We start from the raw sequence: 61,423 nt of genomic DNA on the forward strand, positions 1-61,423 counted from the left end.
TGGACTACATGCTGAGCTTTTCAAAAATACTTACATAAGTCTCTAACCCAAGAGATGTTTTGCTGAGAGATGACCGAGGGTTGTGGGACTTAACTGTTTCATTCTGCAGATTCTTCCCCTCGGGTAACACAGAAAGCCTTTGTGTCTGCACTCAGCAGCAGATAACGGTCTAAATTGTTAATTGTATATGTTCTGCAGCCTGTTGTGACAGATTCGAACGTTGCGCAAAAATGATCTTCCCATCTCCACAGATATAGACGAGTGCTCCAAAGAAAACGGAGGCTGCCAGCACGAATGTGTGAACACCTTCGGGAGCTACAGCTGTCAGTGTCGCAGCGGCTTCATGCTGCACGATAATAAGCACGACTGCAAGGAAGGTACTCCTATGTTTGATAACAGAAAGTCATTTGATTCAGTTGAGTGTGTGATCACCAGGAGGAAATGATGTGACCAGCTTCCATTGTTTAGTTGTAATAAGTGATTTAGTTGTGGTTTTCAGCGGGCTGTGATCATGCTGTCAACACTGTGTCGGGCACAATGAGCAGCCCCAACTGGCCTGATAAGTATCCCAGCAAGAAGGCCTGCACCTGGTCTCTGTCCACAACCCCGGGCCACCGTATCAAACTCGTATGTCAATGGGTGTTTTTTGTTTTTTTACTGACCCAAATTCAAGACTTGAAAGACAACTTTTGGAGGTAATTCAAAGCGTTTCAAAATGTCTCGCAGGTTTTCAACGAGATCGACATGGAGGCTCATCTGGAGTGCACGTACGACCACCTGGAGATCTTCGACGGGCGAGACTCGCGTGCCCCGAGCCTCGGGCTCTTCTGTGGCACCAAGAAGCCTTCTCCAGTCGTCTCCACTGGCAACAAAATGTTCCTGCGTTTCTTCTCTGACAACTCAGTGCAGAAGAGAGGCTTTGAGGCTTCATACAGAGCAGGTAAGCAAAGCAACCATAACTTTCTACCCCAAAAAGCCTGGAAAACGAGTCAAATGGCACGTTAGAGACAAAATAGAATATAAAAAATGTGTCATTTAAACTTTGGGGTTGTTTTTTGCCGCGTTTAGAAAACTGCGGTCTTTCACTTTCACGAGATCCTTATTTTGACTCTCTAATTTTGTGGTTGTGAATTCCCAGAATGTGGAGGAAGTCTGAAAGCCGAGGTCAAGACAAAAGATCTCTACTCTCACGCCCAGTTTGGAGATAACAACTACCAGGGCGGCTCCGACTGTCTGTGGGTGGTCTCTGCTGAGAAGGGCTATGGAGTGGAGCTCATCTTCCAAGTGTTTGAGATCGAGGAGGAGGCCGACTGTGGGTATGACTACGTGGAGCTGTATGACGGCGCTGACATCAAGTCTCCGAGGCTGGGACGATATTGTGGATCTGGGGTAAGGCTAAAAATATCAGTCTTGTGGAGTAAACAATATTTAAATTGTTCTTCAAAAACCTTCTCTTTTTGTCCTTTTCCCCCCAAAGGCCCCAGAGGAAGTCTACTCAGCCGGAGACGCCATCGTTTTAAAGTTTCATTCAGATGACAGCATCAATAAAAAAGGCTTTCATGCACGCTACACAAGCACAAAGTTCCAGGACACGCTACACGCAAGCAAGTGACTCTACCCCAAACCTAAATGGAGACATTTGGTCGGACACACCCATCTCCAGGCGAGGAGTGAATGCATGGATTGCCACAAACAACAACTTTACATTCACATCTGTCAGACGGAGTGAAGCCATGCAGAATAATTGCATCTTTACTCTTCTTTGTTTTATAGCTAGGATGAGAGACGAGGACTAGTTTGCAGGGATTAATTTGAGTAAATTCAGTGACACTGTCTGTAATGAGCTGATTACGTCATAGCACAGTGTTGAGATATAAAATGTTTACATGAAATAGTTTTCTTGTTGTTTTTTAATCATGTCGGCCCTTTTTACTGTCTGGGGCAAAAGTTAACTTCTAATTAATTTAATAATAATAATAGAGGACAAAAGCAATAATCCAAACTATTTAGTTTTTTTGCTCAAATCAGACCAGGGCTGTTATTTCATATTTTTTCATTTACATTTTTTATTACATTAGCATTCCCTCACAGTATGTTTTGAGTATTTTTGAGTACTTTATATTCTCTTAAAACACACAGCAGTACAGTACATTTCCCTTCTACATGCTCATCAGTAATGTTTTCTATACTTGCCTTGAACAGCAACTTAACACCTGTGTACTCTGGAGGGTGTCTGTACACTATTACATCCCCGGTGGGTGTTACAGGTGGATCTTACAGGGTTTTGTTCTCACCTGAGGCGGGCGTTTTCTTTCCATGCAGAAGGTATTTCCCGGTTCTTCCTGCCTTAGGTGTGACCATGTGACCTCTGGATGGGGACAGTTACTATTAAACAATGATAAATAGTGCTTCAACATCTATAGCATGTAATCTAATGACAGGCATGTTCTATTTATTTTTGAGTTGGAATAAGAGCGTTAGAGAAATAAAAGTTTCCAGAAATGTTTTTATTAAAATGTTAACTTCAGCCCTTGGATCAGCCAGGGTAAAAACAGCTGGAACAGTCAAGACATCAAGCAGGACAAGTACAAAGTACAAAACCATTTGTTAAAGTGAAGTGAAAAAGGCTATTAAACCCAAGTTGCTTATGTGTCACTCTCACCTGAATGCACCAAGTACATCATTAGTATGACATGACACCATACAAACAACTCAAGCATAATGTATATTTATTCAACACATCGATGATAATCACAGTATAGAGCGATTAGGATATTTTATTGAATGTATTAGTGTATCATGCACAAGAAAGAATATTGAATCAATAAATTAAAAAAATAGTCAGGTAGCAGTTTCACTTTCTTCACTGAAGCACAGCTTCTCTGAAATGAAACCTGTGACCGTATAGATCCAGTCTACAAACTGAACGATTTGCGTTACTGTTACTTTCCGTGGGTTTCTATGGAGCTAAATCCATGCCAATAGTTTTGTTCATTTGAAAAAAAGATTTAAACCTGAAAATTCAGGTTTTGGTCTTGAACATTGAAAAATTCAACAATGTATTCGAAATAAAAATAAGTGTATGAAAAGTTTTGTTGGTTTAAATATAATTTAAGCTGTCACTCATGATACCACGCCCCTGTAGTTGAAACCACGCCCCCCACGCCACATCCCGGCCACAAGTCTGAACCTGAAAAAAAACGATCTGAAAGTGAAAAAAAGATTGAAAGTTGAAAACATAAAATATGCTACTGAAAAATTAAAAAATATATTTTATTCGAAAAAAAAACATAACTGAATCTAAATTATATTTAAACCAACAAAACTTTTCATACACTTATTTTTATTTCGAATATATTGTTGAATTTTTCAATGTTCAAGACCAAAACTTGAATTTTCAGGTTCAAATCTTTTTTTCAAACGGACAAAACTATTAGCATGGATTTAGCTCCATAGTTCCTGTCTCGTTCATGTGAAGCACAGTCCGACCACTGATCAACAGGTGGCGGTGACACACACATGTGGCTGCAATGCGCCAGCAAAGTCAGGCAAGAAGAAGACGACGGGACACCGTTCACCCGCAAACATGATGGCCAATGCCAGAATAAACAGTTTTTGCAAATGTTTTATGAGGAATGCATGTTCCACCTCAGGGATACAAGATATACATTTGGTGAGTAACGCTGAATTTAAACGTTGCTTTTGAAAGCTCCACGTGGCCTCTTTATGAGACATCTGTTTCTATTGGACTAATAATCACAAATCTCTAATTCGGTACAATGGAAAGTATATATATATATATGTGTGTGTGTTCCTCTGTTGTCCCTCTTCAGTTCTTATATTCACCCTTTTTAAAAAAAAATTTTTTTAAATCTTTGGTAGGAAAACTTTGAGAGGCTCATTTTCATGCACTTTATCCAGGAAACCCAGATTGAAGTAAGGGTACAGCGTCTCCTTGAAGGTCTCCCTGAAGGTGTAGAGGTGTGTCATGCACTCTGCGTTGTAAAAGGACACCAGGCCCCTCTTGTAGTCAAGGTACACTCCGATCCGGACCAGCGGCTCCTCCAGAGACAGAACAGTTGGGGGCGAAGTGCCAGCCATGTGCTGGATCCCGTAAGACAGGGAGAGAGTCCAGAAGCCGTTGGCTGGGAGGGCCTTGATGACTCCCTTTCTGGGCACCGACTCTCGGGCCACCCCTACGGTCCAGACTGTGCTGCTGTAGACTTCAATCTCCCAGTAGTGTCGCCCGTGGGTGAAGCCCTGGCTTCCGAGCAGCGACAGGGCGGCGTTGAACCTGGAGGGGTTGTCCTGCACGGTGTGGTTAAAGGTCTGGTAGCGAACACAGGTGAGGGAGGAGGTCAGGCTGAGCCATCCGTTGGCCGTGCTGGAGTTAAATGTGATGGCTGCTGGAACTACAAACAGGGAAAGTAATGACCAAACATTTCAATGATTCTTTGATATCACAGGATGGTCAGATTGTTTCTGTGTAATGCAGTGCTTGTAGTCCACACTTGCATAGTCAGATGGGGCTCAAAGTGTCACTTAAAGTACCTGGATAAAGGCTTCCTTTCATGGATTTCCACACTCTGTACTGCAAGGGCCCCGCAAAGCGGCCCTCGCACAGACTGGGCGGTGTAAACGTGGGTTTTTCAAACTTCAGCGAAGGCCTGCCAACAAAAGCAAAGTCAGAACAGTAAAGAGAGACAATGAAGACAAAGCCCATCCAGGATAGAAAACATTTCCCACACTCACCTCTGGAGCAGGACTTTGATGCTCTGAAACGAGACACGAGAATAAACACAGGACAAGAGAGACTGGTCATTAGGTTTATTGTATCTGAAATAGTAGAAGGCTTTTTCCACATTACATCAATGTCTGAGCTCCCGCTATAACCCTGTGGGATCTCCCTGTGGCCGGGGGAAAGTCCCTCAGTCGTTGCCTAAGGCCCCGTGCCTGAGCTAAACTCCTTAACCTCCAGATCAGCGAGTGAGATCACTGGCCTACATCCTGTCTCCACTCACTGCTCAAGTCTTTTGTTATGCAACAACAGTATTAACATTTGAAAAAAGTTACACTTCAAATAAATGCAAAATGACATGATGATATGTCTACGGCCTTTAAGAATAGTGAGCCCTGCTCAGTTAAGTCCTGAATGTTAATTTTGGAGTAATGTTTAACATTTTGGCACAGAAATACATGACTGAATGATGTATACAACTAACTTTCAGCCCAAATATGACATCTCTACTGTGTCATTATGATAAATAAATTGTTCTGGAAACAAATACATTTAAAATAAAGTGCTCCGCATTTCTCATCGTAATCATCCCCAGAGCTGACTCATCATGCTGTAAATAATTTCCAGATGGACTGTATTCATCGTGCACGATGTTCATATGAGCTGAACCTACCCGGAGCAGAGTGAAGGCGTCTTGCTCTTTCAGCTTGTCCTCTATCTCGTGGACGGCTCCCTGCAGACGAGAGATCTCCACACACAGCAGAGCCTTGTGCTCGTCCAGCCGAATCAGCTCTCTGCGCTCCTCCGTCTTCAGCTTCACCTGCAGCAGCTTCTCCTCCTGGTACAGGAACTGGTGCAGGTCGCTGAACTGGGCCTCAATGCGCTGCTTCAGGTCAGCGGTGTGCTCCTGAGGAGGTGGAAGATGAGGAGCATTGTCACTTGCGGTCTTTGCAGAAAGATGGATCCTCTACGTTAGTTTTCTCCGTTGTGCTGGAAGCAATGTTATCGCATCCATTTCGCAGATAGACCCATAGTCCTGTAGTGATGCCAGTGTATTAAATATATGTATGTTTTGAAAGCGTTTCCTCTCACCTTCAGCTTTTTAACCTCGTCCTCGACTTCCCTGTCACACTGCAGCGCCGTGTTGAGTTCAGCTTTAAGAGAATCCATGGAGCTGTTTAGAGACGCCTAACCGGACAGAGACACAACATCACTATACTGACCTGCTTTCTCTGCATATGAAAAATACACACCTGCCGTGAAGTCATTTACAATTTAGATACAATGTAGTAAACATTCCCACCATTACATTGACCATGTACTGTACTATGCACTAAGTAAGATATGCATACTTGACACTCGTTCAACTCACCCTATACTTCTGTTCAGCCTCCTGGACACACACCATGGTATGATTCCTGTGCTCCTGGGAGAGACCACACACCAGACACACCAGCTCCTGGTCCTCCTCACAGTAAAGCTTCAGCTCCTCTCTGTGTCTGCTGCAGCATGGGACCGGAGCAGGCACTCCAACATCTGCCAGACGAGGTCCAGTCCCGCTCTCCTCCAGACCCTGACAGTAGCTCTCCACTATGTTGGCAACGATGCGGTTGGGCCTGTAGCTTTGCCCGGGGTACACCTTTCTGCACTGAGGGCAGGAGCCTGTGCTTCCCTGGATGGGACCCCGGGGACCGGTCCAGTAACCCTCAATGCAGCCCTGGCAGAAGGTGTGGTCACAGGGCAAGGACACCGGCTGCTTGAAGAGATCCAGGCAGATGGAGCAGGTAAGATCTCTGCTGATTCTGTGTGCTGAGCTTTTGGTTACTTTTCCAGCTGTGGGAGGCTGTCGCAGTTTTTCCATCGCTGCAGCAAAGTCTCCTTCCTTTGGTTTCCAACTTTTCTTGTCTGGCTTTTTCCCCTGGTTTAGTTTTTCCAAATTCTGCAGATAAACCGTCTGGATTTTCTTCACTTCTTTCTGATTCTTGCTCATTCCTTTGCCTTGATTGTTTCCCTTTGTTCTGACTGTACAGCTGGACCTCCACGTCCTTCCTCTCCTGCAGAGTGTGGCTGCTCTCCTTGGCCTCCAGTCTTCCTGTTGATTGTATGGAAATTAAGTGGGTGGTGCAGAAGCAGCCACAGCCTCTCACATCCTCAGCAGATAGTGAGGTGATCTTAATGGGCCCCTACTTTCCCCTCCAGACTGACGTCACATCTTAGTCAGGAAACCGAGGCGGACCGTGAATATTCTACCCTTGGCTTGTTTGTTTAGTGAAATCTGGCCAATAAGTGCAAGAAAGTCCACTAAACTCTTAATCTGCTGTGGAGTAACTGCAGAAACATTTAAATCCATTTCAGTTTGTTTGGGTGTGTGAGACCAACCATGAGTGTGTGTGTGTGTGAGAGAGAGAGAGAGAGAGAGAGAGAGAGAGAGAGAGAGAGAGAGAGAGAGAGAGAGAGAGAGAGAGAGAGAGAGAGAGAGAGAGAGAGAGAGAGAGAGAGAGAGAGAGAGAGAGAGAGAGAGAGAGAGAGAGAGAGAGAGAGAGAGAGAGAGAGAGAGAGAGAGAGAGAGAGAGAGAGAGAGAGAGAGAGAGAGAGAGAGAGAGAGAGAGAGAGAGAGAGAGAGATTTCCTGTTTCTTTTTATAGCAACGCTCTCTGCCCAATAAGTCATTATTGTCACTGAAGGGTAAACAACAAGACCATGAAGAGATTTACACGGAGAAAAAAAAACTTCCTGCAGGAAAAGGCTACGGGGGTAGAGGCCTTTTTCCTAAATTGTAGTTTCTTTACAACACACTAATTGAATGTTTTCATGTGACTTGGTTGAAGGAAAGAAAGCCTCGACACAGCATGTGAACAGCTAAACGTCCTTCTGGGTGTTACATCAGGCGAATCACCCTGTATGGCAGTAAAGTCAATAGCCACCCTGTGATTGTACACTGGAACATAATCAAAGGTCAGGAGAATGAAACTAGGATTATGTCAATTTAGAAATGCATCTGCAAGAAAGTGATACATTAACAAATGTAGCACATTAAACACCTTATCTGGTGAGTGAAGTTTATTCAGATGTTTTGAGTCTCTTGTAAAGTCTCATGAAAAGCCTGAGATGGTGAGCAGGTCCACAGCTAGCTTGTCATGTTATGGCCAATAGTGACATCTGGTGTCCAAACTGAAAATTCAACAAATTAATTATTATTATTATACAATACCAACAAAATGTAATAAGACCAGTTAGTGAATGAAATCCATGCGTATAATCCAGTTTTTTTTGTGAGTGAAAAATCTTAAAATATTTGGTAATCAAACTATCTATTTTCAAATTGCAGTGAAGCAAATATAGAACAAACAATTATTGACTGAAGTGCAAATTCCTTAAATTAAAAAAGAATTTTACAGCATGTGTATAGCAGGTCACACGGAGGCCCAGGGGCTCAGACCTCGGTGAGAAAACCGAAGAGCGCACAAGTGTTGAATAATGGAAAGCAAATGACAAACAAAATATGACTTTCTCTGTGTGCGTTGTGCATCATCCTCCAAACAAAGTCCCTCCCTGTTTTCTTTCACACAGACAGTGTATACGGCAAAGATGGCGGTGAAGACCTGATACAGCTGTGTATGAGGGAGCATGTGGTTCATCTGCAGGTGTGACATCAGTGACTCCAGGAGAAGGTCACCTCTGTCTCCTCTCCTTGTGGTTTAGTGGACCACCAGGGCGAATACAGATGTGCTACATACAGTATGTGACCTCTGAACTCAGTCGCTGTCTGTGGTGCTGAACATTTACAGCTATGAAACTCCATGGAAATATTATCCCCTTACATGTTCCACAATCACAACATTTTACAGGTTCATATTTTGCTAAATGTACAACAATAAGATGACACAAGATGAATACATGTCAAGTACTATCCAATCACCCTTCAATAAATCAGATCAGATGTGATGGATGTTGTGTAATGACTGAAAAATATTATGTAAGAAGAAAAATGCAATATAATCTTAAACCTTTATCGACTGCTTTCCGTAAGTTAATTGATGGCAGACAGTGTAATTAATTTGTAGCCTTCAGTGGTCCCTAATAAAGAGGACCCTCTTCAGAGCTGCTCAGACCTGCACACACATAATTAACACGCCAGACAGATTAGGGTTGTTGAGTTAATTAAAACGTTGACATGCCTTGACATCACGATTCCTGTAAACCTCATGGGTCAGTACAATTGAGTAGGGTGCAGCAGAGGGGAAGTGAAGTGGTTATAGTATTGGCTCCAGTGTGGAAAAAAGAAAAGTTCCAGTTAGTGCTTGATTAAGAAACTGCAAGTGAATGAAGTATTAAAGCCCTAAAACTCAAAAATGCAAAAATACAACAGCAGTTTCTGCTTCTCGCTCAAATGAACGTCCGATTGTTGGAGGTAAATTAGATGGTGATGCCTGCTCAACATCAGAACGTTAGCATTTCATGTGTTAGCATGTGATAGCATTTTATTGTATAGATTTGTTTATTGAGACAGCTGTAGAGTGTTTATTTTGATACCTTTTATATGTGTGCTTTATGTTTGATAAAAAAAAGCATTATGTAACCGCAGAGTGTAAAACCCTTTAATGTCCTCTTGGCTCTCAGGCTGTTTATCCTCATCTACCCCATTACATTAACACCACTAAGTCATAAACAGGTTGTAATGTTACATTTCAAGGCTATGATCATGTTTCATACAAAATGAGGAGAAGAGGAACGTTGAGGCATAGCTGGAGACGAGTGTGAATATGTGCACAGATGTGTGCAGCCATGTATGTGAGCGTTAGTGACACGTTCTGAGAGAAAATGCAACATTTATGAGGACAGAGAGAAAATAGAAGACCCTCCCTTTCACAGATACACAAACACATCTGCACTGAACACACAACCTCAACTACACCTGGAGCTGAGGCCTGAGACTGGAGGCTCTCTGGAACTAAAAATAACCTTGATTTCTGCTGAACTCTCTCTCTGAACATTTCTCCAGTTGCGATGTAGGTGGTAAACATTGGCTAATAATCTAATTTGAATGTAAAATTGCTTCCACGTTTAGCCTTGCTATGGTTAAAGTGACTTTGATGATCCCCCGGATTTTTACTTTATGATTGTCAAAATAATGTAATTTTACCTGCTAGACATGTTAGCATTGTCATTGTCATTTTTTTTAATGAATGAATGCACTAGCATGCACAATGCAGTGCTGGTGTCTAATCCAGTGTTAATTGCTTATCTACAATAAAATGAGAAAGTGAAATACATATTTAGTTATATCAATCAGCTCAACCCATCTCTCTTTTCTCTTCTTCCCTCCTTGTTGATCGTCTGTTTTTTGTCAGATTCCCCCCCCGGCAATAAAGCGCGCCCTCATCCCCATGACTTTTGTCGAATTCGGGAAGAGGCCCTTAAGTAGATGCTGAAACATTGTCGGAATATATTTTTGGCTCAGGAGGCAGCTTCCTGTGCTCTTATTTATTTATTTTCCAAGTTAATGTGAAACCATAGACGGAAGCAGGTGCACAGCAGTGTGTTCTCACTGGGCTAAAATGTCACTTCAAAGTCAAATTAAAGTAATTTTGCAGAGTGATGCCATTTAGATGGACATTATAAACCTACATGCAACCTGTCTATTCAATGTTGATGGGAAGAACAATTGGCGAGAAACAACCAATGATCCACCTCGAAGGTATTAGAATAACTATTGTATATATTTATATTTAAGCACAGAAATAACTCAAATGGAGTCAACTACTAAGTAAGTAGTAAGATAATGTTCTTCTTCTATTTCTATGATTTTAACTGAGCAGGATCACACAGACAGCGAAGTGCACTGAGCCATAAATGTATTATTATAAAACCAGCAACTCTATTTGGACCGTATGTGAGTATGAAACACAACAATCCTTTTTAATTTCCTCAGAGAGTCGCACTGTTAGAGCCTGTCTGGGTTTGGACTCACACACCACACCTGCAGGTTTTAATATGTCTGGCATTTCTAATAATGCGTGTCACGATGTGAACACCTCATCGCCACCTCGCTCCTTCTGCCGCTCTATAAATAGTTTGCCTCGTCTTCACTTGTTGAGAGCAGCTCGGGCTTCGGTGCTCTTTCTGTGTCTGCTGAGGACCAGGACTCTCCTGACCACTGACTGAATCCAGTTTCAAAGCTTTGACTCTTCAGGTTTAAACACGTGTTAATCTCTGTGATGATTGTCGTGTTTATTCCCTGCTCAGTGTGTGAGCTCAGCCCTCTGAGCAGCTCTGCTCCTCCTTCAAAAGCTTCTCTCTCTGTTTCTCGGCATGCTGCTGCAGATCAGAGTCCTTTGAGGAGCGCGAGCGGAGAAGGTTTGCAGGGATTTATTCTGCACAACAGACAACAGGCAACAGACGCAATGCAGGTACAAGAAACATGTATTAACATATGCCTTAATGTTTTCGTTGCAGGGATAGACTAGCATGCATAATGATTCATCATCTACCTATACTACTTTTTAGCTGATCTTTGTACTTTCTAGTTTATCGGCAGCAGAAAGTTGAGTGAGCAACATGGAGGAGAAAAGCATTGGTACATTTCAGTGAGGCATTGTGGTTTCCAGTGTGTGAAAGAAGTAGTTTTATATGGCATACTTTTTACTGTAAGTAATGTGAACATACTCGGTAACAAGGAAAAGTCTTGCATACAAAATGTATTTAAAGTTAATGTACAGAGGTATTGTCAGCTAAATCTAAATATACTGCCGGGTTGACGTTACTATTAATGTATTAACATAAGCAGCCTTTAATGCAGGCTGGTTGATCACATTTATATTCATATTGCTGATTGATTGTCAGGTATTTAGACCGCACCGCTATCATGTCTGTATGGATCAAAATCTTAGAGGAATGTTTCCAGCACCTTGTTGAATCTGTGAAGCGATGCCGATGTCTCTTTTGCAACTGCACCGGAAGAAACAACAACAACAAAAACAACAATCTTGGCAGATGTCATGCTGTGTGATATGTGGAATTTGTTTTAGGATTGTTCGTGTAACATATGTGATGATCAGTGGAGGATGGTCGCCCCCAGCGTTCATGATGACTTACATGATCACAGGGAGCGTCTCACGGCTCGCCACGAATGGCTTGAATCCCTTGAATAATGCAGCGCTCCGCATGTGAACACCTCAAATCACCTTCTGCTTCACATCTGTTATTCAAATGGGTCGCAGATGATTACATGTGACTGATGTTTTATCATTTGCTTGGTATATTATCGGGTTAACCCTAACCCTAGGAATGAATCGTGTGTGTACAGTGTGTGACTGTTTGTTTACGTGTTCTTCTGCCATCAAGTATTAGTCTTAGTGTTTTATTTAAAGTTATCTTTCACAGTGGCAGCCAATTCTGATCTTTTATTGATGCGGTTTTAAGGAGGGGTGAATTATTGAGCGACATTCTCAATGTTCTCTATGCCTTGGCATCCTTTCATATTCAAATAGGCGACCGAGGGACCGAGGAGCTCCCCAGATAGCAGCCCTAACTATTTTCTCGACATTGCACCCTCGTAAAGCCCTTTTTATCTCAAGCAAGTACAAGACACAGAAGCAACAAAAGGTTGAAGAAGCCTCTGGAAGGCTGAGCATATAATAGTGCCGGGCAGGACAGCACATTGTACAATAACACTGACGGTGGCTATGAGTCAACACTGTATGGGAGTGAAAAACACCATCCAACAAAGATGGTGTAATCCAAATGAAAAGAAAGATATTCACACAAAACACAAAAGCCTCACATTTATCATCCTTGGATTATTAAATGTTTGATAGGTTGTGCTATTTATTTTCAGAAATTCAGAAACGTAAAGCTTTATTGTCACTTAAATATTAATCAGAATATAGAAACAGTGAGTGTGCATTCGGGTGAGATGAGAAGATGTTATGTGTTGGTGAAAATAGCTGGAAACGAGCGCTCGCATGTCCCTATTCTCATGAGTGCTCATGTTCCAAGAATATCAGATATTTCCCAATTCTTTCTTTTTTTCTGGAAAAATACTTTGATATTCCTTTATCTGTGTAATGCACAAAAGCAGGACACCGCTTTACAGAACTATATCAACTGATCCTTTCCTGAATGCCACATGCTACATATGCTTGACACATGTAGCATGTGGGTGCAAAGAGTCTGAGGGATTTAGGAGCCCCCCGCAGCCATGTACAGATAATCCATTATTTTTCCCTCAGCGTTTGAGTATTGATTACTGAGCTATCGAGCTCACAGTTGGCTGGATGTCTGCATGTTACTCCTGCTGCTGGTCCAGCTGTCACAAGAGCTTTTCACCATAGACAGCAGATCTATCTTATCAAGCCTACTCTTATGTCATACCACCATATTATTACAAATATGTAACTTGTCCTACCGGAAAGGCATTAATGGAAAGTTATATGAGAGGAAATGGTGCTTATTTTAGGTTCTGTGTTCGACACCTCCTATTTGCAGACATGTAATATGCCTCTGTTTAAGGACCTGACACCAAAGTGTGAAGAGGCTTCAGCTCTGTGTAACTTCCATTATGCACCGTTCTGCACCTAGTGAGTAGTTTTGAGAGACCAACTGGACTCCAAAAGAGCTGGTGGGACATGCCGAGAGATGGATGATGAACAAATGATGATGCCAAACCAGACATTGCATATATATAGTCACCACCAGGGCGCTCCAAAATGTATTTTGTGTGAACAAGATCGGCTGCTATGACAGCTGGGTTGTGCATCTCTTCCAAGGCAGAGTAGTTGGCTTTCTTCCTCCTGCTGTATTCATGTGGACCCTCTGCTGGGGACTTTTGAAAGTGCAGAAGCACCATGAGGTCTGTCTTCCATCTTTTCTCTCTCAGAGGACAGTTTATTTTCTGTCTCCCTCAGCCGGATAGAAAGGCAGTGGATGGCGGCCTGCTGCCTGATGCCAATGGGACCGATCCAAACCCGGGCGGACAGACAGATGGCTCCAAGTGGGAGAAACCACGGCTCACGCGTAAATCTCTGATGAAGTGTTGTCTCGTCAAGTGGATTATTGCCAGTACCACGCAACAAGGGCCAGGTACAGACACACAAACATACACACCACCAGGATAACAAACAACAACAACAACAATACAGTATATTGGAAATGTGCATAATTGTGTGTGACAGCAGGGGGACTGGGACTTGAATAAAGCAGTAGGGGGCTGGCCTTCAATCTACTGCACTACAGAATCTATTAATTTTAAAGCATCTACCCACTCTACATCTTTTTTTCCTCTATTCAGTGTTCACTCTCTGTCCACCAAACGCTTCTTAATTTCAGCAGCTAATCAATTAATGAATGGACCCCAGCCGCTATCCCTCTCATCACGATTCAAAGAATTAAGTTTGATCCGCTACATAATTTCCTCCAAATCTAAGGCTCGCTCTCCTCCTTTTCGTCTCTCTCTTTCTTTCTTTTTGTCTGACCGCTTCACCTCCTAGAAATGATATCCAGTATTCTTGTATAGTTAGCCGGCTAAAGCCAGCAGCAAAACACTGCAGACGACATGCTGGACTGCAGAGGCCTGAAGCTTCTTTATTCAAAGTGTGTTAATAATGTACGTGTCACATGTACAACTTGCACCAAATATGACAAAGCACTCCCTTCTCCCATGCAATACAATTGCAAAGCAGATTTTATACCTTTTTTGTTCATATTAAAACCAGTTCACAGATAGAAAGGCAGACCCTTGCGTTAGTCAGATAAAGAGCACACAGTGTCTTCCACTGACTGCCCTCACATGTCCCCTTTTTCATGGTTTATTTACATTATTGACACTGTCCTTCTATGCAGGCACGCTGTGGGCATGCAGGACCGATATTTATTTCTACAGTCTATCCAAGCAATATCTCATAATTCACTTATTTCAACTAATATATATAAAATGCCCCCCCCCCATACTTTAATCAGCCTGAGTAACAAACGCAGTGATGAACAAACAAAACGTCTCCTCTGCAGTTTCCAGAAATGACCAGCTGTTGCCAACAGACAGATGGCCATGTGCCTCGGACAGGACGTTGATCTGATGGCTGATCAACCATCACGCCACACAGGCCAATTATACAATTTGAATATAACAATGTATTCAAATGTACTAAATTTGACTTTAGCAAGGAAATGGTCTTGATCTTTTATTTATAAGGCCTTTAAGTATATTTGCAGTATGAATGTACTGAAACGTTGTTCAACTAGCTCAAATACATAATTATTCTCACTTACTATTTCATTTTCTACCAGGATCATTAGTTAAAATGGTAATATTTCTTAAGACTTTAAGAAGATCTACACCAAATTCATAACAACTTGAACGCCCTCTTGTGGTGTGTAGACATATAGCTCTGAGAGTCTCCTGCAGCTGCTCCCTGGAGAAGGTGGCCAGCCCTCACTCACACTCATGTAGAACGACCCAATACAAATATATTAAATATTGGAACTGCTGTTTAATGATGAAATCGATGTTGGCTTTATGATGCAATGCATTACATCATTTATACAATATAGTTTGTAAGGAAGGTGAGAATAACGTAATCATCAGATGATGTTGCACTTTAATGCTGTAAAATCTAAAAGCAAAGGTTTTGAGATTACTATGTATTTGTTTGCGGTTTGAGCTGCTATCTGATTTGTTGTTGGTAAAGGAAACAGTATTTCCCTTCTGCTGCAGCAGTGTGTGAATTGTCTAAATATATTTGAGGAACATTTTTTATTGTGGCTGCTGCTGCTCTTCTATTTGATAACTGTGTCAGAGTTACAGCTAGCTGTCCTTGATTATTATAGAGAGTGAAAACATCAATCAAATCATATCAGCTGTTAAAAGAGGAGGACATCTGAATAACCCACAGATCATGGACATACTGCTTTAAAAACAATACTTTGAATGGCTGTCATACCATAATGTATAGTTTTTCACATAACTAGTGTTATCAAAGCACATTTAGAAACTATGTTTGACAATGCAATTCAAAACTTTAGTGGAACTTGGACCAGCCTGATATGAAAGGGCAGATCCCCCTTTGCACAGTGCAAGGTGTGGATGAAGCCGAAGCAGAAAGGACATTTCTAGACAAAAATCAAATGCATAGAAATCCACAAAAGAGCTAAAAGCGTGCACTAAGAAAAAGGCTGAGAGAGAGCGAGGTTCTGGGTGTTCAATTGTGTGACCTCACTTGTGTGATGGCTTGTGATAGATGGGCTTAGACTCTGGGCTGTAATGCTGCTCTCACTGCAGTCATTAGAACTCAATGGTTAGACCGACGTCTGCATCTCTGCATGCTTATGCCACCTCACTCGTGTCTGTATTTAAAAGAAGAACAGGGATAGATCAGCACTTAGGGTGCATTAAACAGTATAATGCTGCATTATTTTTATTGCAGACAAGTTCCCACATGAGCTCATACATCTTGCATGTTCTGTAATGGCTGAGTGTGTTTCTGTCGGGTGAGGTCGGACCAGCCCACACGTCAGATACACGGAAAAGGTTAACTACGTGCAGCATTTTAATGACCTGGGCGATCCATCACCTCTGATCTCACGTTTAACACGCTGACTCATATAAGGTTAAGTTTAGCGTATTATTTTTGAAGGTCCAGTGCAGGGCAGGTGCACTTCCTCTGGGTGAGCGCTCTGTTATGGTTGCATCTTGAACTGGGACTGCACTCTGAAACCACAAAACAAACCTAATGCTGCGCCGTCAGTTTAGATTTCATATGCTGACACGTGTTGGCACACATGCCTTCATCACAGGCCACGAGAGCAATAATAAACTAGGATCTATTATAATATACTGTATTTAAACCGCTTTTTTTAAATAATACAGACTGCATTGCACTATGACATTAAAATCTCTCCCTGAAATTTCAAATGTATCTTTAGAGTTTTGTATCTTTGCAGTGGCATCATCCCAGTTCATTAGCTATCTCAGTAGTTATGTGATTGAAACATTACGACCGAGGGTTACATAAACCCTCCCCGGCTATCGAAATGCTTTTCTGGCCCGCTTTCTCTCCCTCTCCTAAGACCAGTATTTTACCTCTCAACAATTGATTTGTCCTCCACCCCCTCTTTGTACTTTAACCGAGTCCATTATGTTGTGCAGAGTCATCAGCTGTGAACTATCCTGCTATTCTTCTTCACTCTCATTGTCCTCATTCTCATCACAAAACACAACAACAAACGTGAAAAAGGACTTTTAGACCACCAACACACTGCATGTGTGTGTTATGCTGAGCTTTTACCAAAAGCTACAAATTGACCTCTGAGGTGTGCAGCTTGTCTCTGCAGCACAGATATCATTTGCTTAAACGGGTACGATTGTTAACTATAATGTCATAAGCGTGTCATAAAACCGTTTTTTTACACCTGCTGCGGTCACAGTGTTGTTCAGCGCTGAGTGAGTTATTGAGCGCGTGAACGGTTGAACGACATCGTAGACACAAACAGCGCCACACAGGGCAGGGCCGGCTCCTTCATCCTAAGTGCTGTTCATATCCCAGCCATCAGCGGATGTGGATCAATGCTTGGTTTTACAGCTTTGCATCCTTTGAAATGACTGAGCAAATAAAGACAGCTTAGACTGCCAATCGGAGACTATTGGTAAAGAAATTCCTTCGGTAACCAACCTGAGGCACGCTCGGCTCAGGGTGGAGTGAGAGGAGATGGAGAGAGTGGAGGGTGGAGCCCCCGAGTCGATGGAGTTGTGAACTGGGCAGGAGGTGAATCGCCAGCGGGTAGTAAGAGAGATGGATCGTTTGCAAGTGGAGAAAGCTTTGGATCCTTTTGGGGGATTGACACTCTATGAATTTGTTATTTCTTTACATATGGTGTACTTTGAACTTGTTTCCTTAGAAGAAGATGCTCTGCGGGCAATCTTCGACGTCTGAATGGTCGGTGGTTTAAGTAAGGGGTTTCTTTTAAGTGAAAATAAGTGCTGATGCCAGTTAAAGCACTTATTAAAGAGCACGTGGCTGGAGGAACATTACGATTTTTAAAAGAGGATTTCGCACGGGAGATATCTAATGCAAGGCAACAATGGGAGTGGATGGCATGGAAGTAATTGCCATTGCTGTTATTGTTGGAATGTTTTATGTGGTGCTCAAACAGTTTGGGGTTTGGGAGCCCTTGTCACTCGAAGGTAAGACATAATGAGTTGTTTGTATGTTAAAATGTTGTCTTTGGTGTTTTGTGTAGCATTAGAACAATAATGTTATTATGGTGACTGTCACAGTGCTACTTATATTATGAATATGAGTCCCACGAGCTTGCTGTAAAATATTAAAAGACAGTTGAAGACAGGATTTTTTACACTTATAAACGTATAAACATAGAAAGAGTTTTTGGTTTGCTGTAATTGTTCCTTTTATTCATACTGGACATAAACATTGGCAGCGACCGAAAAACTCTTTTGGTGCATGTTAATGTTTTAAGATAATCTATCCTTTAGTCCACCGTTTAATAACGGGATCACTATGTTGGTAAAATGTTGCTAGACTTCAAACCAAATATTCTAACAGTTCTCTTCTTCTTCCCCCCTCATTCCTTCATCCCCATCTCTTCCTGGTCTGGTCTTTTTTCGACTTCCCATTTGTGTTTTTGCTCTTATAAAGACGGTGAGTACCTCCAGTGGTCTTCCTCTTTAGCATTAAGTTTAATTTCATTCCAGTCGTCTCTGTGAACTTCTTCCCCTTCATTTTTTATTGTATGAGGATCCTAATAAGATGAATTATGGCTGCATTGAAGCAGGTGTGGCATTGTCCAAACTGCTGTGCCACTTTATCAATGTTAATTAGGGACACCTGTGTTAATAGGGCAAGTCAAAGTGTATCAAGATCATTCTTTACTTTCCATAATTTTATTTAAGTGTCAGAATTCTCAATGTGAAATAAATGCTTAATATATAAAATAGTAACCTTAAGATGTCCACAATGGTTAAAAAATAAGTATTTTATTTTTCGCTAACCATCCTAATTTCTTCCTCCCACTACTTTTCTACTACCAATTTCTCCTGATAATTGTTCCCACTTCTTAAGCAATTAATTAGGTTGAGACAAATTTAGCAAAAAATGTGCCTTTGCACTTGCTGGTGACGGCACAAGATGATGATGATGATGATTTTTGTCAAATATGTGAATTTATTCTTTGCTCGAGAGTAAACGGTTGATTGTTCATTAAGGAATAGAGAATGAGTGAAAAGGGAGTTATTTCAGACAAAGCCAAAGGTATTTTTTGCCCTTAACATACTGCTCTTACCACCTTTACTTTATATCTGCTTATTTCCTCGAACCACTCTGAGCTACAATCCCCTCTTACTCATAATTGTTATAACTTCTGTATTAAAATGTCTCAACATCTTTCACTCTCTCTCATCTTCCTTTATCATGTTTAATTAATGCTGTTTATTCTTCTTACCCTCTTTTATCTCTCACCCATTTCCTTGTCTCACCTTTCCTTCTTAAAACTCTCCGTTTTTTTGTCTTAAAATTTATATTTTGTTTGTGTGAAGATGGTGAGCATTTTGAGTTGTGTGCTGTATATTTATTTTGCCTCCCCATCTATTTATGATTTTCTAGTATTTTCAACCCCCCCCTCCCCCCCTTCCTTTTTTTTCTTCTTTCTTTCTCGTCTTACCTCTATTTCTGTCCTCTTTTCTTTCTCCCGTCTTTCCCGCCGCATCCTGTTTCCTCTGTTTCTCCCTGACAGACAGCTGTGACGGTGACTTTGAGCTCTCAATGGTGCGTTACCAGCCAGAGGGCCTCGATCAGCTCCAAGCCCAGACGCAGTTCACAAGGAAGGAGCTTCAGTCGCTGTACAGAGGCTTCAAAAATGTATGAAAACAATCAGCACAGTTCATCCAAAAAAAAAAGGAGTAAAGGCAACTTTCTGGCACAATTAACAATTCCTTTCCATCATTCCTAACCACACAGTATCATACATATGGGTGTGTATGTGTGGACAAGTAATATGCATGTAATATGCATGATTACATAATATGTTTACGGGTTTATTCGCATGTGATTGAAATTCGTGAAGATGTAAAATCTTCCAGTAATTCACAGGGGAAAAGCAAAGTCCAAATATTGTCATTGATGTTGTTAGTTTTTTCTCTATTTTCTAGGGCATTTTGTGAGGTAATATCTGGTCCTTTTAGTCTTAGTCGACTAAGATTTCTTAAGGGGATTAGTCGTTATTTCCAAGAAACTTAGGAGCATAACTCTAGTAAACACCAGATTTAAAGTGGTGATTCTTTGTGGAGAAACTCAGTTTTAAAGATCTGTCGAATCAATTGGTCGACACAATTATATAAGTGTTGCTATTTTCTTTGTTGTGATTTATGTTGTGAGCCCTTGGAGAGGTCTTCAAACAGAGGTTGTGAATAACTGGTCTCGGCCAACCATTTAAAAAAAAAATGGATATCTGTAGATTTATGTCCTGATTTAAGGTATATTTTCCAGTGTTTGACGCTGCAGAGCAATATTTCCAATGAGCGGTTGCCTGTAGAAGAGCCTGTAGAAGAAACTGATTTTAAACAAAGCCGACTTTAAACTTAAATATATTATGAAAGAAATAATAATAAATAAAACTTACAAATGTTTTACGAGGTGTCTGATACCTTAATGATACACATAATGAGTTGTATTTTCCAATTTCAATACTACTCTGGCGTAACTGCATTGTAATGATTTATAAAGAAAGTGCACTAAAGGTTTCAGTAAATCTTTCCCCTTTGCTATTTATGAATCTTTTGGATATCCTGCTCTTGTTTGCCCTCTAGTGGCCATAAACCTGCACTGCAGTCAGCAACTGTGTGCACAGCACGATACAATGATGGAATACCAGTAATGTTAACTTTTATACTCTGTTATTCTTGTTATATAACTGCTATTTTCATTATTATTCAAGCTAATCTAATATGCACCGACCTAAATGTTGTAAATGTGTTGTTCTCTTAATAGGAATGTCCCAGTGGGCTAGTGGATGAAGAAACGTTCAAGACCATTTACTCACAGTTCTTCCCTCAAGGAGGTAGTATGTAATATAAACATGGTGTCATAAAAGTATATAAAAGATGTCATTATTTCTTTGTAAATTTTGCTACTGTTTGGAATAGCAAGCTGAATGAGATATGCTAAATTAGTTATGGCTTTCAGTATGAAATGGATACAATTATTCAAGTGTATTTAATATTCATTATATGTTCTCAGATGCGACCACGTATGCACATTTCTTGTTCAACGCGTTTGACATGGACCGAAGTGGTTCCATCCGGTTTGAGGCGAGTTTCCTGCCGACTGCATGTTTGTGGCCTAAAAAATAATAGGAAAACTAATAATGAAACTTCTCGTTCCTCTTTTAGGACTTTGTGATAGGATTGTCCGTGTTGCTCAGAGGCTCGGTGACAGAGAAACTTCGATGGGCGTTCAACCTGTACGACATCAATAAAGACGGCTACATTACTAAAGAGGTACATTCAATAGGCCATTCTTGTCTTTTAAAGAAACCGTCCCAAAATCTGTGGCAGTTGTTCTGTATGTTTCTCTGGTTTCCTGCAGGAGATGATGGAAATAATGACGTCCATTTATGATATGATGGGCAGGTGTACCCTGCCCAGTGTACGAGACGACTCTCCCTATGAGCATGTGGAGAAATTCTTTCAGGTATATTATCTTTGCAACCACTTAACCACACAGCATAATCCCTGACATCTAAATGTACTGTTTTATTACACCACAACCTGAGTGAGAGTGCCTGAGCAATGTGTTTTAGACCTCTCTCTTTCTCTCTTTCTCTTCCTCTCTCTCTCTATCTCTCAAAGAAAAATGACACCAAGCACCTTTTCAGAATCAAAACCCATCTTAAGACGAGACCTCTCCTAAAGCCACAGTTCATCACTATGATTTCATGACGCACGTTTGTATCTCATATTAGTAAAATTACATATCGGATTTAAATATGAAACCTCTCCTTTTCATGTCTAACGTGTTTCAGAAAATGGATCGAAACCGAGATGGAGTGGTGACTATTGATGAATTCATAGAAACCTGCCAAAAGGTAATCCAATCATCAAACTGAACTGACGCATGACGCATCTTTGTGCACAAACAACACAATGTGTCCTTGCGTCTGCTTTTCTGCTCTCAACAGGATGAAAATATAATGGCTTCCATGCAGCTCTTTGAGAATGTCATCTAGTTCCTGTCGAGGGACGTGGATCAGGAATGCTGCATCGTGCATCCGGGCCCCAAATCACTTCATCCATCTTGAAAAAGAAAGACACAACTGTATCGTGCAACACATTTGACATTTTAATACAAACTGGTGAACACTATTGCTTTTCCTGTCGCACTGTTCTATGCAGAGGAATGTGAAGAATTCACCAAATCACTGTTTCTTTGCATGAACACTTTTAGTTTTTGCACATGATCAAACCAGCTGAGCATGAGTGTTTGCCCATCATCTAAAAGCATGTGATGCAAAACACATTGAACACAAACACGGGTTTTATCGCTGGCCACTTTGAAACTTGGGCAGAATAATCCTGTTTCTAAGCCCTTCAGACTTCTGTGTCGACATGACGCCGTGTCATTGTCATGTGGACTCAAAACCTGCTGAAATAAAAGTATATACCTTCCCACATGCTGATAACTCTACTGACTATCTTCTCTTTTTTCCACAACACACAATGAACTGAGATGTCCACTTTAAAAAACCTTAATATTTACTCAACACAAATTTGAATATCTTGCAAATGATTACATCAAACGTGACATTTTAAGTTGTGCAACTGTACAGCTGCAAACCAGCAATGAAACCCATTTCCATGAGACTTGCTACATTCATACATGGAATATTCAGTGTGCTACGACATCGTGCGAACAAACAACAAACCGTCACTTGTCCATTGAGCAGATCCTCTCTACCCGAGACACAAGGCAAAAATAGCCCTTTGATTTTGCATAAAAGCATTTCCCTAAATTTGTAGTATGTTGACCGGTCTTGTCTCTCTGAACAGTCATGCCTCTTGTTCTCTGTCCTCTGGGCTCTCGAACTCTTTTGTAGCATAACAGTCTTGCTATTTCCTGGAAAAAAGTTTCTTAAAGCCGGCGGTCACTGGCTGCTGTGCTTGTTCCATCAGCAGAAGATTGCTTATCGGATTGGTATTTGTTTGTCTGAATCAAATATCTTTAACATCTTGATGCAGTTAACAAGTACAGAACCACATTTTGGATCATATTTTTCTCATCAAAGGCACAATGACACTGAAGGATCAATACGTTGACTCAACCATCTCTCAAATTGTAAATAAAAAGGATAATACGTTTTGTATCCGTTTTTTTTAATTATTGTTTTTTATTAATCGAGATGTTAAGAAACACAAAACTTTTTCAACTTTAAAAGCGTACAATGTCCGTATACTTTCAGCTAAAGACACCATTTCACCTTTCAAATGTTGACAAAATCGTTAGCTATAACTTTATAATTTAGCTTTTTTTTTTGATAGCTTTTATACTTGTCCCCGTTTTAATTTATGTGTTTTACAGGTCGTTTCAAAGTATTCAATGTGCGCGTGTGTGGAGAAGGCTAGAGCTGTGATGTCAAAAATAATCTCCCGTTAAATGTGCATTAATGATTCACTTTCTCATAATAACACCAGCTCTAGTTTCTTATGGGCCGTCCTTCCAGCCAAAAGGCCACTTACGGCTATTCAGACACAAGCTAAAGTTAATCCCTGCTCAGCATTAGCTTAATGTAGGCATACACATGTACGCTTTTAAGGAATTTAAACATACAGACCTGTGATAGAAAATCACTATAGCCAATGCAACATTAATATATTAGTTTTTGCTCCAGCCTTTGCATTATGTGAATAACTAGAGAAAACTAGGTGTTGCAACTGTATGTGAAATGCTGCCATCAGCCAAAATCATTCAACCTGTACTGTATTATTGATCTTGAACCAATAGCAAAGCAGGGTTTGTTTTGGGGAGGAGCTGTTGAGTGGATGCTGGTGTGGAAATGATGCTGATACCAAAATGCTGCTCTTCTGTAACATAAGTTTTGTGGTTTGACAAAGGACTGCCGCTCCAGCAACGCGACCTCTTGGTGTGACCGACCAGAAAGGTAAAAAACATTTCACTAATATCCTTAATTGTTATGTTGTCAATTGCAAAGTAGATTGTTGTATCGGCACATTTCACCTTTTGTTATTTAACATTTCTAAATCATCTTCACAGGCATTGCAACAACGCATTGCAACAACACATTGCATTTTTTATATGTTTTTATAACAACAGGAAAAATGTGCATTGCGTATCTGAGCTGTGGAAAACAAATGCATCATGAAAGAAAGAAATATGCATCACACACATAATGCCCAGCTAATCCCAGTGTTGACGGAGCATGTGGATCGTTCTGGATGTCTGTTGTGTTCGTGCTGGTAGGCATGTGACTTTGGATGTGCAGTGAGCGAAATCAAAAGCTTTCATACCAGTTTTGAACTACAGCCAACAGACTTTACGACCCTCTCTGTCTTTGTCTCTCAAATAAAAGAACAAACATGCGTTGCAAAAATATAACGCTTTTTTTTGCAGAGTAAAAATCTCCAGTAATGACTGGCCAGCGGAGGCTGCTCTCACTGTGGGTGTGGCTGCTGCTCATGGCAGCTCTGTGCTCAGGTGTAGAAGGTAAGCGTGGAGGCCTCTTCAAGGGTCGAGGAAAAGGTGACGACGACAAAGCGCCTCCCGCTAAGAACCGAGGCCTCTCCAAGCAGGGCCTGAAGTTGGCCGGGGCAGCTGCAGCTGGGATACTGGGTGGCACAGGGACCGGCTACGGGCTGAAGCTCTTTGGTAAGCCAAAGCACGGATCTGGGAGTCATCACAGCCATAAGAAAGCCTCCTCTGAGCAAGACCACCGGCTTTACCACAATGAAAGCCAAAGATCTCCCAACCAGTCTCTCTGGAGAGCCTTTGCGAAGGCGGCTGCCCCCGCTCCCACGACCAACATCTTCCTCACACTTGGACACGCGGTGTCTTTCCTTATCGCAGCCTGGATAGGAGACATTTAACTAATCTGATCACTGGGAAAACGATCAATCATCAAATGAAATGAAGTAAAAGCTGCTTTGAACAAACTATGCTTCCTGTCCTTTATTGTTTAACGTAGGGTGATGATAATTATGGTAAGATTTCTTTGAGTGCAGGGTACAATATATTTTGGGGGACTTTAGCAACCTCTATAATCAAAAGACTCATCAAGCTATTTGAATAAAATGAATAAAGAACTTGAGCTGGATATCAACATACATTGTTAATATCAATATACACTGTTGATATCAATAAACACATGTCTAGACTAGAGGACTACGACTATTTTCTGAATCAATCAATCTGCCTTTTAACTTAGTCTCCAAAACAGAAATAAATATGTAAATAAAAGTTAGTTTTTTTTAAATTAAATAACATGGATGGAATGCATCACTGTTAAAAAATGTAAAAAGCTTTGCTTAAATATATTCTAAAGTCATCTAAAGAAAGGTTTTCTAATTCAGAAATGTTGTGTCAGAAACCGCATACATGATTGTTGTTAAAACAAATGGTGTCTGAGAGTAAACTGCAAGCAACGATACTGGTTTGGAAACATACATCATTGTCTTTATTCTATATTTTGATGTCAAGAATATGTGTGTTTGTGAAATGACATCATTTAGGCTGAGACACTCTTATTGTGTTATGTATTTTATTGAACACATCCTGACAAACCATGTTAGTAACCCAGAGCGTTTACAACTACACGATTCACACAGGTGCCTATACTCCCGAAATGAGCTCAATGACCCAGTTACAGAATATCTACACCCAAAGGGAGATAAGTGCACTTCACAGATATTCTACAGCCTAGATAGTATGAAAATGTCAAATTGTCATTACAAATTGACAGGGAGCCTTTAGCGAGGATCAACAACAGGAAAGACATTTCAAAAGAATTTGAAAACAAATGACCACGAAGATTCATAGAATAAAAGTGAAATGTGGAGAAAGACAAATAAATCTCTATAAAACAGTGCAAATTATCACTTCCAGATATACTGTCAACAATTGGACAGTTTTCCCTTGACTTTCTTTGTTATATAACAGGCTAAATAACTATCAATTTATCAACAACAGATTGAGTACACCAGTGTCAAGCGGACTGAATAAGTCAGATAAAAGAAAACAACCTGGAACAGTAAAATAATCACAAACAGGAAGGAAAAATGACAGATAACATAAACATGTACAGATGACATCACAATAAACAAACCCATTCGGATGAAAAGGAGGGCAACCTTTTCATTCCTGGAGAGATGCAGACCACTACAGAGCAGACATAAGTACTTACAGACTCGCCAACACCTGACCTGTGACCATGTGACTGTGTCAAGAGAAGAATCAGGTGATGAGAGAACGATGCGGAAATGACCCACAAAAGCTTGGAAATTCTGGAAAGAACAAATAATAAAAATCTCCAAACCACTCCAGCAGTATTCATGCACAAACCAGGCAGATTTAAACCGGCGCTTCCAGTTCAAGTGTTAGTCTCGACAGTAGATACGACATGAACATACTGTGAGCGATGAGTAAAGGTACAATTAAAAGCTTACAATTAGTTTTGCGATGCCACAATTTAGGGTCAAAGTCTTGGACCTCATCTGTTCCAAACCTCCATCAAGGACCTCAATCCAACCGCAGCTTTCACCAAACTACATGTCGGACTACACAGATTTAAAGCGGCAGGCGCTATTTTCAACAAATGCACTTCTTGTTCTCAACTGCTGCGGGCATGGTAGCACATCAAAGGTCAGTGACGCCTTTACTAACTATTACATGCAATCCTGGATTTCACAGGCAACAAATAGTGAGTTTATTGCAGGATAGTAAACCATGTGTTAACATGTTGATGATGATCAACACGATAACTGGTAGATCACATTAAGGACCGAAGCATTCTCATTTATAACAAATGTTCTTGTTTTGGTGAGTGGTCCTCAGAGAAATAAACCCAGCTCTATATATTTGGTCCCATTGCCAAATACAATCTTTATTAAGCATAATTAACCAATTTAAAAATCTGTCTGTTGAATTGTCCTGCACGGATAAAAAGTGACTAATGTTAGTTGAATGTTTTTTTGTAGATAAATACAAACCTAAATGTCACATTCCTATTTTACACAGTAGCAGTCGAACTGTCACAATAAATTGTCACAAAAACTAAAGAACCCTGAATAAGTTATCTATACATTCAGTGCTTCATAATGTGGGGCGCCAAATAAAGAGAAACAACGTAACAAAGATGCAAAAATAAATCATTGAAAGAGTTTACAGGAAAAGGTTAGTGCAGCTTGTACAACACACGCTGATGATCTAACTGTAACATGGTTAAATGACTGCTGCCTCTTAAAATGGACTCCTTTAGTTACTATATTTACCAACATGTGTTGATAATAGAGAGATGACTACATGAGACCCAGAGAGCTTGCTATGCAGATAATATACATTAGCAGTATGTGGACATGCAGATATAATGGAGCAAGTGGAAATCCATTTGGGGTTTAGTAAACGGAAGACTAATTGCTCTCACTGGAGAAGGAGCATGCTGGACATGAGCATGAGGAGGGAGGTGAACAGTTGCATCACGCCGTAGGTCAAAGGGCTGCTGCGACTTGGCTGTAATTGTTGCTCAGCTTTTCGTTCCTGCAGAAAGCGCTCAGAGTATTCCATGTACTTCTCAACACAGCGTCGGGACTTCAGTTGCTCAATTAGGGCCGGGTATCCAATCTCCTCAATGCTGACGGTGTCACCGTCATCTCTATGCTGATCTTTAAGAAGGTCAGTGCTGTTCAAACACTGCTCCATGAACTTGTCGTAAGACTCTGCCCGTGGCGGAGGGTTGTAGACATAATCACGTCCGTAGTCTTTCTCGTCTGTGGACTTGGTGCCGTAACGTTGGTACATGTAGCTGTTGTAGTGCTGCTCTTCTTGGGGTTGCGGAAATTAAAGTGTGGGCGAGGGAAGCGCCCAAGTCCATATCCAACGGCCATCCCGGCCACAGCACCAACGCCTGCTGCCAGCATGGCTTTTTTGGCAAAACCTGAAGACTTGGGCTGGTAACCCATACTCTGCACAGAACGAGAGAAAGGAGACCCTCCCATCCCTTGTCCATAGCCTCCACCGTGTCCATAGCCTCCACCGTGTCCATAGCCTCCACCATGTCCATAGCTTCCACCACCAAAGCCGGGACTGTGGATCTTATTATTTGGGTTCCAGTTGGGGGAACCACCAGCCCCTCCACCGGGATAACCCCCTGGATATGCACCAGGCTGACCCCAACCCTGTCCTGTATTCCCCCCTCTGACTGGGTAACCACCTGCAGCTGGATACTGGTTGGGATATCCTCCTGGGTTGCCAGCTCTGCCTGGATATTGGTTGGGATATCCACCTGCACCTGGATAGCTACCTGCAGGGTTCTGGTTGGGATATCGTCCTGGGTTTTGGTTAGGATAGCCCCCAGCGGCCGGATATCCACCTGCAGGGTTCTGGTTTGGATAACCTCCAGGATTGGCTCTAGCGGGATACTGGTTTGGGTTACTTCCAGCTCCTGGATAACTCGGTGGATTTTGTCTGGGAATTCCTCCTGGATTTGTGTTGCCTGCTCCTGGATAACTTCCACCAGGAGGATATGGGTTGGGGTTACGATTGGGACTCTGCGGCTGTCGAGGGTAGTTTCCTGGCTGAGAAGATGGCTTTGATTGCGTCCCACCCCTGCTGGAAGAGGTTTTTTTGCTGCTGCTACTGCTTCCTCTTTTAGCCCATGTCGATTCAGTGTTCAGGAGAAACACAATAAGAAGGGACACCAGGAACATCCCACCCATTTTTCCCATATTGGCCCTAGAGAGAAAAGTGTAAAGATCATAAGAATAATGAAGCATTCCAAAAACAAATATTCCTTTCCTTATTATGTTAGGATGACACGAAAAATAGCCCAGTGCTGCCTTTTCATTTACCAATGACAGACTATTTATTATTATATAAGTATTTAATATTCTTATATGCGCCCGACAGGAAGACATCCTTATTCAATCCAAAAACAGAATGTTTCAACGATATTCAAGCGGAGCACGTGCACCATTATTCCCTTAACACTTGGTATATCTTAAAGAAATAGGTCTAGATGATTTAATAAATCCCAAACCAGCCAAACCCACTGAGTGAACCACGGCCCGTATTTATTTACGTATCCCGTCCATTCGCTTACATAACGCTTCATCATATACTGAGCTGCTTTGTTCTCTCGCCTTCCTACAAAGACACAAATAACAGCAATATGGCGCATAACTGAATTATCTCTTACCGTGAACTGGCGGTCTGTCTATGCGCTTCGACGGTAACTCGGCGATAATGCGTTGTTGTCTTCTCTCTCTCTCCGCTCGGTTATGTGCTCTGACTCGGGTGGTTTATGGAGCTTATGTGCGCTCGATTTGTGTGCAGCGAGTACCCTGCGGCGGGAACCGAGTGGGGCACAGTTTGCTGCGACGCCCATGCGACGATCATCATGACAAAAAAACGTCAATAAAAACAAAATGTCATATTTTCAGATGTGATTTACTTTAAGAAGGTCGTGCATTTAATTATTCACGTTTATAACTGGTTTAGCTCCATTTCTGAGCTTACCTGGACAATCTAACAGGTACCACTGACCCTCATTAACTAACAACATATTTAACATACAAGGACGATGATTGGGAATAAATACAATACTGTAAGAAACAACAACAAAAAACAATAATTATTATGGTTTTAAGAAAGTTACAGTTAATTCGCCTATGTGTTAATAGAAAATAGCACATGATGACATATCTTCTGCATCTGCGTCTGTCACCTTCAAAATGACTGAAAACGAGCGCACCCCCTTGATAGTGTGCGATACTGTAAATGACGTCAATGCCGCTGCAAATGACTGGAACTCACTACAAAACAAGCTCAAACTAACCTCTCTCAACATATTCAAACAAAAGCTGCAACAAGTCATAGTTGACTGCTGTATTTGCTGACCAACCCTCACTTCTCTCTCTCTCTCTCTCTTTTACGAAGTTTATTAATTTACCCATGTTGTTTTTAGCCATTTTCTCATGTGTTTGTCATACTGTATTTTATCGGTGCTGTTTGTGTCACTTGTGTGGACTGTGCTACTGTCTCTTGGCAAGGTCATCATTGTAAATGATCAATTGATTTTACCTGGTAAAATAAAGGTAATATATAAACATGTTATTTATGTATTTGAGAGGTTTCCAAAGTGTGAGGTTCAGTGAAGCTCAACGCCGTTTCAGGGGAGGTTCAGTGAATGAGGTGAAACCATATGACATCCTTATTACATTATATCATCATATTGAATTGCCTAAATTAGTGCGTTTTGGTTAGGTAGTTCCGAATTGGGAATGTTAGTGTATGTTTTTTTCAGAAACAAATACATGAATCAGGAAAGAGTTATGCCAATTGTTGAGTGTCTATAGGATCAACTAACATCAGGATCCCATGGGGTATCTAGGAATATGTCACGAACCCGAGCAAGTGCAAGGTAATGGATGAGGTTATATAAGTATTTTTGGTTTGTTAAATTATACAATTATTATTCACACATATGTGCCGTTTTCTAAGTGCCCAGGTCCATCCGGTGCGTCCAGGCACTGAGAACAAGTGCACATCTGACCTCCACCCAGTGGCGTATGTGAGCTCTGGACGGTGAACCCGGAACTGCAGGTATGTGGAGCTGCTCTGTCATTGGAGGACGTCGCTGAGCCGTGACGTCAACGTTGTCGACGGCTGAATACCCGTATGTACTCGGAGCTTTCTATCCGGTACTCGGTGGAAACATGTCGGGGAGGAGAGAGGCTTGCGGAGGAACTGCGTCTTTGAAACGTACACCTGAGACATAAACTGAACGTGAATCTGACGGCGGCGTTTTAATCGAGTTAGCAACACGCCGGGGCCACGTTACTGTTTCACGGGAGCGAATGGACGGATAAGAGACCGACAGCCGGGGATCGATCAAAGGAAAAAGCCTACTAGCAGGCGGCCGGGGCCGGTAGAGAGAGGGGGGGGACAGGGTGCTCAAAACAAGACGGGGTTGCTGCTCGGAAGGGGATGTTATCCGTACTGTCTTATGGCAGACTGGTAGCCAGGGCTGTCCTTGGCGGACTCTCTCAGACGGACAGTCGGGACTACAGCCTGATCACCGCCAGCTGTGGTTTCGGCAAAGACTTCCGAAAGGGGATCCTGAAGAAAGGGATGTGCTATGGAGACGACGCCTGCTTCATTGCGCGGAACTTGAACGCCGATGTTTTGGGTAAGCTCGTATGCGTAAAGCAACTCTGACTCTGGCTTGCACCTGCATGTCGGACACCCTCTGTGCTCTGGTGACCCCCCCAATCCCTGCAGAGACAGTCACAACTCGCACCCCCCTTTGCCCCCGTTATATAATCTTCAACCCGGATACTTGCTCTCATAACGTCAATATATCTGCTCTCATAACGTCAATATATCTGCAATCGTGTCTTTATATGTGCCGTGCCGTCAGCGGGTTGTTTTGAGGCGAAACCCCCGGACGACCTTTCACCTAGTTGAGCTATAACTGAAGAATGCACGGCGGTAATGTAAGATGTTAAACTGGTGAAAGTAGGAGACGTAGATACGCACAAGCACAGGTGGACAGGACTGACAAATACCTTATTGCAACGTCTCAGACTTTGCACGACAATGTCTTGCAAAGGTCAGAATGGTTGAGCATGGAGGCAGCCATGTTGCTACCAGCCTCAGTAGCCTGCTAGCTGAGCTGGGTGCGATGGCTTTGTCCTCCCCGCACAGCTGACAGGAGGGGAAACGCAGCCGGATGCTCGACGAGCCGCGTGCGTTGTTGGACACAGACACGGCGCGGTGCAATGTACAGTCTTACATGTTTAGGCTGGAGATATGACGTTAAGGGAAGCCTTCACGTCTTACACATGGCGGGCATACATGGCGGCGTGGTCTAATCCGTAGTAAACTCTATCCATCGTGACGGTATCAAAAAATAATAATTTAAAAAATGAAAAATATATATAAAATAATCTTTTGCTTGATAACAGTAATGGATGCTGGTCCTTCACATTGCGGAGCGACATTTGTGTTTCTTTGCATTTCTTATTTGAGGGAACTTGCCCCAGTTCAAAGAAGATTTTGCTCTCAAAGGTTTCAAAATCAGTTCAAAGTATTGGCAGAGATGCATGCTCTGATAAGGCACTATAACATGTGCTTTGGAAATATGTTATAGCCTTTTATTATTATAAGAATGTCCTCCTTTTTATACAACTCAGACTTTTCAAACACTCTAAAAAATGAAAAAGTAAACAAGAGGATGTTGGATGACGCAGAGCATCATTTTAATTGAGGACTGCTTGTACCTGAACTTTTACTGAGCTGATCTTCAGTCATCCAATCCAATTAATATTCAATATTACCAAAATAGTTGCGGACAAATTTTCTGTCCGTCAACTAATTGGTTAATCAACCAATCATTTGAGACTGCTCGACATGCTGGTATTGGTTTGCAGATTGGTGAGCACCAAAACAAGAATTAGATTGAAACTGTATTCCTCTTTTTGTTCATCAGGTGTTGCAGACGGCGTTGGTGGTTGGCGTGACTACGGTGTCGACCCGTCTCAGTTCTCCACCACATTAATGAGAACCTGTGAGCGACTGGTAAAGGAGGGACGCTTCACGCCCAGTAGCCCAGTGGGTATCCTGACCTCTGGCTACTTCGAGCTTCTACAGAACAAAGTACCCCTGTTAGGTGAGTACACACAGAGGATGTCTAATATTGTACACACACAGTCAGCGGTTCCTATGTGACCAGCCATACTGCGAGCAATACATTACAAAGCTGCAAGATGAGTTAAACTATGAGTGGTGGCCTTGCTTGGCACATATTACTCATCACAGAGCGTAGCTCCATTTAAATTGCATGTTGAATTAATTTTTCCACCCTGGCAGAAATGCTGCCATTAGGAAATTGAGACTGCGTGACCGTGTGGAGATAAACAGTTTTTCTTTGACGCGGGCTAAACATTTTGTTACATACCAGACCTGAAAGGTCAAGAATTCTTCTGTAACTGACACTGCAGGAGGGTTGAACAATTTTTTTAAACCGTCCACATGACAAACATGTGACTACGGTCACATTTCTTCTGAGACTGTATCTTTGCGTAGCACATGCACTAAATGCTAACCTCCTCCCCTCTTGTCACGATGTTTGTAAAATGGCCTACTTTTATTTTGGGAAGCTGTTAGAAGGTCTGCTCGCGACCTTCACTGCTCAAGGTTATTTGGAAGGTTGTCCCCTAATACTGCATTGACTGGTGATCTGGGACAAGCATGTTTCCTGATCCCTGTGTCCCCCCTGCCCTCCCCTCATCCTTTTTCTACATGTCTGTACTCACTGGAAAATATATTTTTGCATTTTCACAACTGCCATCAATTTATTTTTCGCTGATCTTTCGTTAACGTTTATCCAATATAATATCCGTAACCTTTTATTCTTGGTTTGTTCTCCTCTGTAGGGAGCAGCACAGCCTGTATCCTGGTTCTGGATCGACAGAGTCACCGGCTACACACCTGCAACCTCGGTGATTCGGGCTTCCTGGTGGTTCGGCAAGGAGAGGTGGTTCATCGCTCAGACGAGCAGCAGCACTATTTTAACACGCCCTTCCAGCTGTCCATCGCGCCTCCGGGATCTGAAGGGGTGGTGCTCAGTGACAGGTCAGCGGCTCAGTGTTGGATACAGGCATGCAAGCCACGTGTGACTGGAATTTAAAATAAATGATAAATCAAAATGATTCATTGGCGAGACTTGTAGCTTTACAAGACAGCAATCGTTATACAAGTTCCTTATTTGAACTTCAGTTGAGCTACTTAAAATACTACACTTATGAGCACAAGTCATGTGATGGTGAACATTTGTTCTGCCTGCCTCTCTTTTGAATCAGGCAGGTTATGTACATCACCATCATGAATCTCAACTTGGTTTAACATGAAGTGTATTCCAGGCAAAGAATGGTCAACAACACAAATCAATCTTTATAGATGATACCTTTTTTTTTAAATGATAGATCTGTTACTGTCTCTAGACAATTGCAGCAACTATGTCATTCCAGAATATTCCAGCGATAAATACTATTTTAAGACCAAAACACACACGATGCACAAGGATACATCATCTGCTTTTCAAGTCACCCAGATACTGAAGGTGTCACGACTTGATTCTGACAGTAGCAGCATTGTTAACGAGGGATAAACCTTGTGTAAACCCTTTAAAACAGTCTCAAGGTCCTGTTTTTAAATTATTAACACCCTCACTGGATTAATCCTGTTCTTCTGGTGTGAAATAAAGTTGAACATTTGGCTCTTCAACAGGGAGACATTCCTTTTTGAGGTACATTTATTTCTGTATGCAGTGCCACCTTAAAATAAAAACATCCTCGAGACGAAGCATGAACATCAGGTGAAAGGCTCTCAGTTAATAGTCTTGGGTAATGGAGCCAGCAAGAAACAGAACCTCTTGCAAGGACGCACTGGGCAGTCTGCTTCCAAGTCAACTGTCAGAGTGACCTCCGACCGGCTTAATGCCATGTTGGAATCTCTTGGCAGCAGCTCCGGTGCCACATGCTGTCATTACACTTGTGACTGATCTTTCCGTGCCGGTCTGTTTCCTCCAGTCCCGAAGCAGCTGACAGCTCCTCGTTCGACGTGCAGCTCGGTGACATCATCCTGACGGCGACCGACGGCCTGTTTGACAACATGCCAGACTACATGATTCTTCAGGAGCTCAAAAAACTTAAGGTGTCGCTTCTGGAATATCTGCTTATTAATGCTTTCACACATACTGCATCTAGTTGTTAGTGAACATATTTAATGTCTTTTGAAATGTAAGGATTTCCCCTTTTTGATCTTTTCAGACTTCCAACTATGACAGCATCCTGCAGACGGCACAAAGTATTGCAAAGCAAGCTCACGACCTTGCCTACGACCCCAATTATATGTCTCCTTTTGCACAGTTTGCCTGTGACAATGGTCTGAATGTAAGAGGTAAATATACCGTGCTTCAGACGCCGTGTTTTTGGTAGTACACATACTTGAAGTGGGGCTATTATTCTAAAATATATGATGGACCATGTAATTATTGTATATGATTGTAAATTAATAATAGAATATATTTTGCAAATATCTTTTAGCTGCATGTACACCACAGATCCTCACACTCTTTTTCTTCTTGCTGTGCAGGAGGGAAGCCAGATGATATCACGGTGCTGCTGTCAATTGTGGCCGAATATACGGACTGAAAGTGTGTGTGTATGTGTGTGTGTGTGTGCGCGCGCTTCTCTGGGGCTCTCTTCCTGTCTGCCGGAGTCTTCCACCTGTAGCCCTCCCAAAGATGCACTGCATCCTGTGGGCTGACAGGGGAGGCCCAACAACACGACACACTCTCCTCGCTGTGGGGCCGACGTCCACCTGTGTACATTTTGAGTTTTCTTCCTCTGTTTTTCTTTTGGTGCTCGAACGGTTGAGAGGAAGCCGGCAGCTAGGACGGTTCATGTTGACCATGATGCAAGAGGAGCTGAGGCATGCCTTTCAGTCTTGTTGTGTGGCAATAACACCTTTTGGGTGTTGTGACGGAGAGGCAGTCAAGGGTTTTAAAACCTGGCTGCCCCTTATGTAAAAAGAGATATGATAAGAGGAGTAGGCGAAGGTTAGTGATAGAGTTGACTTTTGAACCCGGCTAGCTGTCTCTGTTAATCCGTTCCCCGTTGTTGACGTGTTTGAACAAAGCATATAGATGGACTGAGGAAGCTGAGGCTTGGATTAGATGGGAGTTATTAGAGAATGGGATTTAATATTTGGGTTTCAGTGTTTGGTTTGGGAATGTGAACGATGGAACGGCCAACTAGTAATTGCTCAGATCAAAGAAACCTGCAAAGGAAAACATAACACTTGTTGGAGCTTACATGTGAACGTTAATACCGTTGTCACTCTGCTGGGGATTTGTTGTAAATATGTTTGAGTTTTTAGGGCTTGGTTCTGGCCTTTCTGTTGTCTTTGCCTTGGTTGTTAAAGCAAAAGAGCTATTTTGTTACTATCGTGGATGATGGCATTCATAAATATACATTTCTTGTATCAATGTTGATCTTGAAGTGAGTTTTATCAATCCTACACTTCCACGCGCTGAAATGAACAAGATAGATTGATTGCTGCAACAGTTGTGTGGTAGAAAGGATGGTGAATTGTGTGTGTGTGTGTGTGTGTGTGTGGTATACATGTGAAAAGTTGTGTTTGGAATGTGTCCCGTGTATTTTAATGTCAATGTGTTATTACACAAAGCTCGAGCTAGCATCTGGAAATGCTTACAATTTCAATGATAGGCCAGGCACGAGTTTAGAGGAAAAGATGTATTTTTTTATTATTTAGTTTTAAAAGTAAGAGTTTAAAGAGTCACATGAAATAAGTGTGATCGATGACAGATCCAGCTATCTTAATGAGAATCAGGTGTGTGTTTGTGTGTGTAAATCTTTTTTTATTTTTCAGTTCCTTGTTTCCCTTTAAATGTGTTTGCTGCTTCTCTTTTCTAATTCAGATGTCTGTATATGAATTGACATGATTAATATGAACATGGTCACCATGATTGTAACGAGAGTGTGTCTGTATGTATTTGTGTAATGCATCAAATGGTAATAATCAATGACGCTGATAATACGGTTCTGCTCCTGATAGTCCTTTGGCTAACAGCTCACCCGAGTGGTTTGGACAATGTCTTTACAGTTTAAAAGCAGGTGCACCAAAGACACATTTTCTTTGTGCATTTCATACACAATGCTTTTGTTGTTACAAACATCAGACGGCAATACTGTAAACTCCTTGTGCTCTGAACCTTGTGTGGTGGCCAGGGGTGTTGGTGGAAATGTTCAGAGGGGCATTAAAACTTATTTTCTATGCCTAAAGTTGTTTTTATCAGAGCAAAAGCTGTACTATATTGTTGGGTTTAACTTTATATGTGACTGGTTGCAACAAAGTATAGACAGGTTTATGAAACCAAAGAAGGAAAGCCATATATACACATAATGGACATTATTATTATTATTAGAATATTATCTGTCCTACTGTCTGCACTGTTCATTTTTGCATGGTTTCTGTTTAAGCTATTGACACCATTTACAATGTTTTTATTTTGTTTCAACAGTTGTCGGACGTTCTTATCTTGGTGGTTTATAAATGGTGTTTAAAGGTTCTGAACTTGTATTTACTTCAAAGATGGCGCTATACTTGACAGGGATGTAACCCATATGCAGGAGGAGGGGTGGTGAGATAGGGAATGGTGCTGTGTGGGGGTGAGCACAGTTTCAGCCTTAACGAATAGCTAGACCTGTAATCAAGAGGCCTTTCCTGTCATTGCAAGCTTGTGATGTCTCGTCTCCGTCATGTGTTTGATGTAAATGAGGCGCTGCCCCCGTCTTTCTCTCCCGTGAAGTTGTACTCAAAGGTGCTTCTGCAGTCTGTATGGTATGATTGTCCTCTTTTCAGCAAGCGATGTTTGTCTGTGTGAAAGATACACCTATGTCTACAGTGTAACAATGCAGGTCTAATTTATGTAAATATGTTTTGAAATATGTAAAATATTTAAATAAAGAATCTAGTATTTATACTAAATTTGCGTGTATATTTTCATTGCATGTTTCATCTTCAGGGACAGATGTGCTGTTCACAAAAGATGCATCCAATCTTGCAAAGTGATTGACAGCTTTAATGAAGCACATTGTGTTAGTGTGGTCCAGTGTGTTTGAGACAATCTGATAACACATTTTCTATATGCCACTATGTAAAGTATAGCAAAGCCCATTTATGCAAGCATCATGTTGAAGTACCTGTACTTTACATAAGTATTTCTTGATATTTTATAATTCTACTCGTCATATTTCATAGGGAAACATTGTATGTTTTACTCTATTACATTTTATTTGAGCTTTTTATTAACATTCAAAACATTAATATAATACAACACATTTGACTACCCAGGAGCAATTTAAATTAGCCCCCAAGCAGCTACATCAATAATGTGCTGTGTCCACGTTAATGCAGCAATAATCCAATCATTTAACAAGGGCCCTATCAAAGGGGGGTGAAATTGAAATTATAAATAAGTCAAATTATGAATGCATGACTAACACAGTTTTAGGTTGTGGTATTATTACCATGAGCGCCACAGCCTAAAGCAAAGCCCTGCTGAAGTATTTTTAATTATTCATTAATGTAAATATCAGAATCAGCTTTATTAGCCAAGCAAGTGTGCATACAAGGACTTCTAGTTTTCATTACTCTCAAAACACTCGCACTGACACAGACATAACAGCTACAAACAAGGAAAACAAAGCTGAACACAAAAATAGAATATATATGAGAAGATATAATAATAAATGCTTGTAAAGGTTTTTTCTCCGATCATAAGCATAATTTCATCTTAATAGTTCCCTGGTTCATAAGTCATTGCAACATTTAAATGGACCTAATTAAACATCGGCTTCAGTTATTTTTCTCGGAAGGAAAAATACTGTTAAATAAACTCCAGGACACTTATATCCCCAGGAAAATGTGTCACTGTTACTCACTCATGCCACTTTGATAATATACTTTTTTTTGTCAATTCAAAAAGTAAAGTATGTCTCACGTTATTGCACTGTGCTTTTGTTTTTTGTTTATTGGTTTGTACCTTTCACCAAGTAAAATGAAGTGTGTGATTGTCAGCAGCAGATGGCAGTGTAGAGCTAAAGGACTCCGTGTTGTGTTTACCCATCTGTTCCTCTTCCGGTCGCCACCAGCTAACAGCAGATCATATCTGTTCAAAGTCAGCTGACAGTTGTGTGATGCTAGCATGTTAGCTTCTGAGCTAGCGAGCTCAGATTTAGTGTTTATCGAAACCGCTGCTCTCGACCAGTTGTTTTTTTCTGTTTGACCTGGACATCGATTATGTGACGAAAGCGAACAGGTTGATTAGAAACTAGCGGACGCTGTCGAACTTAAAGGGGTTTTGTTTCTAGCCGAAGCGCGAGCGACCACCCGGCGGCTAGCTCACCAACGGGCGTCTTCATGGAGAGCTTTGACGCGTTGGCTAAGCTTAAGAGTGGGAGACTCCGTCATGTGAACACTCTGTAGGCCGGCGGCTCGGGCGGAGGTCAGTGGTCATTACATGGCAACCACTGAGCAGGGCAATGGACTCGCCCCGCGGGGCACCAAGGAGAAGCTGACAGGCGACCGGAAAAGATCCGACCCGGAGATGAACGGCGGTGTCCCCGGGGAGAAACCGGTGGACAAGTACGGCTTCACAGGAGGAGCCCAGCAGCACTGCGGAGAGTCGTAAGTGGAGCTTCATGGTGCTTCATAGGTTGTCTTGTGTTCGTGGATGTATCCTGTCTCCTTTCCTCCTCGCACCTAACGCGAAGTGAAGACAGGTGAACTCAAGTCTCCAGATAAGCTGTTGGGAGAGACTGACATGTCTATGTTGATAATTCAATTAGTTTTCTATATGACAGAAAGAGAACAACACATTGATTATTCAACGTAAATAGTTGGTTTAGTACCCGGATGTTTAGCTGAATTTCTTTAAAGCAAAACTGTATTTCTACTCGTGACCTCGCGGCCTTGTCACAGTTAAGATAACAATAAACATGATATCTTTATTTTGTTGTCAATTTAAAATGTTGTGAATAAACGTCTGAGCATCCCAGATTGGGAACCACTAACATCGACTAATATAATCCATCCATCCATCCATTATCACCCACTTATCCGGGGTCGGGTCGCGGTGGCAGCAGGTTCAGCAGGCCGACCCAGGCTTCCCTCTCACCCGCAGCACTTTCCAGCTCATTCTGGGGGATCCCGAGGCGTTCCAAGGCCAGCCGGGAGATATAATCCCTCCAGCGTGTCCTCGGTCTTCCCCGGGGCCTCCTACCAGTTGGACGTGCCCGGAAAACCTCTAATGGGAGGCGTCCAGGAGGCATCCTGACTAGATGCCCGAACCACCTCAGCTGACTCCTTTCGACACGAAGGAGCAGCGACTCGACTCCAAGCTCCCCCCTGATGTCCGAGCTCCTTACCCTATCTCTAAGGCTGAGCCCGGCCACCCTACGGAGGAAGCTCATTTCGGCCGCTTGTATCCGAGATCTCGTTCTTTCGGTCACAACCCAGAGTTCGTGACCATAGGTGAGGGTTGGAACGTAGACCGACCAGTAAATGGAGAGCTTTGCCTTCCGGCTCAGCTCCCTCTTCACTAAGACGGACCGGTACAGCGCCTGTTTTACTGCTGCAGCCGCACCGATCCGCCTATCGATCTCCCGCTCCACCTTACCCTCACTCGTGAACAAGACCCCGAGATACTTGAACTCCTTCGCTTGGGGTAGGCAGTTTGCCCCCACCTGGAGGGAGCAATCCGCCGGTTTCCGGCAGAGCACCATGGCCTCAGATTTGGAGGTGCTAACTCTCATCCCTGCCGCTTCGCACTCGGCTGCAAAACGCCCCAGTGAATGCTGGAGGTCACGGTCCGAGGAGGCAAATATAATGCCATATTAATTAGTCAGTAGTCAATTCAATTCAATTCAATTCAGTTTATTTTGTATAGCCCAATATCACAAATTACAAATTTGCCTCAGAGGGCTTTACAATCTGTACACATACGACATCCCTGTCCCAGGACCTCACATTGAATCAGGAAAAACTCCCCAAAAATAACCTTTTTTTTTAGTCCTCGTTCTTACTTCCATCTGGCACCGAGCAGAGAGACCACATTATGAGTGTGCTGATCTCTCTTCACGGGCTTACAGTAATGATTGTTTTTTGGGTACTCAATGGGGCTGCCGATAATTTTGGGTCTCGGTCTATGTGCCGTTGTGGCCCCTGGATTTTATTCTTAGTCATTGGACCTACACAATATCCTACTTTGTGCTCTTCATCTGCGTTGCTTTACATCGCTGATTTTGATCCAATGGTGACACTGGAAGAACTGAGCGAACCAGGCCGCTCAGGCTCATTACCTGTCATAAGACATTTGGTGGTTGTGTTCTGATTTGATGGCATAAAGAAAACTGTCCTAATCATAGTACTTTGGACTCATTAGATCAGCCAAGTCACTGTTGTATCTATCAGAGCTTAGTGATAGACAATTTGTGTACTCGCTTTTGTGTTTCTATGCAAAAGCACCGATTTGTTTGTCAAATTCACCAGGCATGTGTCCAGTAGATCAGGACGGGAAAGTGTGTGCATAACAATATGACAGATCCCATGTTCGATAAGACTGCAGTGAAGTGAGATATGAATGTGGTTTTGTGTAGGAGGTTGTAGGGAACTGAACTAGGGGAAAGCTCTCCCACGACTTCCTGTTTTCCTTGTACTTCGCTGCCGATGGTGTCCAACCATTTGGTTTGAGGTTAGGTTTCCTGTGTGGAAAAGGAAGAAATGAGCCCCTCCGAAGACAGGATTCCCCTGTCATAAGTACAGGAAAGTGACATAGCCATTGTCCGTTTGTGTACAAATATTTAGTTTGCCTATATCTGTGACTTTGTCTCCCATCTCAACAGTGCTGAAGAAATCCCCATTGAGGTGCTGAGGCAACGCGAGGCAAAATGGCTGGAGATGCTCAACAGCTGGGACAAGTGGATGGCCAAAAAACACAAGAAGGTGTGCTTTATGAGCTGTGCATTTAATCTGACTGAATGTTCACTTCTTTCTTTCTTTGTAAAGTAAATGTGTACTTTGCAAAAGTTCATCCATGGGCATGTGTTCCTGTGGTGGCAGTTTTGTAATGGACTTAACAATATAAATTCATGTCAAAAACGTAGCTGGAAAACCTTTGATCACTCTATTATCATGACAGTTTTTTATTATTATTTCGTCTTTGATGATCAGTTGCATGTCATGTTGCAGTCAGTGACACGTTGTACTGTCTTCCAATGTCTGTGGTCATTTCTTTCTAACAGATGAAGGAGCGCTGTCAGAAGGGGGTCCCTCCATCCCTGCGTGGCCGGGCTTGGCTCTACCTCACTGGGGGCAAAGTGAGACGGGAGCAAAACCAGGGCAAATTCCAGGTCAGTCGTATGTTTGTGATTCCTGGTTCGACTTCAAACTAAAATCCTTTGTTTCATTCCTGGACAAATCGTGTTTTACAATATGTACATATATTCCTAATTTAATTGTCAAGTATATACATCACTGACAGCTCGTACATATACTCCTGGAGAGGAGCTGGACTCTCAAGTCTATTAAATTCACTGAGGCTTTGAGTTCCAGAATTGCCTGCATTATACAAAAGCTCATAACAAGTGGATTGTGGGAAAAGACTCAAAACTACGGTTATAATCCTGCAAAAGTTGACAAAATTATGTGTTTTTAGGAACTGGACAATCAGCCAGGAGATCCTAAATGGGTAGATATTATTGAGAGGGACCTCCATCGACAGTTCCCCTTCCATGAAATGTTTGCAGCGAGAGGAGGTCATGGGTAAGCACTGCCATCTAAAGGCCCGTCGTGATGCCCATTGTTGTGTTAATGTGGCCGAACATAGTTTCTTAATATAATTTACACAAGTTCATATATTCAGGCAGCAAGACCTGCTCCGCGTGTTGAAGGCTTATACTCTGCATCGCCCTGAAGAGGGTTACTGTCAGGCTCAGGCTCCCATCGCTGCTGTACTCCTCATGCATATGCCAGCAGAGGTAATCACACATTCAACCGTTCCAAACTTTTTCCTCTAATACATAATGACAGTTAATAATGGGTACTCGCTGCCTTAATGATAGGGAAGATGGATAGATAAATTGCAGGCCAATGAACTTCAAGAATGTTACCTTAAACAATACATCACTGTATAATAGTTACACATACAGTACATAATAGTCATGATGTTTTATTTTTTTCATTTCCCATTTTACCATAATAAAATCCTCCTTGTTTCCTTTCTTTGTCATAGGATGCATTCTGGGTTCTTGTCCAGATTTGTGAGAAATACCTTCCTGGATACTACAGTGCAGGGCTGGTGAGGGTCCAGACAGACGCACTGTCACATCATTTTGAAAAGAGGACTTTGGTATCATAAGACAAGCTTGAAAACATCATGTAACAGGATTACATATTAACAGTGCTCAGCATGTCAATTATTATCTATCTATCTATACATAATGCTAAAAGAAAGGAACCTATTTTCTGTTGTAGGCAAAACAAACACTCAACACAGAAGCAATGCTCAAGATTTATTGCTCAAATAGATTCCACCTGCTTTTAAAATTCTTGAAAGCATCAAATGTTTTTAATGCGCCACACAGAAGTTTTAAAGATAAGTCAGTTAACTTCTGTTTTTAGAGTCAGGTCATATGGCTGGTGGGGGTGTTAGATTTCTCAGGCCAGCTTGTCTCCAACTTGACACTAATGTGCTAACGACTTAATAACATGAGGTGGAGACTACAAGGACGAGATAATCTGAAAATAAGATTAATCGCTCTCGCGCGAGCCACTGACTGCTCTTCCATGTGGTCTCCACAGGAGGCGATCCAGCTGGACGGGGAGATCCTGTACGCCCTGCTGCGGCGGGTGTCTCCTGTGGCCCACCGTCACCTGAAGAAGCACAAGCTGGAGCCCATCCTGTACATGACCGAGTGGTTCATGTGCGCCTTCTCTCGAACTCTGCCGTGGGCCTCGGTGCTTCGGGTCTGGGACATGTTCCTTTGTGAGGGTGAGATACTACGCTGATGGAACAATTACTGATATGTTATTTACGGCACATGGAAACAACATGATGTCAAAGTGGTTTCCCCTGATTTTACTAGTCACCTCCACAGAGATTAAGAGAGAATATGACTCATATCTCAGGGACAGCAGCTTTGTTTGATTGTATAATAAATTATCTTTTTTTTTTAGGTAAATGCACAATAACGGCATTTCATTTTCCTCCATGCTAGTCAAGTGCATATTATCCTTCTGTTTAATTTGACCTGTAAAACACCAGAGCATGATTAGAGTAACAAGGCACAGGTTGAATACCTGAGTTTGGGATAATGACTACGACAATATATATGAAATAATTCACCACACTGCAAGATTGTTGCATCCAATACTAGTGACAACAGCACAGTTATCCATCTAAATGAATTGGTCTGCAGAATTTTAGTCAGCTCTCAGATGGCCCCTCTGTTAAGATACAAGTGCCTTCTGCTGCCTGTTGTCTGATGTGCTGCTCTTCTCAGGAGTAAAAATAATTTTTCGAGTGGGCCTGGTCCTCCTAAAGTCCATGTTGGGATCCCAAGAGAAACTGAAGGCCTGTCAAGGTCTCTATGAAACAATGGAGCTGCTCCGAGCTATACGGCCACAGTATATGGAAGAAGCCTTCCTGGTGGAGGAGGTACAGTAATACTCTGTTACTCACTGTATTGTTTTGACCCAGTCCCGACTGTTACGGTTGTCTTTCTCTTTGACTTTGCTCTCTTGTGGTTGTGCTTACAGCCGTGTTAAAATACTTGACCCATAATGCGCTGGAAGACTTTGACCTCTAAACCCAGGCATCACTCACATGTGATTCACGCTCATTCTCCCCTTTTCGTTTCAGATTATTGAGTTAATGGTGTCTGAGAAAGACATAGAAAAGGAGCACCATGCTCAGCTTCGGCACTGGAAGGAGACTCATGGAGATCTACACTGCAAGTCCCCTCCCAGGGTCCACGGCGCGAAGGCCATCATGGCTGCCGAGCCGCCCAGTCGGCAGGACCTGAGACAGAGGCCTACCTTCATTGTAGAGTCTCCTTTGGCACCCCAGACCGATAGGGTGAGAGCAGAGGCCTCCAAGGAGAATGGAAAGAGTAAAGCGGAACAACAGAAAACAATCAAACCGCCACAGGAGACTGCTAATCCTTACTTTCCTCCCGGTGACCCCTCACCTTTCCTCAATCACATGACTGTAAAAGCGTCCAAAGAGAGTCTGAGCAGTGCAGAGCATGACACGTACCTGTAGCAGGGTAAGTGTCGCCAGTTTATTAACATAAACCATTCTACACGGCCTTTACTAACTTACTCATCAGTTTTCAATCAAATGTATCCCACCACAGTGAAAGACGAACCTTTCCATGATTGACTGACTGTCTGTGGCAGTCGTGACTGTGACAGGTCTTTAGAAAAAAGAAAAAAAGACATTGCTCAGATTACTAAGCAGTCTCTGTATTACTCAACCCATGTTTGGGTGTGATTTCATGTATACAGGTTTTCTATTTACTCTGCTTTTCGCTACAGTCGTAGACATTGAGCATTAAAGTATATGGAACTCATAAATGACTGAACATGTGGGCATTTACACTTACTAACTCAGCCACTGCTGCTAATGACCTTTTTAAATTGACCTCCTAGATTCTTTCCTTTGTTATAAATGAAGTCTGATTTTGTCTCAGTGGATGAGATCTTTTCTCGAGCACTTTACCTTTTTATAGTCTTCCTCTTTGGTAGTCGCTACGTTGCCAATGCCAACGCAGAGATTTATATTTGTCCTGCTTTGATAGACTCGCACTAAGACACACAGTTTATCCGTCGGTCTCTTTAGACTCTTATGCTGCATCCAGTTTGTCTTTGCTGGTGTTGAACACTAGAGGGCGCTCTGAGATTATCTCACAGCCGTCTTTGTAAAGAGTGAACACTAACACAATGAAGGAAGAAGTGTGAAGGGACTTTTTGTACCACTAAGCCAAAGATTTGTAATGCATATTTTTACAATATATTTTGTCCAAGTTGTTTGTGATATCATATTGTGATACAGTACCGGATGATTAGGAGAGAATCAGGTTTATGTTTATGTTGTGAATGAGAAATGATAAAATGCCATTTTGAAGAACGCCAATACAAAGCAGTTCTTTTTGTTTGTTTTTTACAATCATGCCTCAAGGTTTGTGGGTCATTAGACTTCAAGATATCTAATCTTACTATAAAAGACAAAGAAAGCATTCAGACCGGTCCAAACACTTAAAATGCTTTTTACATTTGAAACCAGGAAGTCCCACTGAAATGTGCTGCAACGCCTGGTATGGACGAAACCGCTTCAAACAAGATACAAAAAAAGTACAAATCCAAAAACTACAAACTAATTATAAAGTACAAGTGTTATCTTTATCAGTTATTTTCTATGGCATTATTTAGCTGAGCATGGATAGAAACAGAGTATCTTTGCTATTTGAAATCTGTGTAGATAATAAACTAAACTATCAAAAAAAAAGTGTATGAAAAAAAGTTGAGGGAGCCATAAATCTTTGACATTAACTAAACCGTATGTGTTGATACTAATTGTATCTGAGATTACTGAATTAAGAAATAGTTTTGGTGATTTCAGAAGCATTTTGCTCCCAGTCCAGGTAATTCCTTTATTAATTACATGTGTAACTGAACCTCGGATTATTGTCTGTTAACGTTTTCATAATGTCAAATCGTTGCAGTTATATGTTGATTTTGAACGCTGTGGAGATTTTTCTGAAGTATATGCTACGGGTTTTCATTCTGTCTTTTAGGAAGTACTGGTTACCGGCTTTCTGTACTGTCATGTAGATGGTGCCACTGAGCTTCATCCAGGGATTCAAATCATTCTGTAGGATACAGGATATATACTGTAGAATATACTGTACGTTTCTTTACAAACATTCAGTGTCCAACAAAAATATATATCAGGGATGTTGAGGAATCATTTTTCCGAATCATTGCGTATTCTGCGGTTTTCATCAGTGTGTGTGTGTGTGTGTGTGTGTGTGTGTGTGTATATATATATATATATATATATATATATATATATATATATATATATATATATGACGTTATCTTGGATCTGTTTGCTTATTTGATTTTAAATCATCTTTTCATATCACGCTGTTTATTCCAAATTACATTTAAATCAATAAAACTTTAAACTCTTAGCTTGTGTGAATATGTCGTGTTTTTCCATTTTTATTGTGACATCAAAATCCACTTCTTTTTGCCTTCTTTTAATATGAAACAAAGAAGATGAGACACAGATTGGTCTGAACAAGCAGGATTTCAATACACCCTGTGTTATCATTCAGCGCCCTCACACCCGCCCGCCCGCCCTCACCCACGCAGCAGCACACTTCCTTGGACACCTGTTTCTCCGGCTCTTTCAGCTCTTTGAGGAATTTGCATCTCAAATAGGGCTGATTCCCACAGTACCATCCAAAGCGCCTCGCCCAGCCACTTGCCTTTGGTCTCTGAATGGAGTCTCCTGCATGTATATAGGCCTTTTTCTTCTTCTTCTTCGACAAGGTTCGGCCACAGTCCAAGAACATGACAGCGAAGAGCTCTCTCCTCTACATTTCAATTGACCAAACCAATAAAACCGCCCCACTGTTTCAATTTAATTAAGTACGAGATATATCCCTTTAGATATAAATCCCATTACTACTGTCAGTTATTTTGGTGGTCTTATTATGTCTCCATACTTCTACCCTATTTTAATTAGAGAGAATACACTCACTCTGTGAAGGACTTTGTGTGTCACTTGTCTGAGGATGCATGTCATTAAATGTTTGTATTTCTTGCTCCTCGTCATCTCTTTTGTGCCTTTCGATGTCTGTCAACAATGTTAGCTTCTCACCCCTTCTCCACCCTTCACCTCGACCCCACCCTGGCCCCCACCTGTCTGCCCCTCCCTGTGCTGGTGCTCACTGACATTCAGTAGAGCGGAGCCGAGACCAGAGAGGATGTAATGGGAGACTGGCTGGTCTGCAGAGGAGGAGGAGACGTGATGCAGACGTTCCCCTATAACCACTCTCACAGAAAAGAGCAGAGTATTTGTAGCTTATGTAGTACAATAGCTTGTTGCCGGGGCAGTGTTGTATACAAGAACATCATGGTACACTCACGAGATTGAGGGAATGAGTGGTGTCTTGGTGCATTTCTCCCGGTTTGGAGTGGCCACTTCTCCCACTTGGTGTGGCGGCTGAAGCCGCGCTCAGACTGAGAATAGGTGTTCAAATAAAACACTAGGAGCCATGTTGGTGTGGAAGTGTTGCTACTAGTACTGGTGGAAAGATGAAATATGATCCAGGCAGTCCAGTTTGAGTGATACACTCCGTCTGTGGACTTTAAGACTCATCAGACGCAGAAACCAGACACAGCAGTTTATTGTACTCTGAGACTGGGTTTTAAAACTCTGGAAAGAAAAAAATAATGTTATCTTCCAACCCGATGATTGCGAGGTTCGCATTACAAAGTAATCTACCAGGAAAGTTGGTTGTGGAATGACATTGCATCATATTGAAGGAAGAATTGACCACGCTTCTGGGTGACACCGAATAAAATGTAACCATAATCCCAGCTGCCCCAATGCAGTGGTCTCATTGCAGTCACTGAGGAGACTGCGCTTTCTGAGAAAGTGTTACTGAAGACGGAGTAGACGGAACAAGTTGTAAACCGAAATTATACTTTCCCTGTGCACATGGCTGCTAGGGTCTTCATGGCACACATTCGGAAAATGTACGTTCGTTTTTCGTTTGCACAACCATATCTAAAGCGCATGCACTGAATGTGTGTAAGCAGATACCCCATTCGTGTGATGTCTGTTAATACACTGTAGCTGTTTATGTGTGTGTGTGTGTGTGGGGGGGGGGCTATAGTGAGGTGGAAGATCTCATGAGAACATATGTGTGAAGCGTCTGGGAGATTAAAGTCTGGCCTTCATGAGCTGTAAAGCTCCTATAAAGCTTTTTGGGTAACAACGACTGAGGGTCTGCACCTTTATCCCCGGGCTGCATCCCCCATCGTGCCCTCTGCCCAAAGAAGGATTAAAAGGGGTAGAGTCAGGGGCACAAAACAAAAAACACAACTGTGACCCGTTGATAATGGTCTGAATGGTTCAATTGGATTGCAGCTGCAATGCCTTTTCTGCAGTTTGTGATGGTATGCATGAAGTGATTTTCATCTAATACAATATAGTGCAATAAATATATATAGAATAGAATAGTATAAAATCATATTGTCTGTACCCTGTTTATGTGAGTGAAAGGGACTGGGAACTCACTGTTGCTGCTATTTGGGACTTTTCCATGTTTTGGGGGAAAGGCTTTGATGAACAGTTTCAAGTAGCGGACCTGCACGCGTGTGACAGGAAGCAGCGTCCGAGTGGAAGGTGTCGGAGGTCAGACAGATGCTCGTTCAAAGAACAGTGGACAGGACGTGTGTGTCCTTTATGGCTCTCCTCAGGATAACAGTAGCTGGATCTCTAATGATCTCAGATCCATCAAGGTTTTTGACACTGGGTTATGATTCGTAATGGGAAATGATACGCCGGTGATCCCCCTCATCTCCTTCACATTACGGTCCAAGCAGAATAATGAATCACCATATTGACTTAATTATAGCTACTGCTTAGCAACTTCAGATCCACATCCAAGTTATTGTTCCTGTGAAAGGGTAGTCTTCTGTTTAAAAAGTAACACATTTGAATGCGGGACTTAAGGTCATTGATTCTGCTCGCACTTAAATGGAAGTTATTTCTTAAAATATGTGTAAATGCTTTGTAGCTGGAGCTCAGCTACGCAATGCAATAGATCGAGTTATGTCTGGTGCTCGGTGGCTTAACGTCGTGGGAACTTTTGTCTCTTGTAGTTTAAGTCAGTGCAAAAGCAAACTGTTTCTTTTCTTTTCACAATGAGGCCTTTCAGTCAAAGACTTGGACAAAGTCCTACTTTTAGTTAGATTCTCTAACGTGGATTACTCAAAGTCTCTGTATTTTGGTGTTGGGCAGCTAGTTTTTTCCTGTTTGCATCTGATTCAGAATCCTACAAATAATCTTCTGGCTTTTTTCACTTGATTTCAGTATGTTTGAAGTTGGCCCGGCTCCTGGTTACACATTATACAACCACCGTATCAGGTTCTCTGTTTTAGGGACCTTGTTGTGACCTCTGAACTGCTGAACTGCCTTTTTACCTCTTGTCCAACTGTTTCTGAAAAGTACTTGCTTTTATTTTGGAGGATTCCTGATTTGTCTCTAACGTGTTTTTATATGTTTATTTGCAGAATCGAAAGGTTTTTTACTTTGTCTTAAATATATTTAATGTGGACGGTAACATTGCGCACAACTCCAAATCTTAAAAGAATATTGGGTGCATGATGGTAGCAAGGATTATTGATTATTCATCAGCACATTTAAAATATTGAGCACTGCCTCATAACTTAAAAAAATATAACCATAATAGCAATTATTTGTGGCTAAATCTTTTTTTTTTTTTTTAACATATGATTCCAGTAGTTGAGGATATTTACTCTAACACAATGACATTGTAAATCAGATACCCAACACATACTGTATGTTCATTCGTAATAAAAAAAAGAAGAAATGTCCTGTGACATATTATGAATGGCGCGGCTGTCTTCAAGGGTTTTTGTGGCCTTGCACCATTTATTTGCTGCATGTTTATCTCTTCGCCGGGGATGTTTGTTAGCTTGCTGATTCTGTGTTGGTGTGTTTGACCTAATCTGTAGTGATTTGAAGTCACTTCCTGCCATTGTTGTGTCACATGCCCGCTGTCTCCTCTCTTCCTGTCCATCTAGTCCCCCCTTTCCCCCGTCAAGGAAGCCGGCGGCTGAGAGAGGATACACAGGAGGGGTGGGGGCAGTGGTGTGAGTGTGTGCGAGCGTGTGGGTGCATGCGTGTGTGTGCATGTGTGTGTGTGTGAGAGAGAGAATAAGAGAGCTCTGCCCTGATAAACCTGGGCCAGACCTGTCTGGGTCCGACTGATATTGATGGTGAGCAGGAGACGCACAAGCAGCCAGGCATGAGAGAAACAGACGGATAATAAGACCAAAACATTGTAATAATTGGGCTTTTTTGCCCATTGTGAAATATATTGAGCTTGGGATCAAACCGTGATCTGCAGGAGAGCTCCACAGACACTGACCATCAACGTTTCCTGCAAAAATAAATAGTTAAAGGATCATGTAGGTTATTACAAACTTGGATCGCAGGCTGAAACTAAAGTAGCCTGAACCTTATTTCTGCATTCATTGTGTGTGTTTTTGTGTACGTGTTCTTCAGCGAGAGAGAGAGTGAGAGAGAGAGAGAGTTAAGGGATGTGTGTCTCAATGCACATCAGCAAGTGACCTCATAACCTGTTATAATTGAGACTAATGGCAAAAGCATATGGGCGTCAAGACCTTTGGTTTGAGGTTACAATAGCTTATTGTATTGCGTCCAGCGGAGTCATGGGTATTACATAGTGTGTGTGAACTTGTTGGATTGCGTTTTATGCATGTGTGTACGTGTGTGTGTGTACATCTCTCAGCCTGTAAACTAAACTGGAGGCTTGTGTTTCAAAACTTCTGTGATGCTCGGACAGCCATAAAAATCTATAAAACAGTTCATGTTACATGTAAAGGATAAAAGACTTTATAAATTCTGCAGTGCATTTTAGAATAGTTCACACAGTTTTGTTCTCCGGCCCATCACTGTTTCACAGGATTTTGAGAATAATATAATTCTTAAATCCAGAAAGAGGAGAGCAGGGAAGTTTCTCGCATGCTGGACGTTCCTCACAGGAAGTGGGAAATGCGGGTTTTCCTGCAGTGTTCTGGAGTTTAAACAGCAGAGACTTTATCTCTGTTATTCACAAGTGGTTTGGTTCATCCTACTTATTTATGTGTTTAACATTATTGTCAAAGTTTGTAATTCAGTTTATGTTGTGCAATAAAGCATGCTGAGCAGTGTTACTACAATGCTTCTAAATGTTAAATGAACCTCTGGTTGAAACTCAGTCCTGCGTGAGAGACGAGGACACGCCCCCGTCTTTCTCTATTTGTTATATTTTCAATGTTGACCCTGGAGTTTGAGCTATTTATACCTTTTCATGAAAACAGTTTGGGATTTCCCTCTCCTGTCCTCGGATTTATATTAGATAAACAATTGTGTTCAGCTGCTGTACTGGAACAAGAAGACAACAACATCTTGAAAGCAGGAAGGTTTATATCAACAGAGTCCTCCGGCTGCCTGACCCACAAACAGAAAACAGTATTTGGACATCCATGTGTGTGTGAGCTGCTGATTCAGAATAGCTGCTGCTGCCCTGGATGAGGGACTGCAGTGCCGTGGGGGTCAGCAGGGCCGTAAGGTCATAAAAACATCACGTGTGTGTGCTGAGTGAGGTCAAGGAAGTGCACGTTATCTTATAGATACAAACTCAGCCCGAAGACTGCACCGGCTGCTTCCTGACATATAAAACGAGTAAGACCTGGACCCTTTTTTCCACAAGTCTCTACATTTTGGCTGTCATGACCCTGAAGAGCACAAGCCAAGTGGACAATAAATTATGATTGAGGAAAAGAAGAAGCAATGTATAACGTAATCTATTTGCGGCGCTTATTACTTTATCGTGCTTAAATTGAAATTAGAGCTGATTTAATTTGTTGTGTTTCTGGAGTAAGGACTCGGGCCGGTTTAGACTGAGAATCTATTCTTGGCCAGTTCCAATACCCATAAATGAAACGCACTGTTCATTTAACCTGGCACCAGTGAGCAGAGACAACCTGTTCATTTGAATGAGGCCGGTCCGTCGTCGCATCTCCAGCAAGTCATCCAGGAAAACCGTTGCACCAGGCTCACCCGTTACCACAACACAACATAACATCATCCGCACATTCCTTAGACTGTCTCACCACTATACCTGAAGCAGAGACACGCCCCTAATGCTGTTTTCCCTATACGCAATAAAACGTGTATAGTATCGTTTTGTATTCTGTTCTGTCATGCCCAATGATACCCGATCCTATTCCATGCACCAACTTCAGGAGACCCACACACATTTGATCTCCTACAGTCTGCCATGCCACGAGCAAGTTGCTGCTATATCATTTGCAGATGCTTCAAAGAGCATTTAAGGTATTTTTCTTACATGCAAAAGGCTATAAAACTCTAGCTGAAGCCACATTAGTCTTCACTGGAATAGTAAGAAAAGGTTCTGGTAGAATGTGTGTCTTGACAAGCTGGTGTCAATAACCTCACCGTCTTTGCCAGAAAAAAAGGGAGATGTTTAGCATGCGGTCACGACACCCAAATGTTGAAGCTTTCTAGCCGTGCTGCTGGAAGTGTTGCCTTTGACAGCGTTGAGATCATTAAAAGAGAAGATCAGACTGTTGATGTGATTGGTCATGTAAATTGTGCTGGCTCAGGTGTTTGCCCGTGGGTCTGCCTATCGTCAGGGCTGCCGAGCTATCAGGTCAGACGTGTGATATCATGAATTTTCAGACGAGTTCGAGTCTGACTCAGAGTTGGTCCGATTGCAAACAAAGTCTTAAGGAACCAGCTGCCTCGGTGTGGGGGGGGGGGGGGGGCGTGCATGTGTTCTGTGACAGCTTAACACACACATCAAACAACTGTCAGACCCCCGACAGCCCTCACACACACCTAGACAACAAGAACACACACCTCGCGCTCTTTTGGCACAGCGAGTATCCCCAAAAGCAGACCCATAAACTAGCAAGCCCAAAAAGGTCACGATAAGAGATCAAAGAGATGCTCTGCCGCTCACACAGACTGTCACTGTAGTGAGTGTGTTTGTGTCTTTTCGCCTAATGTGTATATTCTGTGGAGCAAGTACTCATCCTTTTCGATAACGCAGGGTATGCAGGACTGATGAAACGCCTTGGTGTGGTTGAATAAGAGTGCATAAACACACAAGGAATGTGTTGGTGCCTTCAAGGTGTGTGGTTCACAGCACATGGCCACACATGAGAGGACAGCGACAACAACAACGACAATCAATTAGAGACACAGGTGGGCTGCTAAGAGGACAAACATGAGCTGGACGCAGTTCTCTGGGGTCGCTGAGTGAAATGATGGAGGCTCTTCAAGGAGGGTTAAGCTCAGTCCAGTTGGAACCCGTCACTCCGAAAAAGCCAAAAAGAGGAAGAATTGGTATTTTTGTTTTGCTGTGCGTCAGATGCATCTCTATCTGCAGCAAGACTGTTTTCTTTTATTCCGTGTTTCTTATCCTGCCTTTGTAATACTGCTCTTAGGATGATGGCTAATGAGGGGATTTTGGAGGGGAAAAAAGTGAGTGGGTGGATCGATGTATTCATCAAGGCCTTATGTTTTATTTAGCTTTATATTCACATCCCTGTCAGCGAACACAGCTAAAAACAGACCTCAGTCCCACCAGAGCACAGATAGGAAGCTTGCTTTATGCTTTTTTTCCTGTTCTGCCGGACGGACAAAGAGCTGGACGGACAATCAACCGAGTGAGAGAGCACCGGATTCAGGATGAGGCACACAAACACTAACCCATCAGTTTAATTTAACAAATGCAACAAGATCGCATCGCAATAACTGGCAACAACAAACAGTTCTCTGAGAGTAAATGACGTTGGTGAAAGCAGAGGAAGGCGGGAATGAATCCTCGTCGTCATAATCAGAGGAAGGCGGAGATGAGCGGGGGGGGGGGGGGGGGGGGGGGGGGGGGGGGGGGGGGGGCGGTGGGGGGGGGGGGGGGGGGGGGGGCGGATGGGGAGGATGGAGGGGTGGAGGAAGGGATTCAGCAGAGGAAAAGATTGTTGAGTGATACAGTAGTTGTGTCTAAAGGTTGTTGCCCCGGCGCCAGTGCTGCCTTTCTGCTGATAGACGGAGCAGACTGGAGACTGAGCCGACCCACCTGGGCCAACAAATACACCCGAGAGACGGCAGGGAAAGAGAGAAGAAGAGTGTGACTTGCATGACCTCCTAATAATGCTTTTCCTCTTAGCTTTAAAGTATTTTAGTATCTCTGGAAACGTTCCGCAATAAAAAAAGTGTATGAGAGTATGAAGTTTTGTAACTTAAAACAATGTTTGGCTGCAAGTTTAAATGTTCAAAAGTGCAAATAGTGATACAAATATATCGCATTACAATATTGGCCCCCAGTGTTGCTTGTCTTTATGCATTTGAATGTTAGAATACAGGACTTTATATATATATATATATATATATATATATATATATATATGATCTTTTATTGTTAATTTTTATTCATTTATGTCTTTATTAAATTAAATTAATAATTTCACTGCAGCCCACTGCTCCTTAATAACTAAGGATGGGTCAAATGCAGAGAGGAATTTCCCCACTGAGATTAATAAAAATGTCTTTCTTCTTTCTAATTGTTAATTTCGCTTTATCATTTTATTTTATTTTATCCATGTACTTGTTCATTGGTGACCTACATTTTTCTATTCATAAATCTTGCCAATTTGAAAAAGTTGAAAAATAATTATAGTACTTTAATTTAAGATTGTTAAACATGTTTCTAAGCATTTAGCTTTTGCCTTAATGCTTGGTATTATTATTTTTAATTAAAGGTCTGAGGTTAAAGTTTATTTGAACCTGCAGTTCATTAGCTGTATGTTGACTTCAGTTTGTGGTCTAACTTGTACGAGCATGTACAGACATGCAAAAAACAGACATAGAAATGTAAATAGTGCAGCAGGAAGTGCTCCGGTGCCAGAAGGACTCTCGATTGATATTGAAATTGACTACTTCTTGAAAGTCATGCTCAGACTTGACTCAGGGTCTACTGTCCGAACATGTCTAAGTAACTATCAGGCCGAAAGTAAATCAATTGTTGCAATTATATAAGTTGGAAAAGATTTATACTTTGGAGAGTTTTATATCCCCCCTGAATTCATGTCGCCCATATATTTACAGCTTTATAAATAAAATGTGGAAATAGGGGATATTCTAAAAGTAGTATTACTAGCAAGAAAATACTAGCATTTTCAACTTATATTATGCATTAAAGTGACTCCCCTATACATTATATTGTATACAAACAAAAATGAATGGAAAGAGAGGTGGGCGTCTATGCGGTGAGAGAGTGCGTTCTTCAGAGCAGAAAGGAGGAGGGCAGTGGTAGGGGAGGAGGAGCCTCCTGGGAGGGTCTGGGTCGGGGGTATATAAGTGTGGGCAGATTTCACAGATATCAGAGTGCTGATGACTATTGCGGATCTATCTGCACCAAACAGATTGTTCCTGAACTTAAAAGAAAAGGATAATAACACAAAATAGAGATGGATCCCACTGAAGATTATTACTACGACTACGAGGAGACAGAAAACTCCACCATGTGTGACTATTCTGAGTGGACACCATCGTACTCCGTCATCCCCGTGCTGTACATGCTTATTTTCATCCTCGGCCTCTCCGGAAACGGGGTGGTGATCTTCACCGTGTGGAGGGCACAGGGTAAGCGGCGAGCTGCTGACGTCTACATCGGCAACCTGGCCCTGGCCGACCTCACCTTTGTGGTCACTCTGCCCTTGTGGGCCGTTTACACCGCCATGGGCTACCACTGGCCCTTTGGAGTGGCCCTGTGTAAGATCAGCAGCTACGTGGTCCTGCTCAACATGTATGCCAGCGTCTTCTGCCTTACCTGCATGAGCTTTGACCGCTACTTGGCCATAGTCCACTCCTTGTCCAGCACCCAGCTGCGCACCCGAGGCCACATGCAAGCCTGCCTGACAGCCATCTGGCTGCTGTCTGGTCTCTTGGCTGCCCCGACTCTGATCTTTCGCACCACCAAATATGAACTAACCAGCAACCGCACGTCCTGCGTCATGGACTTCAGCCTGGTGATGACAAGGAAAAATCAAGAGAACCTGTGGATCGCTGGTCTCAGCATCTCCTCCTCAGCTCTGGGCTTTCTTCTCCCTTTCTTGGCGATGATGGTGTGCTACGGCTTCATCGGCTGCACCGTCACCCGTCACTTCAACACCCTGCGCAAAGAGGACCAGCGTAAGAGGAGGCTGCTGAAGATCATCACCACGCTGGTAGTGGTGTTTGCCGCCTGCTGGATGCCCTTCCACATTGTGAAGAGCGCTGACGCCCTCTCCTACCTGGAGTGGTTTCCCACCACCTGCTCTTTCCTGCGCTTCCTGCTGCTGGCTCACCCCTACGCCACCTGCCTGGCCTACGTCAACAGCTGCCTGAACCCCTTTCTGTACGCCTTCTTCGACCTGCGCTTCAGATCCCAGTGTCTGTGCTTGCTCAACCTGAAGAAGTCCTTGCATGCGAGTCCCGCCAGCTCCCTGTCCTCTCAGAAGACAGAGGCTTAGTCTCTGGCCACCAAGGTGTGACGACTGAGGGCCCAGACGCATGCTGGGGAAGAAGTGAACAATGCAGAATAAAGCAGGTAAAGCAAAACAGCGGAGAGGGATAGCTCACGGATCGGGTCCTCGGTCCATTTCGGAGTGTCACCCTTGCTCCTCTCTGACTCTGGACTTCTGTAGCCAATTGCCTGAAGACGACAGTCAGGTTTGTGGTTTTGGGGTCTGACCACACTCAAACTCCAGCCTCACTTTCAGGAACAGGGGTGCAAAACTGAACTATACTCCAAGGGACCAAGCATAAGCCAGAGTTTTAAAAAAAAAAGTGGAATGTATTTGAAATGGAACACATGCTTGTGTGCTTCTCCTGTGGACTTTTATGCAAAAATCTTGAGCTTTTGAACTCCGCAATCCTGTCGTCCAGTCACACATTTGCCCCCGCTGTTTTCATTTGTAAGCACTTGAGGTGTGCCCCCACTCTCACAGCCAGCAGTGTTACATATGTGTATGTTTGTGTGTAGAAAGGATGTGCCAGTTGGTAAGAGGTGTTGGAGTCTGATAAGAGTGTTGTAAGGAGATACGGGGATAGTGGGAGAGGGGTGGCGGGTGGGGGGTCCCAGACAGACAGACAGACAGACAGATGGCAGCTGACACATTTTTTCAGGCTGGTGGAGGGCCAATTAAAAGGTGACTGCTTTGACAGTCTGCGGTTGTGTGTGTGTGTGTGTGTGTGTGTGTGTGTGGGTGTGAAGGAATGAGTTGTTTTTTTGCATCAGGATGGCAATGAATGTGTTCCTGAGACAAGTATTTTGTGAATACACATCATTTTGAATTGATTGTCTATGATTTGTAATTAAAAAAAAGTGCTTTGAAAAAACCCAAACACTCTGTCTCCCTGTGTCACTTGTGATAGCTTGTTAAGTCTTGCTGGAATGTATTTTCTCCTATCCAGTGAATGTGCTTCTTCCTGTTAGTGCACTGCTCAGGGCAGGCAGTCTCCCTCCTATTGTGTTTCGCAGGGCCGAAATCAAAGCATGTGTCTGCAGGAAATGCAAGTTTGACTTCTGTTTCTCTCTTCCAGCATGTTTGTTTTTTATCCCCTTTACAGTTCACTCACACAAACAGTGAGAACAAAAGTCTCTAAATTGGATCACTCACAGGACATTTGGCTTTGGTCCAGAGATGTTTAAGTCTCAAGTGTTAATTACCACAACATTATTTTTATGTTCCAAAATCCCAGCATACACCGAAATGTGTCTCTGTTGTTAGTTCATCATAATTAAGCATATAGCTGAATGTCTTGTTTTTAGCGAACGCACACCACAACAGGTTGCTGAGCTTTAGAATTCAACAATTTTGACCGCAAAGAGCTTTTTACAGGATGTAATCAGCAACAGCAGGGAGACAGAAGGATTGAACTAATCCTGGGTTACTAATTCGTAGTGGGAGCCGACTATCTGACCCTGTGTGTTGCCTGTGACAGAGACGCTTAGTTTTAATCACCTACAATTACAGTTTGCTACAGTGGGCCATTTAGTTAGGGTGGGTAAAGGTTTTAGTAAATGGGACAAAAGTCATGCGTGTCTTAGATTTCACAGGTGAAATCTGAAAACGTCCTTGTAGGAGAAAAGAAATCCAGCAGCTGCAGCGACATTCACTCCGTCTCCATCATCGCTGTTTCAGCTCTCTAATCTCATCCGAGCCAAGATACAAACACCGACTTTACACAATCTTTATTAAATATATCCTAATTTAGTCAATACAGTTTGTCAACAGAAGATGGGGAATTTCCTGGAAACTAGTTGCACGTAACCACAGTAAATTAAATAGTGGCACAATCCATGCACTTGAGAGTCTGTGCAACTTGCTTTATTGGAATTTCATGCAGCAGCAATTTTTTACAGGACAATTTGTCACATGATCCTCCACCTGTCAGCATCTAGGTCAAAACCCTGCATGAAAGATAATCTGGATAGATTATTGTTTTCAAGTTTTATGAAGCTAATGGGATCCTGTTCCCAATATTTCAGGGCGTGAACTTAAAACCAAAGCGGGACAACAAGTGCTACGATAGAAAAAGGGATTTATGCCCTTTGATCCTCTGTAGAATGTGTGTTTGTCTGAGATGACTGTTCAGAAATGATTACACAAATGTTTTCTTTTCTCTGTAATAACAGTGTGAACATTGAGTGTGTCTCGTTGGAAGTAGGCTTGCCGTGGGGAATAAACAATCTTTATTCTCCTTCTCTAAGAAATGACAAACAACTAGAACAGCTTTCACCGTTAAATTAAACCTTTACAGCCAAACACTTTGCAGCATTGTTCTCTGTATTGATAATGTGACTGAAACATTGTTGTGCTGGTATTTTCTGCAAGGAGGCCACAGTAGTTCTGTCTGTGCCAAGATGAGCACCACTGAAGAAAAATCAAAAGGGTCATTAAATGTCAAAAGATAACTAGCTTAAACCGCAAATCATATTCATAATAGTATCTAGACGCTAGTTAACACCTGACGCATCAGTCTTTTTAAAGGCTCAATATGTTTGTATGTTTACATCACACTACACTAAGTTCACATTATGTGCTCTGTCTCCAGTGGAAATGAAGAAACCAGTTAAAGGGTCAATCCACACTTTTCAAAACAAAACCAGATCAGAATTAGATTTATTGTCAAATAGGTTTTCACATACAAGGAATTTGCCAAGAATAACAATACATCTTTATTTTTTAAAGCAAGTACTGCACAAGTCAAGAATCATAATATAATAGAAAATAGAAAAATGTACAATAAATACGTAAAAAAAAAAGAATATGTAGAAGTTTTTCCAGTGAATGAAGTGTACTGTGTTTGAAAGGAATCTGCGTGAATCTAATGCACACAGTTAGAGTCAGATACAACTGGGGGGTAAGTTATTAGATATGTTTGCTGGGTTAGTTTTGTTCGTTTTTTATTTCGTTTTTTATTTCCTGACCCGTTAAGTCTGGACGGAGAGGTATGAAAACATCCTCTCTGTCTTAGGATGTGATCTATAAACACAGCACGATACAGCCAAACCCAAAATATTCACCAGACTGGACGGTGTTTGATTGCAGGTCATGCATATCAATTGAAACTAGAGGGAACGGTAAGAAGGCAGAGTTTCTATTGGGGGCCCACTTGAACTCATTCATTGTCATATCAATGGGGACAATAGCCTTTGTGTTGTTTTAAATCAGACTTGCAGCTACACCTCCTGTATGCCAGCAGCATATGTTCAGCCGTCATAAATCAGAAACAAATAAACCAGGTCATGCAGAAAATAGACAGAGGAAGTGTGCACACTTTTCTCCTTCTTCCTCCTTCCACAATGGTGGCTGAGCAGCAGACCGGACCTGAAGCTTGGTCTGACCACAGTGTGGTAGGATGAGATGCTGACCCCCGGGGCGTCTTGGAGGACCCTCAGCTTCCTGCGACCCGGTCTTGCAGTGCTCCTCCCTGCATCGTCCCATGAGGACGAAAGACCTCACGGACAGGATAGGAGTCAGCAGGCCAGGCAGGAAAGGAGAGGTAGGGGTTCCTGACCGGGGATATCCTGTCTTTCAGAAGCATCTCACTGCTTTTAGGGCCCTCTGCAAGATAGATAGAGATGCATGCTCCTTCTGAGGTCTTGGAGGACAAGGTTGCTTGCTTCAGACACAATGTGACAAATGGGAGCTATAGAAAAAAAAGGACAATAAAGCTTAAAGCTCGCACATCGTGCAAACATGTGACTCAAACACCTGAAGTGAGAAATCAGAAGTCTCTTTCTCTTCACGCTCTGCTCTCACTCCGTCTCCCCTGAGATGGCAGACATTTCAAAGGCGTTCACACAAGACGGCCATCATTAGTAGAGACACGTCGTTTCCGACGACAGAAAAGAGAGGAAGTGCCCAAGCTTTTGGTGACTCCGGATCTTGGGTTATGTGAGCCTCAGAGGAGATCATCCTCTTCACAGGGCACAAAGTGTCCCTTCATTCCCTCCTCTATCCTCTCCATTGTGCATCCTTCCCTCCCTCGGGCCTAAATGGATGCCCTGTCATCTGCAGCAGGACCGAGCCAGTTCAGAGGCTCAGCTGCACTGATTGAAGCATCACAGGTAAAGATGGCTACACATGTAAGCGAGAAATTACAGAAGGACAACACCAGTCTTCATTGATTTCGGAAGTAACCGCAGTGCAGATGACAGTGTCAGGCGTTTGGCTTAAATCTTACAACATATTAGACTAGAGGGATTTTTCCAGGCTTGTGTTTGTGATGAAAACATAATGCAAACTGCCTTCTGTTAATGTAGCCACACCTTGAATGTCTCAGTAGAACAATCCACACTACATACACACATGATGTATTCATGTATGTATGTAGTGTGGATTGGTGATGTGTTTGCTCTGTGGATTGTGGCTCAAAAGACTCAAAATGAAATGTGGATCCT

General features: G+C 42.3%; 7 protein-coding genes across 9 annotated transcripts in view; 5 read left to right on the forward strand and 2 right to left on the reverse strand.

The window, feature by feature from the left end:
- The window catches only part of LOC117740183 (bone morphogenetic protein 1-like), an 11,893-nt gene extending 10,083 nt beyond the window's left edge, over positions 1–1,810 (forward strand). Inside the window, 5 exon segments of the mRNA XM_034546406.1 lie at positions 252–377; positions 500–627; positions 727–940; positions 1,139–1,389; positions 1,478–1,810. Of these exon segments, the coding sequence (XP_034402297.1) occupies positions 252–377; positions 500–627; positions 727–940; positions 1,139–1,389; positions 1,478–1,612 (854 nt within the window). The 3' untranslated portion in view covers positions 1,613–1,810.
- A 1,645-nt stretch (positions 1,811–3,455) lies between these two features.
- trim69 (tripartite motif containing 69) lies at positions 3,456–6,883 on the reverse strand. The gene is made up of 6 exons (XM_034547543.1): positions 6,111–6,883; positions 5,831–5,926; positions 5,412–5,645; positions 4,753–4,775; positions 4,552–4,667; positions 3,456–4,412 (listed from the first exon to the last, which is right to left on the reverse strand). The coding sequence occupies exons 1-6, from the start codon at positions 6,726–6,728 to the stop codon at positions 3,868–3,870; spliced, it is 1,632 nt and encodes a 543-aa protein (XP_034403434.1). The 5' UTR covers positions 6,729–6,883; the 3' UTR covers positions 3,456–3,867.
- Positions 6,884–10,839: 3,956 nt separating this feature from the next.
- On the forward strand, positions 10,840–22,328 carry LOC117740893 (calsenilin-like). Of its 2 annotated transcripts, XM_034547544.1 has the most exons (10): positions 10,840–10,930; positions 11,062–11,147; positions 13,644–13,818; positions 19,480–19,604; positions 20,733–20,802; positions 20,982–21,052; positions 21,134–21,241; positions 21,330–21,434; positions 21,766–21,828; positions 21,922–22,328. In XM_034547544.1, the coding sequence occupies exons 2-10, from the start codon at positions 11,142–11,144 to the stop codon at positions 21,967–21,969; spliced, it is 771 nt and encodes a 256-aa protein (XP_034403435.1). In that variant the 5' UTR covers positions 10,840–10,930; positions 11,062–11,141; the 3' UTR covers positions 21,970–22,328. The 2 variants fall into 2 exon arrangements, with proteins under 2 accessions (XP_034403435.1, XP_034403436.1); XM_034547545.1 differs by lacking the exons at positions 10,840–10,930; positions 11,062–11,147; positions 13,644–13,818 and adding an exon at positions 17,812–17,914.
- Positions 22,329–25,498: 3,170 nt separating this feature from the next.
- Positions 25,499–29,291, reverse strand: LOC117740211 (calcium-binding protein P-like). Its single transcript, XM_034546454.1, is given in 3 exon segments — positions 25,499–27,793; positions 27,796–28,700; positions 29,164–29,291. Coding segments are annotated over 2 exon segments (1,302 nt in total). The 5' UTR covers positions 28,694–28,700; positions 29,164–29,291; the 3' UTR covers positions 25,499–27,389.
- A 1,305-nt stretch (positions 29,292–30,596) lies between these two features.
- LOC117740212 (protein phosphatase PTC7 homolog) lies at positions 30,597–37,541 on the forward strand. Its single transcript, XM_034546455.1, has 6 exons — positions 30,597–31,155; positions 32,458–32,637; positions 33,404–33,602; positions 34,559–34,682; positions 34,799–34,928; positions 35,124–37,541. The coding sequence occupies exons 1-6, from the start codon at positions 30,954–30,956 to the stop codon at positions 35,180–35,182; spliced, it is 894 nt and encodes a 297-aa protein (XP_034402346.1). The 5' UTR covers positions 30,597–30,953; the 3' UTR covers positions 35,183–37,541.
- Positions 37,542–38,707: 1,166 nt separating this feature from the next.
- Positions 38,708–46,649, forward strand: tbc1d10ab (TBC1 domain family, member 10Ab). 2 transcript variants are annotated; one of them, XM_034546913.1, is made up of 10 exons: positions 39,076–39,242; positions 41,459–41,558; positions 41,858–41,965; positions 42,271–42,377; positions 42,478–42,592; positions 42,847–42,912; positions 43,416–43,605; positions 44,117–44,271; positions 44,476–44,881; positions 45,901–46,649. In XM_034546913.1, the coding sequence occupies exons 1-9, from the start codon at positions 39,076–39,078 to the stop codon at positions 44,875–44,877; spliced, it is 1,410 nt and encodes a 469-aa protein (XP_034402804.1). In that variant the 3' UTR covers positions 44,878–44,881; positions 45,901–46,649. The 2 variants fall into 2 exon arrangements, with proteins under 2 accessions (XP_034402803.1, XP_034402804.1); XM_034546912.1 differs by lacking the exon at positions 45,901–46,649 and having other exon boundaries at positions 38,708–39,242; positions 44,476–45,750.
- A 9,193-nt stretch (positions 46,650–55,842) lies between these two features.
- Positions 55,843–57,858, forward strand: aplnrb (apelin receptor b). The gene has a single exon (XM_034547542.1). It carries the CDS (start codon positions 55,941–55,943, stop codon positions 56,982–56,984), a length of 1,044 nt encoding a protein of 347 aa, XP_034403433.1. The 5' UTR covers positions 55,843–55,940; the 3' UTR covers positions 56,985–57,858.
- The last annotated feature ends 3,565 nt before the right edge of the window (positions 57,859–61,423 follow it).

This window comes from Cyclopterus lumpus, chromosome 12 (genome assembly GCF_009769545.1).
Source record: "Cyclopterus lumpus isolate fCycLum1 chromosome 12, fCycLum1.pri, whole genome shotgun sequence".
Lineage (NCBI taxonomy): Eukaryota > Metazoa > Chordata > Actinopteri > Perciformes > Cyclopteridae > Cyclopterus > Cyclopterus lumpus.

Bases quoted from the DNA above. Each gene is read 5' to 3' on its own strand.
- trim69 (XM_034547543.1), bottom strand. From the start codon at position 6,728: ATGAGCAAGAATCAGAAAGAAGTGAAGAAAATCCAGACGGTTTATCTG. The intron at 5,646-5,830 runs GTGAGAGGAAAC...CCACCTCCTCAG, and splicing joins ACGAGGTTAAAAAGCTGAAG to GAGCACACCGCTGACCTGAA. The intron at 4,668-4,752 runs GTGAGTGTGGGA...TTTTGTTGGCAG, and splicing joins ATCAAAGTCCTGCTCCAGAG to GCCTTCGCTGAAGTTTGAAA.
- LOC117740893 (XM_034547544.1), top strand. The intron at 20,803-20,981 runs GTAGTATGTAAT...ATATGTTCTCAG, and splicing joins ACAGTTCTTCCCTCAAGGAG to ATGCGACCACGTATGCACAT. The intron at 21,053-21,133 runs GCGAGTTTCCTG...TTCCTCTTTTAG, and splicing joins GTGGTTCCATCCGGTTTGAG to GACTTTGTGATAGGATTGTC.
- LOC117740212 (XM_034546455.1), top strand. From the start codon at position 30,954: ATGTTATCCGTACTGTCTTATGGCAGACTGGTAGCCAGGGCTGTCCTT. The intron at 33,603-34,558 runs GTCAGCGGCTCA...TGTTTCCTCCAG, and splicing joins GGGGTGGTGCTCAGTGACAG to TCCCGAAGCAGCTGACAGCT. The intron at 34,929-35,123 runs GTAAATATACCG...CTTGCTGTGCAG, and splicing joins CAATGGTCTGAATGTAAGAG to GAGGGAAGCCAGATGATATC.
- tbc1d10ab (XM_034546912.1), top strand. From the start codon at position 39,076: ATGGCAACCACTGAGCAGGGCAATGGACTCGCCCCGCGGGGCACCAAG. The intron at 42,913-43,415 runs GTGAGGGTCCAG...TGGTCTCCACAG, and splicing joins GATACTACAGTGCAGGGCTG to GAGGCGATCCAGCTGGACGG. The intron at 44,272-44,475 runs GTACAGTAATAC...TTTTCGTTTCAG, and splicing joins AAGCCTTCCTGGTGGAGGAG to ATTATTGAGTTAATGGTGTC.
- aplnrb (XM_034547542.1), top strand. From the start codon at position 55,941: ATGGATCCCACTGAAGATTATTACTACGACTACGAGGAGACAGAAAAC.